This window comes from Pristiophorus japonicus, chromosome 3 (assembly GCF_044704955.1).
Source record: "Pristiophorus japonicus isolate sPriJap1 chromosome 3, sPriJap1.hap1, whole genome shotgun sequence".
Classification (NCBI taxonomy): domain Eukaryota; kingdom Metazoa; phylum Chordata; class Chondrichthyes; family Pristiophoridae; genus Pristiophorus; species Pristiophorus japonicus.
This window is the reverse complement of record NC_091979.1, coordinates 97,340,132-97,412,220: the sequence shown is the minus strand read 5'-3', so window position 1 is coordinate 97,412,220 and position 72,089 is coordinate 97,340,132. Positions and strand designations below refer to the sequence as shown.

The 72,089-nt window shown below is 44.9% G+C and overlaps 1 protein-coding gene across 1 annotated transcript; it reads right to left on the bottom strand.

Moving 5' to 3' along the window:
• Positions 1–36,738: 36,738 nt before the first annotated feature.
• On the bottom strand, positions 36,739–47,118 carry LOC139257791 (cytohesin-interacting protein-like). Its single transcript, XM_070874628.1, has 8 exons — positions 46,903–47,118; positions 46,392–46,441; positions 46,014–46,068; positions 45,810–45,912; positions 45,592–45,685; positions 40,260–40,326; positions 38,359–38,425; positions 36,739–37,201 (listed from the first exon to the last, which is right to left on the bottom strand). The coding sequence occupies exons 1-8, from the start codon at positions 47,083–47,085 to the stop codon at positions 36,741–36,743; spliced, it is 1,080 nt and encodes a 359-aa protein (XP_070730729.1). The 5' UTR covers positions 47,086–47,118; the 3' UTR covers positions 36,739–36,740.
• Between the last annotated feature and the right edge of the window lie 24,971 nt (positions 47,119–72,089).

Genomic DNA, 72,089 nt, shown 5'->3' with positions numbered 1-72,089 from the left:
CCGAGGCCACAGAATGTGATGGAGCTGCGGTCGTTTCTAGGACTCCTGAACTACTTTGGTAACTTCTTACTGGGTCTCAGCACGCTGCTAGAACCACTGCATGTCTTACTGCATAAAGGAGATGAATGGGTATGGGGTAAAAGCCAAGAAAATGCCTTTCTAAAAGCTAGAAAATTGTTGTGCTCAAACAAATTGCTTGTGTTGTATGATCCATGTAAGCGTTTGGTACTAGCATGTGATGTGTCGTTGTATGGCGTCGGGTGTGTATTGCAACAAGCTAATGAATCTGGGAAATTGCAACCGGTTGCTTATGCATCTAGAAGTCTGTCTAAGGCTGAGAGAGCCTACAGCATGATTGAAAAAGAAGCATTAGCGTGTGTTTATGGGGTAAAGAAAATGCATCAATATCTGTTTGGGCTCAAATTTGAATTGGAAACTGACCATAAGCCACTGATATCCCTCTTTTCCGAAAGTAAGGGGATAAATACGAATGCATTGACCCGCATCCAGAGATGGGCGCTCACGTTGTCCGCATACAACTATGCCATCCGCCACAGGCCAGGCACAGAAAACTGTGCCGATACTCTCAGTAGGCTGCCATTGCCCACCACGGGGGTGGAAATGGCGCAGCCCGCAGATTTAGTCATGGTAATGGAAGCATTCGAGAGTGAGCAATCACCTGTTACCGCCCAACAGATTAGAACCTGGTCGAGCCAGGACCCCTTACTGTCCTTAGTAAAAAATTGTGTGCTTCACGGGAGCTGGTCCTGTGTCCCATTGGAAATGCAGGAAGCGATAAAGCCGTACCAGCGGCGCAAAGGTGAAATGTCTATACAGGCAGACTGCCTTCTGTGGGGTAATCGGGTAGTGGTCCCCAAGATGGGCAGGGACACTTTCATCAGTGATCTCCACAGTACTCACCCAGGCATTGTAATGATGAAAGCGATAGCCAGATCCCATGTGTGGTGGCCCGGTATCGATGCGGACTTAAAGTCCTGCATGCACAGATGTAATACATGCTCGCAGTTAAGCAATGTACCCAGGGAGGCGCCACTACGTTTATGGTCTTGGCCCTCCAAACCGTGGTCCAGGATCCATGTTGACTATGCAGGCCTGTTTTGGGGAAAAAGTTTCCTAGTGGTTGTAGATGCGTACTCCAAATGGATTGAATGTGAGATAATGTCGGTAAGCACATCCGCTGCCACCACTGAAAGCCTGCGGGCCATGTTTGCCACACACAGCCTGCCTGATGTCCTTGTGAGCGACAACGGGCCATGTTTCACCAGTGCCGAGTTCAAAGAGTTCATGACCCGTAATCGGATCAAACATATTACATCTGCCCCATTCAAACCAGCATCCAATGGTCAGGCAGAGAGAGCAGTGCAAACTATCAAGCAGAGCTTGAAGAGGGTAACTGAAGGTACACTGCAGACTCGCCTATCCCGAGTCTTGCTTAGTTACCGCACGAGACCCCACTCGCTCACTGGGATTCCACCCACTGAACAGCTCATGAAAAGAGCACTTAAAACAAGGCTTTCATTAGTCCACCTTGATCTACATGAACAGATAGAGAGCAGGTGGCTTCAACAAAGTACATATCATGATAGCACAAATGTGTCATGCACAATTGAAATCAATGATCCTGTATTTGTGTTGAACTATGGACAAGGTCCCAAATGGCTTCCCGGCACTGTTGTGGCCAAAGAGGGGAGTAGGATGTTTCAGGTCAAACTTTCAAGTGGACTCATCTATTGGAAACACTTGGACCAAACCAAGTTCAGATTCATGGACTATCCAGAGCAACCCACATTGCACGCTACCTTCTTTGACCCCCAACACACACACCAGTGGCAACCGACTACTATACAGTACAAATGCACACGAGGCTCATACTGGAGAGAAGGTCACTCTGTGACCAGTAACCTCTATTAGCCAGCACTGAAGTGGAGAAGATGGGTGGAGCTTCCCCTTTTATATCTGAAAGTCCAGGTTAGGAGTGTCTCCCACAGGTTCACCACCTAGTGATCAGTGTTCTCACGGTGTACAACTTAGGTCAGTTTATACATGGATTACAATGACAGTTGAATACATGATACCCATCACCCGCAGCAGCCCAGCAGGACTCACCACACCAGGCAGCCCAGCAAAGCCAGCTGCACAGCAGACCAGCAAGGGCCCCACAAACGATTCACCAAAACCAACATTTGCACCGAGATGATCAACCAGGGAAAGAAAGGCCCCAGATCGACTCACCTTGTAAATAGTTACACTATTGACTTGGGGTGGGGGGGTAGTGTTGTTATATATGTAAACCTGTAAATACCTTGTGTAGCCACCAGAGGGCTCATCCCCTGGAGTCCCAAGAGATCCCACAATCCCTTGGGAACACCTGTACTTAAGGAGGCCTCACAGGCTGGAGATGCACTCTAGAGACCTACAGTAAAAGACTAAGGTCACACTTTACTTTGTGCTCACAGTATCTAGTCAGACTCTTTATTCACACATAACAATTACCATGAGCCTTTCATCTATCTCTTTATGATAGCCAACAAAGGAAGCTCACAATAAAAGGGAATGCTTGCAAATGGAATGAGCCCTTTGACACTTTGGAAAAACTGACCCTTCACACAGTGGATTATCATTCCATGATCCCCATTGGAGAGAGTCATGCAGATGTTATACCAGTGTCTGCTCCTGGATATCTGCCTGAGGGCAAGTGCAATTTCTAAAGGAATGGCCACATTATCCACAGGGTGGCAATTGCAATGACGGTGGAGCAAAGCTTAAATTCAAAACAATTCAATTCAATTCAATCCAATTCAAACAGACAATGAGCCAGCAAAAGTGCAGTGCAAAAAAAGCAAAAATGACCCTAAAACGAGCTGTCATAAAGTATAGAAAAAAAATCCATTTTAAAAGTCTTGCCAGTGGATGTGTGCCTGCCACAGTGTGCTTTGCTCCTGCTTCAAGGTACGAAGTGCTTGGCTCACTCTGGGAAGCAATGCATTAGAATTCCCGGGGATCATCTCCTACATGCCCCAAATGAGGTTTACATGCCAGAAAACATGGCTAGAGTCCAAGGCTCCCTGTGCAGGCCCATTGGGAAACCTGCGGCTAGCAGAAGTCAGCATAAAACAGGTGCAAGGTTTTTGTATGTCCGGCCTTCTTGCCTAGCATGTCTGTTCCATCAGACCAAGGAAGCAGAATTTTACCCCATAATTGAATTATGTGAAATTCATAAAAGTGAGTATTATTCATTGTCTGTAGATGGAATGGGCTGGGTAGGTCAAATAGTTTATTCTCGTTTCATGATTTAACTCAAGCATTTGGATTGTGTCCCTCCCTGGGGACAATACAGGCTGACTAGATAGCCAGGACTATCTCTCACAGCACAATTAGATGCCCAGAATAGAAGGAACACCATCATTAAGAAATAAAACATTCTGGACTGCCTGCATCAACTCCATATCCTGACCAGGAAACAGCCAACAGGAGCGCTCCTCAATGCACCAGAAGGTTTTGCACAGCAGTATCTCTTCGTACAGGCAAAAAGGAGTCAAGACCCAGAAAGGGACATAAAATGACTAAAAAGTCGGAAAGCCTTCCAAGCCCTGTGCCAAAAATAGAAATGGGGTTGCCCTGGGATTGGGGCCTTCCACCCACAGCTAGGTCAACCAAATCCGAAAAAGATACAATGAAGGTCTAGAGGCCGCATAACCTTTTAACATGAACTGCCCTCAGCATCCAGTTCCTCCCTTATGAAACACCATGGTGTTTCTTTTCGTGTTTAAAAGGCAGTGTAGCAGACACTTCTCTGACTTCTGACCTGACTTTTCAAAGAACTAGAGTGTAGCTGATTAGGGTTGAGCCCAGTGAACCAGAGAAGGATATAGGCCTGAATAGAGGGGAACTTCCAATATTCACAGCATATGATTTAAACATAATTTCTTGTTTAATTATTTGTATCAGACTACAGAAAGAAACAAAACACAGTACAGCATTAAACAGACATCTGGAAAATACTGGGGTAGCTATGTGTGGGATTGCATTGTATTCCAGATCACTGAGGAAATTTACTTGCATTTTGGCAACCTAATTACAAGTCTTGTTGCACACAGAGAAAGTGTAATTGTGGTGCTGGGACACCATTAAATGTTTGTGTGGCCCTGCTGCTTCTGGCTCTATCTTTTGAACCTACGTCAGCTTTTCTGGAAAGCCACCCTGTCCAAGGATCACTGTTGTGTCTAGGCAAGTTTGATATATGTTTCTGAATATTATTTATGATAAGAAGTTTGTTTTGGGCTTCCTGCTTTGACTATTTCAGTCTCACTTTAGCAAGAAAAAGAGGCTCAGCTGAAACTATATGGAAAAAGAGCTACACTTGAAAAAGCAACCGCTTGTTCACCACATCCTGTTTTTAATCGACTATGCAGGCCGTGGCCTGATTTAAATGATAGAATGCTGGGTGTGAAGATTGTGACTTCAAAAATAACCCCATTAATGAAACCAAAAGCAAAATACTGCAGATGCTGAAAATCTTATAAAAACAGAAAATGCTGGAAACACTCAGCAAGTCAGCCAGCATCTGTGAAGAGAGGAAAGTAGGGTTAACACTTCAGGTCAATGACCTTCATCAGAGCTGTTTCTGACTAAAGTTCATCAACCTGAAACATTAACCCCATTAATGAATTGATTTACTAAATTGCTCCTATTAACATGAACTTAGAAACATAGAACATAGAAACACAGAAATTTACAGTGCAGGAGGAGGCCATTCCAGCCCATTGTGTCCGCGCTGGCCGGCAAAGAGCCACACGGCCCTTGGTCAGCAGCCCTAAAAGTTACAAATAAACCGATGAACAATGACGGAAAGGCAAAGAGCACCCAGCCCAACCAGTCCGCCTCACCATAACTGCGACACACCTTATGCTAAAACATTCTACACTCCACCCCAACCGGAGCCATGTGATCTCCTGGGAGAGGAAAAAAACAGATAAAAACCCAGGCCAATTTAGGGAGAAAAAATCTGGGAAAATTCCTCTCCGACCCATCCAGGCGATCGAAACTAGTCCAGGAGATCACCCTGGCCGTATTCTATTCCCTGCAGTACTTACCATTATATCTGCTCCGTCCAACAAAATGTCATCCAGTATAATCCCAATTACCAGCTCTAGGTCTGTAACCCTGCAGGTTACTACACTTTAAGTGCCCATCCAACCATTACTTAAAAGTAGTGAGGGTTTCTGCATCCACCACTCTTCCAGGCAGCGAGTTCCAGATCTCCACAACCCCCTGCGTAAAGAAGCATCCCATAAATCCCCTCTAAACCCTCCACCAACCACCTTAAAACTATGCCCTTGTAATAGGCCCCTCCACCAATAGAAATAGACCCTTACTATCCACTGTGTCCAGGCCCCTCAATATTTTGTACACCTCAATGAGGTCTCCTCTCAATCTCCTCTGTTCCAATGAGAACACAGCCTATCCAATCTATTCCCATAACTAAGATTCTCCATTCCAGGCAACATCCTTGTTAATCTCCTCTGCACCCTCTCTAGTGCAATCACATCCTTCCTATAATACGGCGACCAGAACTGCACTCAGTACTCCAGCTGTGGCCTAACCAAAGTATTATACAATTTAAGCATAATCTCCCTGCTCTTATATTCTATGCCTCGGCCAATAAAGACAAGCATTCCGTATGCCTTCTTAACCACCTTATCCACCTGGCCTGCTAATTTCAGGAATCTGTGGACAAGCGTGTGTCCCCCAGATCGGGGGGACACGATTTAATGATTTAATGTTTTAGTTTCCTCCCAAAAAGAGTTCTGTGGACAAGCACTCCAAGGTCCCTTTGTTCAACTACACTATTAAGTGACCTATCGCTTAATGTGTATACCCTTTCCTTATTAGCCCCAGCAAAGTGTATCACCTCACACTTCTCTGAATTAAATTCCATTTGCCACTGCTCTGCCCACCTGACCAGTAGATTGATATCCTCCTGCAGCCCATGACTTTCCTCTTCATTATCAACCACACAGCCAATTTTAGTGTCGTCGTAAAATCTCCTTAATCATATTCCCTATATTCAAATCTAAATCGTTGATATATACCACAAAAAGCAAGGGTCCCAGTACTGAGCCCTGCGGAACCCCACTGGAAGCATCCTTCCAGTCACAAAAACATCCATCAATCATTACCCTTTGCTTCCTACCTCCAAGCCAATTTTGGATCCAACTTGACACTTTGCCCTGGATCCCATGGGCTTTAAGCTTCATGACCAGTCTACCATGTGGGACCTTATCAAAAGCCTTGCTAAAGTCCATATATACTACATTGTACGCACTACCCTCATCAACCCCCTTGGTTACCTCCTCAAAAAATTCAATCAGGTTAGCCAAACACGATCTTCCCTTAACAAATCCTTGCTGACTGTCCCTAATTAATCCTTGCCTTTCCAAACTTCTAATAGTTAATTTCCACAAAATTATTACTTTTACATAACCCTCTTGATCATATTTGTTATTTGAAACAACTTTTGAAGCATACTAAATTAAATATTTTCTTTGCATTTTTCAAGTTGTTATTCTTTTTGCACAATTTGGCATAATGGTGAGCAATACAAACTGGACTCAGAATAAACCATAACCTGAGGCCAGTGTCTTGTTTGAATTTTATGGGGTTTGGAGAGGCCTGATTTTTCCACGGTTAGTTCATTTTTGGAAAATGCTAAATTAGAACACAGAGGATAGAACTTCACCTCCGCCCGGAACGGGGCACACCTACTGCTTTTTGCCGGTCATTACTGCCGCAATGGATGCGGCGGTCAGTGGAGCGACATTCAGCATTTTTGATGAAAAAAAGGAGCGGAGTGGTATTGGTGGCGAGAATTAGCAATTTGCAGCATTGTGGGTGCAGAGTGACCGGTTGGGCTACAAAATTCAGCTGGTGCTGATCTGCTGCTAATGAGCCAGTGCTCCCAGCTGCAGGGTTTGCAGCTAGGCCCTGAGCAGGGAATCAGTTTGATTCGAAGGCGTGGTGAATCCAGGAGGGGCAAGGAGGGCCAGCAGATTTTTGGATGCGGAACTCGAGACTCTCATCGAGGCTGTGGAGGGAAGGAGGTGCATTCTCTACCCCGACACAGGCAGACCGACTCGCTCTGTGTGCGTTAATGCCTGGAGAGAGATCGCTGTGAAGGTCTCGGGGACCTCCATTCATGACCGCACCGCCACCCAATGCCGCAAAAGGCTCAACGACATAATTCGCCTGATGAAAGTGAGTACATGTTCCTCCAACTCCTTATCTTCCATCTGCGAGTCTTTCCTTCACATTCTCTTATTTCCCACCATCACTATATAGTCACTGAAACAGCATTTGATTGCTGAAGCCTGTATATATATGTGTGCATTCTTGCAATGGACGCTCCCTTTCATGTCACAGTTACAGCTGCATGTAAAGGACACACCCTTGTGCACTTATTGCTGAGGTCTCATAAAACTGCAAGCCTTATTTGCTTTGCAGGCAAAGGTTTCTCACAACCGTGTTGAGAAACAAAAGACTGGTGGTGGCGTGCCAGAGACCCAGCAGTTCACTCACCTTGAAGAAAGGGTTCAGAGGCTAATGGGCCCACATGTTGCCTTCCCTGGGTTCGCCGGTGGTGCCGAGGGTGGCATGGGTAAGTGAAGGCCTTCCTTTAATGCTATCTCTCCCTGAAAGTGCCAGCGCCTACCATGCATTTGTTTATGATAGTGTGCAAGTCGCAGCCTGCAAGCTGCAATGCCCTACCTCACCTTCACGGGAGCCCTTGTGCGATTTATGATTGCAGCTGAGAGCCCAAGTGTGAGCCAAAGCCAGGAAGGGACTGCTGATGCAAGTGTGAGCCAAAGTCATGATGACAGCCATGAGGGCACCGACAGCCGAAGCCATGGAGAGACCGATGATGAGAGCGGGAGGAAAAGCCAGGACGAGAGCCTTGAGGGCACTGGCAGTCATGGCCATGACGACACCCAAGAAGCCATTGGGAGTGCAAGCCACAACTACATGCCATATATGTTGGCGCCAAGTCCGATGAGGCGGAGAAAGAGGGGGACGTTGCTGGAAGCACCGCGTCACTGCTTCCTACACTCACGCGCGCTAGCTCAGATACTGGTAATATGCGGTCGGGTCAGTTAGATTTAGCAGAGGGGTCTGCACTGGGTGATGCACCAGGGCCTAGCGGGCTGCAGCATGGTGAAGGGCCAAGGCAACCTCGGCTGCCATCTCTCTGGGGGGTCGAGTTCGCACGCGAGTTCTGCTGAAGAGGACCCAAACGAGCCCATCGATGTTGGGGCTTATGAAAGAAGGGTGGAGGCCATGCATTCCCAGATGTTGCGGGAGAGGCTGTCGCAAGTGGTCAGGAGTGTGGAGGAGTGCACCTCCCACATTATCCACAGCTCTGTGCGCACCATGGAGCCCAACATTGCCGGTGTGATGCCACGTCTCGTTGGAGATGTGGTAGCTGCCATAACAGCACAGGCACAAAGGAATGAACATCTGAGTGCTGCTTTGGATAGGATAGCCACGGCCCTGGAAGCTCAGAATGCTCTTATGCACTCTGGGCAACAGGTCATGGAGCATCTTACTGCTGTCGTCTCTGGGGGTATCATGCCACGCGAGTGCTGACTGTTACCATCGTGGCTGGGTCCACCACATCCATGGGGAATCTTCCAGTGTCGTGCCACACCACCGACCTGTGCTCCTTCAGATTTGTGGTGGTAATGTGCTGCCCCCGGGTAGTGGCACAGGCTCCTCAGACCAGGATGATGATGTGCTCTCTCAGGATCACAGCAATCCTGAGCCCAGACCTGTCACTCCGCCTGTTATATATGTAAACTTATATTTACTCTGTACAGCCAGCAGAGGGCTCATCCCCTGGAGTCCCAAGGGATCCCATAATCCCTTGGGAGCACAGGTATTTAGGAGGCCTCACAGGTTGGAGAGACACTCTGGAGATCTGCAATAAAAGACTAAGGTCACACTTTACTTTGCGCTCACAGTGTTCAGTCTGACTCTTTCCCCATACATAACAACAAGCGACGAGATACAGATAGCAAATCCAAAAATGCAGAGAACAGTGGGCATCCTGGAGAAATTCTCGGAGGGAGATAATTGGGAAACTTTTGTGGAGCGACTCGACCAATACTTCATGGCCCAAGAGCTAGATAGGGAAGAGAATGCACCAAACGAAGGCCGATCTTCTTCACCATCTGTGGGGCACCAACGTATGGCCTCCTGAAGAATCTGCTCACTCCAGCGAAACACGGAGAAGTCATACGATGATTTATGCACACTGGTCCAAGAGCATTTCAACCTGAAGGAAAGCATTCTGATGGCGAGGTACCGGTTCTACACCTACAAAAGATCTGAAGGCAAGGAAGTGGCGAGTTATGTCGCCGAGCTAAGACGCCTTGCAGAACATTGCGAATTTGAAGGACATTTGGAGCACATGCTCAGAGACTTTTTTGTACCTGGCATTGGCCATGAAACCATACTTCGCAAAATGTTGACTATAGGGACCTCAACGTTGAGTAAGGCCATAGCGATAGCCCAGGCTTTCATTGCCACCAGTGACAATACTAAGCAAATCTCTCAGCACACAAGTGATGTTGTTTCGAATCGCAACGTACAGGGCAGGTCACACATGCCTGCAGCTGCACGTCCGCAGATGTCTGAGTCCATCATCAAGGGTGATGAATACAAGGCCATTAACATCTTGTTGGCGCTGCGGGGGTGATCATCGTTTCCATTTATGCCGATTCAAAGGCTATGTTTGCAAGGGCTTTGGAACAATGGGACACCTCCAACGTATGTGCAGGCGAGCTGCTAATCCTGTTAAACCTGCAAACCACCATGTTGCAGAGGAGGACAGATCAACGGAGGATCACGATGAACCAGAGCCTCAGACCGAGGAGGCAGAGGTACATGGGGTGCACACATTCACCACGAATTGTCCCCCGATAATGCTGAATGTTGAACTAAATGGACTCCCAGTGTCCATGGAACTGGACACGGGCACGAGCCAGTCCATCATGGGCAAAAAGGCTTTCGAAAGACTGTGGTGCAACAGGGAGATGCCATCTCCCTTGAGGACAGGAACGATCAGGCTGGCCCACTCGTTGAACTTAATCAGTGAAATGATCGTTGCAGCCGGTCTAGCTCGATCTCTACCCTTTCTCTCATCATGTACGGTACTGCTCTCGCCTTGTGATGGATGGGTCGCACCCCCAGAATTAGGTGGATCTTCACGTTTGCTCCTTGGAATTTGTGGCGATTACAAAGTAACTATCAATCGTTTCTCCCTGCAGAACCAATACCCACTACCAAAGGCCGACGACCTCTATGCAACACTGGTGGGAGGAAAGACGTTCACGAAGGTGGATCTGACTTCAACCTACATGACGCAGGAACTGGAGGAATCATCGAAGGCCCTCACCTGCATCAACACGCACAAAGGTCTCTTCATTTATAACAGATGCCCCATTGGAATTCGATCAGCGGCGGCGATATTCCAGAGAAACATGGAAAGCTTACTGAAGTCGGTCCCGCACACCGTGGTCTTCCAGGATAACATCTTAGCCACAGTTCAGAACACAGCCGAGCATCTGCAGAACCTGGAGGAGGTTCTTCGTCGACTCAACCGCATGGGGCTCAGGGTAAAATGCTCAAAGTGTGTTTTCCTGGCGCCTGAAGTGGAGTTCTTGGGAAGGAGGATCGCGGCGGAAGGCATCAAGCCCACCAACGCGAAGACGGAGGCAGTCGAGAACGCATCGAGGCCACAAAACGTGACAGAGCTGTGATCGTTTCTGGGACTCCTGAACTACTTTGATAACTTCTTACCGGGTCTTAGAACCACTGCATGTCTTACTATGAAAAGGGGACAAATGGGTTTGGGGCAAAAGCCAAGAAAATGCCTTTGTAAAAGCGAGAAAATTGTTATGCTCAAACAAATTGCTTTATTGTATGATCCATGTAAGCGTTTGGTACTAGTATGTGATGCGTCGTCACATGATGTCGGATGTGTAGTGCAACAAAATAATGATTTCGGGAAACGGCAACCGGTTGCTTATGCATCTGTCTAAGGCTGAGAGAGCCTACAGCATAATTGAGAAAGAAGCATTAGTATGTGTCTATGGGGTAAAGAAAATGCATCAATACCTATTTGGACTAAAATTCGAATTGGAAACTGACCATAAGCCACTCATATCCCTGTTTTCCGAGATAAATACCAACGCATCAGCCCGCATCCAGAGATGGGCGCTTATGTTGTCCGCATACAGCTACGCCATCCGCCACAGGCCAGGCACAGAAAACTGCGCCAATGCTCCCAGTACACTGCCATTACCCACCACGGGGGTGGAAATGGCGCTGCCCGCAGATTTAGTCATGGTTATGGAAGCATTTGAGAGTGAGCAATCACCCGTCACTGCCCGGCAGATCAAAACCTGGACTAGCCAGGACCCCTTATTATCCCTAGTTAAAAGCTGTGTGCTTCACGGGAGCTGGTCCAGTATCCAGTAACGGGGAACAAAGAAATGGCAGACCAATTGAACAAGTACTTTGGTTCAGTATTCACTAAGGAGGACACAAACAACCTTCCGGATAAAAAAGGGGTCAGAGGGTCTAGTAAGGAGGAGGAACTGAAGGAAATCTTTATTAGTCGGGAAATTGTGTTGGGGAAATTGATGGGATTGAAGGCCGATAAATCCCCAGGGCCTGATGGACTGCATCTCAGAGTACTTAAGGAGGTGGCCTTGGAAATAGCGGATGCATTGACAGTCATTTTACAACATTCCATTGACTCTGGATCAGTTCCTATCGAGTGGAGGGTAGCCAATGTAACCCCACTTTTTAAAAAAGGAGGGAGAGAGAAAGCAGGGAATTATAGACCGGTCAGCCTGACCTCAGTAGTGAGTAAAATGATGGAATCAATTATTAAGGATGTCATAGCAGCGCATTTGGAAAATGGTGACATGATAGGTCCAAGTCAGCATGGATTTGTGAAAGGGAAAACATGCTTGACAAATCTTCTGGAATTTTTTGAGGATGTTTCCAGTAAAGTGGACAAAGGAGAACCAGTTGATGTGGTATATTTGGACTTTCAGAAGGCTTTCGACAAGGTCCCACACAGGAGATTAATGTGCAAAGTTAGAGCACATGGGATTGGGGGTAGTGTGCTGACGTGGATTGAGAACTGGTTGTCAGACAGGAAGCAAAGAGTAGGAGTAAATGAGTACTTTTCAGAATGGCAGGCAGTGACTAGTGGGGTACCGCAGGGTTCTGTGGTGGGGCCCCAGCTGTTTACATTGTACATTAATGATTTAGACGAGGGGATTAAATGTAGTATCTCCAAATTTGCGGATGACACTAAGTTGGGTGGCAGTGTGAGCTGCGAGGAGGATGCTATGAGGTTGCAGAGTGACTTGGATAGGTTAGGTGAGTGGGCAAATGCGTGGCAGATGAAGTATAATGTGGATAAATGTGAGTTTATCCACTTTGGTGATAAAAACAGAGAGACAGACTATTATCTGAATGGTGACAGATTAGGAAAAGGGGAGGTGCAACGAGACCTGGGTGTCATGGTACATCAGTCACTGAAGGTTGGCATGCAGGTACAGCAGGCGGTTAAGAAAGCAAATGGCATGTTGGCCTTCATAGCGAGGGGATTTGAGTACAGGGGCAGGGAGATGTTACTACAGTTGTACAGGGCCTTGGTGAGGCCACACCTGGAGTATTGTGTACAGTTTTGGTCTCCTAACTTGAGGAAGGACATTCTTGCTATTGAGGGAGTGCAGCGAAGATTCACCAGACTGATTCCCGGGATGGTGGGACTGACCCATCAAGAAAGACTGGATCAACTGGGCTTGTATTCACTGGAGTTCAGAAGAGTGAGAGGGGACCTCATAGAAACATTTAAAATTCTGACGGGTTTGGACAGGTTGGATGCAGGAAGAATGTTCCCAATGTTGGGGAAGTCCAGAACCAGAGGTCACAGTCTAAGGATAAGTGGTAAGCCATTTAGGACCGAGATGAGGAGAAACTTCTTCACCCAGAGAGTGGTGAACCTGTGGAATTCTCTACCACAGAAAGTAGTTGAGGCCAATTCACTAAATATATTCAAAAGGGAGTTAGATGAAGTCCTTACTACTCGGGGGATCAAGGGGTATGGCGAGAAAGCAGGAAGGGGGTACTGAAGTTTCATGTTCAGCCATGAACTCATTGAATGGCGTTGCAGGCTAGAAGGGCTGAATGGCCTGCTCCTGCACCTATTTTCTATGTTTCTATGTTTCTATGTTTCTATCCCAGTGAAAATGCAGGAAGAGATAAAGCCATTCCAAAGATGAAATGTCTATTCAGGCAGACTGCCTTCTGTGGGGCAATCGTGTAGTGGTTCCCAAGAAGGGCAGAGACACCTTCATCAATGATCTCCACAGTACCCACACAGGCATCGTAATGATGAAAGCGATAGTCAGATCCCACGTGTGGTGGCTCGGTATCGATGCGGACTTCGAGTCCTGCGTTCACAGATGTAATAAATGCTTGCATGTACAAGCAATGCACCCACGGAGGCGCCACTAAGTTTATGATCTTGGCCCTTCAAACTGTGGTCTAGTGTACACGTTGACTATGCAGGCCCGTTCTTGGGTAAAATATTCCTTGTGGTTGTAGATGCGTACTCCAAGTGGATTGAGTGTGAGATAATGTCGGCTAGCACGTCAGCTGCCACTACTGAAAGCCTGTGGGCCATGTTTGCCACACACGGCTTACCCGATGTCCTGGTGAGCGACAACGGGCCATGTTTTACCAGTGCTGAGTTCAAAGAATTCATGACCCGTAATGGGATCAAACATGTCACATCTGCCCCGTTTAAACGCGTGTCCAATGGTCAGGCAGAGAGGGCAGTGCAAACCATCGAGCAAGGCTTGAAGAGGGTAACTGAAGGCTCCCTGAACACTCGCCTATCCCGAGTCCTGCTTCGCTACCGCACGAGACCCTATTCGCTCACTCGTCCACCTGCTGAACTGCTCATGAAAAGAGTACTTAAGACAAGGCTCTCGTTAGTTCACCCTGATCTACATGAACAGGTAGAGCAGGTAGAGAACAGGCAGCTTCAACAAAGTGCATAGCATGATAACGCAAATGTGTCACGTGAGATTGAAGTCAATGATCCTGTATTTGTATTAAATTATGGACAAGGTCCCAAGTGGCTTCCCAGCACGGTCGTGGCCAAAGAAGGGAGCAGGGTGCTTCGGGTTGATAGCGCGAATGTACCCTCCAAGAATCACTCGTCACTCAGGGTCGGTCCATACATCAAAACGGTTTATTACGCCGGCGGAGAGATGAAGCCACTGGTTCATCCAGGTACCTCTCTCCGCTGAACAAAGGGTTTCATGGATTTTTATATGTTTTACAACAGTTTACTACAGTTACATCAGCCCATTTCGGCCGGACAATATCCAGTCATATTGATTATAGATTACATATAGATTCAATTAGACCAATAGAATTGGTCTCTAAACATTAGGTGGCTGCGTGATCGACTCATGTGTTGCTAAGAGTTATTCATGGTCTTGTGACATTGACAAGGCCCCCCCCCCCCTTATCTTACTGTCCTTGGCTGCTGTCTTTGGGCAGTTTCCTTATCTTAATCCTGTTACAGGAGTCTTATTGTTCTATCATTCAACCGGGACATCTTATCTGGGGCCTGGAAGCCTGTTGATTAGAGACATCTGCTGAGCTCATCTTTTATGTGTATTCCTGTGTAAGAAACGGCAGTTATCAGTAACTAGGAATGCAGTCTCTTTCAGCTAGCTGAATCCCTTGAGGCTTTGCTGAATCATTGGCAGCCATCTTCATACATTTTATACACACATATTTAATTCTAACATTATGCATATTTAATGCTAACATTATGCCACAGGTGCCTTTGCTCTATTGGAAAATCTCTCTCCAACAATCCCCCCTTCTGGTAAAGGGGCTAGTCCTAGCCCCCTGAAACCGACACTAATTTATATTATGTTGTTTATGTTTTTGTATCATTCGGTACTCTCTGCTTCGACGTGCTGTCACGCGATTTCAGGAGTCCCAGTTGTTTAGATCAAATTAATATCGTTCAAATTGCCCCTCTTGCCTATCACACGAACTTCCTTGTTTATCTGAGCTCTGGTGCTAAACCTCCGTTGTTGTGCATAATATCTGCAGGACCGGCAAACAATTACTCCCCATGCAAATGCTAGGACTAGCTGTAATCCGACCAGTATATGTGATATAATTCGAATCCAGGGGTGGATGTTGACATTCATCCCCCAGTTCCAAACCCTCCTCCACCAACTCTCATCCTGCAGCTCTGTGTCGGTGTCTTTCTCCAGTATCTCAATCTTTGTCCGTAGTTGGTGTAGAGTTTGACAGACTGGCCGACTGAGTCTTAGTTCCCTTAGTACTTCCGCTAAATGGGAAATAGGGGCCTGCTCTGGCTCGCCTGCAGGTGATCACAGAGCTGATCGGTAGCGTTAATGATTTCAGTACCTCGCCGTCTAACTTGGATAATGCGGGCTTGCCCTATAGTAACGGGTCGTAGGGGTGTAAAGCAGAAGTTTGGTTGCGGGATCTGGCATCGCAAGCCGTTATACTGATATCAGCGTTCCGTGGTGGAGACACAGTATCTCCCTTTGCCTCCATACCCGGCCTGGGCAAAATGTGTAGGGGCAGGTACTATTTCCAGAATGCATCCATCGGTTCGATTAAAACCACACTCATCTAATTCTCCCTGTCCCACCAGGTGGGGGCACACCGTGATCTCGCCCCTCTGTTTGCACTCTGTCAGGGAGACGCTGTATAGCATGTTATCTCTACGGATAGCGAAGTCTGCAGTTAAGTAATAATGGAGGGAGGCATTGTCGTGTACGACCCCGATATTCTCCAGTTGATAAAGTGGAAATGGACCTGAGTCTCGTGTGACTATAGGGATCATCAAGACAATCCCCACTCCCGCAGCTGTGCCCATTTGGCATTTTGGGATCGCTGGGTATACTCTGGTTAGTCCCTTTAGAGTGCAGTTGTCCAATGTCCCCTTCAGCTTGGCTAGCTGAGCCAGATGTGAGCTGTCTATCCAGTCCGGTACCTCCCCCCTTTGGATCTGATCGAGGTTGTGTCATATCTGTCCTACCATCCACAAACCATAAGCATGACAGAGTTGCCCTTGTCGGAGCTTTCCGGCATCTTCCTTTTCTCTGTCAATTAGACGATTAATTGTTTTGGCATGTATCTCGATTATTGAACTGTATCTCCATGCCTTCCCTTCCTAGGTTGGCTTGATCTTTCTGATTCTGCTCTGCCCGCTCTAACAGTTCCCTCATCACCTCTTTGTTGTTCCACCTTTTCATTCAGCCCTTGTATATACAGTGAGTTTACTATGGCAGTTCCGGTATTAAAGCCGGTAGCAGCATTATTGATTATTCCCCTCTTATGCCTCTGCACCTGCTCTTGTCCTCGGAACCTATTCGCATCCATGGCATCGGCAGCCTGCTGCATTACAACCTTACTTAATACACTATACATCTTCCTTGCCTGTTCTGTACAATACTCCGGCATTAGTATGCCTGAAATATTGATCAGAACAGGCACAATTCCACGCTTAACATTATCATATAATAATTCACCTTCGTTAAGTAATATAATCCCGTTCTGCGGTCCCATTGTGGTTGAAGGACATGGCAAGAGTTCGGACGAGGTGGCGGTCGCTATGGGGCGCGATGTCGGTGGTGGTGAAAAACATACGTACAAAGATACAGCGGCTGCTCCTACCTCCTCATAATACCCACATACCCCCACCCTCTTTCTGTACGTGCCCGCCGGTTGGGGCTTAACAGGGGGTGTGCAAATTATCCCGAAAGTACACTTATCAGGTCCCCGGGCCTCCTCCTTTCTGATGCAGTTGACCCTGGCATCAGTGGAGCAGTGTACGCATACCGTATTCTTGCTCGAGTATACCTGCAGCCAGGCATTAAAATAAGTTCTGTCTTTGCTCCAGTCTTTGGCTGCTGGGATGCATATCCTGTCAGTCAAATTAAACAAGATCCCATAGTTCGGGTAAATGTATCTTTCCTGCATTTGCTGTATCCCTCGTAGTCCATCCAAGTTATCTGATGCTTGTATGAGTATCGAGATCCCTAGTATTATGCTGCAGAGCTGAAGTGACCACTGTGATTCCATCTCGGTGGGTGGTTTATCTGAAAACTTTAAACAGATTGTCTGGTTGTCACCAGGTGTTAGGTACTGATTTGCTCGCGCCGAAGTTGTTCTGTAAGATTAGAGGTGAAGATTAGGTTATCCACGTTTTCATAGCCGTACCATCTCTGTCGCTTCCTGTCCTTGTCTGTATGGTCGTCGGTCCTGGACTAATGCGGGTCGAGCTCGGGCTTGCTCGGTAACCCATCTAAATACCATCCATACTCCTACCAATATTAGGGCCACCATTATGCCTGCAAACATTCCATCCTTTAATGTGTTTTGCCACTCCTGGTATCTAGCAGCATACCAGGCGATCTCCTTGAGGGGTACTATTTCGGGGTGCAACATGGTTTTAGTTATATCTCTTCAACTGGGACCACTGCTTTCACCGGCCCTTTCCTTTCATATCAACACACGCACATGTGTCACTAGTTAAAATTATGTCATAAGGCCCCATCTACCTTGGGGCAAATCCCGTGCATTCAGGGGTGATTTGTACCAGGACTTTATCCCCTACCTGTGGCAGGTGAGGTTCGGTCGTGCCCTGGTCTTGGCTCTCTAGGTCTTGTATGATCTGCCAGTCCCTCACTTCCTGTCGCAATTCTTTTAACTGTGAATCTAATTGTTTAACATATTGTTTAATATGATCTCGTAAGGGCCCCATATCTTCCCCTCCCGCTATTACGTTCTCAGGGAGTTTCATGGCTCTACCGGTCATTAGCTCAAAAGGGGACAAATCCGTCGTTCGATTCGGGGTGGCCCTAAGCCTCATTAATATACAGGGTAGAACGTCCAACCATCCCTTTCCTGTCTCAGCTATTGCCTTCGCAATTGCCATCTTCAGAGTACGATTCATGCGTTCCACCATTCCCGAACTTTGGGGGTGATAGGGGATGTGGAACCGTTGCCGAATCCCTAATAATCCGCAGGCTCGCTTCATGACCTGTCCTGTGAAATGCGTGTCTTGGTCAGAATCAATCTGAAGGGTTACCTCCCAGCGTGAGTATACGGGCCACAGTGGTGGCCCCACAATCCTGAGTGGGGAATGCCTCCACCCATCTCGTGAACTGATCCATAATCATCAAACAATATTTCTTCCCCCTACTGTTGGGTAACGGTCCGGTGAAATCAATCTGTAAGTTTTCTCACGGTTCTTTAGGACGCGGCTGGTGTCGCAATTTAACCTTTATAGGTTTTCCAGGGTTATGTTGCGCGCATATCAGGCATCGCTGGCAATGTTTCGCTACATCTCGTCCTATTCCCGCCGACCACCAGTTCTTTGTTAATCGACTTAATGTCCCATCCCTCCCGGCATGGTCCGGTTCATGATGTAATTTTAGTAGCTCGACCTGGATAGATGGTGGAGCCACTACCTGTCTTCCCTTTCTCCATACACTGTCTCCCCCCTTTACCGCCCCTTTTTGTCCCCACTCGGACTGTTCTTCCGGGCTACTTTCCTCCTGTATCTTCTGAATATTTAGTTCCTCCGGCCCTATCGTGGCTACTGGGATAGTCTGAGGCTCAGCCTCTTCTGCAGCGCTTTGGGCTGCTTGGTCTGTTAACATGTTTTCCCGTTGCTCTTTGCTGTCGATCTTCTGGTGGGCTTTAATTTTTATTACAGCCGCTGCAAGAGGATATTTGATGGCTTTTACTGGTTCTCGGACTACATTCTCATGTTTAATATGTCCCCCTCCCGATGTTATATACCCTCATCTATTCCAGGCTGTCATATAGTCGTGACCTCCAAATGCATATCGGCTGTCCGTAAAGATGTTCACGCGTTTTCCCTCTGCTAGTCTCAAGGCTTCTGTTAGCGCCACCAGTTCGGCTACCTCAACCAATACTGTCCCTTCCAAACTTCCTCGCAGGAGTGTGGCCCCGTCTTGGTCTACCACGGCCCATCCAGTCCGAAACTGTCCGTTGATGCACCGACGGGATCCGTCGACATAAAGGATCAAGTCGGGGTTGGTCAAGGGTTCATCGGCTATTTCTCCCTCCTCTCCCTGATCTATCTCTATCTGACACTGGTGGGGCTCGCCTTCAGTCACCATTCCTTCGGCTGGGTTAAACCCTATGTCCCTTGTTATCTGTACTGACTGATCTTTGGGTATCAATACCGCTTCCCACGTAGCCCGTCGGGCATCTGACACTGTTTTTAACCTTCCAGTGTTCAGAAATTCCACTATAGTATGCTTTGTGTGTATAACCAACTGTCTAGACATTGTCACGGGCTCACATACTCTCGCAGCCCAGGCTGCACAATCGAGGGCCGCTACGCATCGATGGAGCCCTTTTACTACCGGGGACTCCTGGGTGGAGTAGTACGCTACAGGTCTCATTGCACCCCACTTTTCTTGAGTCACTACTGTGCTGTAAAAGCCCCCCTCCATTCAAGGCTTTCACTTGTTCCACTCCCCATTCTACTTGATCCGTTCCGGGTTTTCCGCCCTTGACTAAACGCTGAATGGGCTCTGCAATCGTTGCGAACTGGGAAATGAAATTCCTACAGTAGTTGAACAGCCCCATTACCCGCCGTACACCCCGCACCATGGTGGGTCGAGGCAAATTGGCAATCGCCGTTTTCCGATCTGTCGGGAGAGTCTTGGTTCCTTGACTAATGTCGTGCCCCAAGCATCGTACTCTAGCCTGTCCAATTTATGCTTTCCTCGGATTTATCTTAAATCCTGCCCTCCCTAATGTTCTCAATACCACAGTTAGGGCGCCTAGATGCTCTCGGTCATTTGACGAGGCTATGAGAATGTCATCCACGTATTGTAAAATCGTACTGTTGTACGGTGTTAGGTCGCATTCTTCCAGGGTCCTACTCATAACTCGATGGAAAATGTTTGGGCTGTTGTGGAACCCTTGAGGGAGTCGGATCCACGTATACTGCTTGCCCTGGGAAGTGAAAGCGAACTTTTCCTGGGACTCAGGATCCAATGGGATTGACCAGAATCCATTAGCAATGTCCAGGACGGTGAAGACCTTTAAAGATCGTGGCAGGACTGGCTACGATTGGGTGTTCTTTGGGGGTTACTTTATTCAGGGCAGTATAGTCTATGGTTAATCGGTAGCTATCATCGGGCTTTTTCACCGGCCACATTGGAGAGTTCGTGACTTAATATGCTTTGTTCTACCAAGTCTCTTATGATTAACTCAGTGGCTCGTATGGCTTCAGGTTTAATCGGGTACTGCTTGTGGGGAGGGTGAGTTGGCCCTATGATCTTTTCTGGTAATATATTAATAAGTCCGCAGTCCTGTTTGTCTTTTGACCAGATATCAAGCAGAGCTTGACATATTAATCCCAACATCCCATCTTTAGTCCAGTCCCTAGTTAATTTGGCCGCATTACCACAGTGGCTACGTTCTTCATCAGGATCCATTTTCCGGTGATTTTGCCTTTATGTCCTTTTCTCGTCGTCCAAATTACTTGTTTATTGCGGGCGTCTACTATCGTGCCTAACTCATTCAACAAATCTATTCCTAATATGGTACCCTCCGGGTTAGGACATACCCAGAATTGTACCAGTAATATAATGCCGCCTACTTCTAGTAATTGGTATTCACTCTGATATGTAATGGTTTGGTTTCCTCCTACTCCCTGTACAATAATTGATTGTCGGGTTGTGGGCAGGTCAAAGTTGGTCAGGGACACCGATGCACCTGTATCTATTAACATGTCGCACCGCCAGCCCCCTAACGATGCGTTGACCCACATACCGAGAGTCGAGTCCCTGGCCGGGGGCCGATGCGATTCATTGGGGCCGCGCCTGTTGCTGGGTTAGCTGCTGTATAATGTCCAACAGCTGCTGGTTCCCCAGTTTACTAGTGTCTACTGTTTTCTCATCAGATCCTTGTTTCTTTCTTCATACCGAGCGGGGTCCCTGTCCCTCCCGTCCGCCTCCCTTTGCCCAACAATCCTTCATCTCATGTCCCGTTTTACCACAGTTCTGACATTTTTTGCGAAACTCCTGCTGTGGGGCTTCATCTTCTACACGGCACTCTGCACGGCGGTGTCCCGGTTCTTTACACTTAAAATACACCTCCGGTGTCTTTGTGGTAGCTGCTGCACAGATTTCTGTAGTGTTGGTTGCAGCTTTAGATCTCTGCTGATTATCTACTGCAGTGGCCCAGGTTTCCTGATCGCCATAATTATTAAGTGCCACTAGCCCTGTTTTCAGTTTGATTTGATGTGCAGGGCTTAACCCATCTTTATACAGCTTTATGAAAGCCGGGTTCTGCATACCTACGTTTGGTACTCCACTATGTGCTACGAAGGCTTCAAATTTCCTAGTTCCATATTGCTGTGCTCCTTCGCCTTCCTTTTGGGTTACTCCTACTATCGAATTCCAATTCACAGGGACCTGTCCTAAAGCTATTGTAACTTCTATTTTAAATGCTGCTATGTCTGTTTCCTGCTGTTGCTGGTCAGTGGACTGGTCTTCACACCAAACTCCGTCCCTATAAGTGGCGGGTAGCCGTGCCCAGTAGTTTTCAGGCATTTTAGTTCGAACTAATCCCGCTACATCCCGACGGTGGAATTGGTGGCAAATGCGCATTTCCTTAATTTTTTGCCAGAAAACTGCATTGCTACTTCGGAGTACCAGGACGGGTAATTTATCTAGCAGCTGCATTGTATCCCCGGGAGATAGGGATATGTATGTCATTTTTATTTGCGGGGGTCAAGCGGCTCGTCCCGGTCCTCATTGCCCGGGGCGCTGCGCTGGAATCCCTGGTATGTATTCCAGTTTTATCGGGGCTGCCTTGGCTGGGTACGTCGGGGCATATGGAGGGGGCAGGGCATCTCCTTTGCCCCGATCATACCAGCCGTCCCCTTGTCTGGGAATCCCCAATCAATGTCCTCCTCAATAGGTGGTGCATCCGCCCCCTTTGTTAGGGTAGGCAAGACAGTCCGCCCGGACATGACCTTCACCTGCTCCCTTTTATTTTTTATATATTGGTTTACCTTTCCTGTCAGTATTACATGGGCCCGGAGGATCAGGACCAAGGCCTTTTCATCTTTATTTTTCCTTTCCTATTTCCACCACTCTCGCTGTTCTTCCGGCAAGTCGTGGGGTTTCCAACCTGATGTAATCATTCGATCTATCATCCTTTTCTGTTTCTCCGCCAGGTGGCAGGTAAGTGACCCTTCGGGCCCCCATTTGAATTCTGGTGTTACATTGGCCATATTGTGTATTGGGGATGGTTATCTCATTAGGAGTCTAACTCTCAGAGGTCCACCTTTTACCCGGCGTGACTTGTAGTAGACCATCTAACTCTCAGAGGTCCGCTTTTTCTTTCCAGCACGACTTGTAGTAGACCGTTTCTAGCTACTGTCAGATCACAAGTCTGCTATTACACAAACTTATACAATTCTTAAAACACAGGTGCCTTTGCTCTATTGGAAAATCTCTCTCCAACAGGGTCAAACTTTCAAATGCACTCATTCACCAGAAACACTTGGACCAAATCAAACTCAGATTCACGGACTACCCTGAGCAACCCACTTTGGACCCTACCTTTTTGATCCCCCAACACACACACCAGTGGCAACCAACACCACGGTTGACCACGAAGCAGAACCCATCATCCACAGCAGCCCTGCAGGACCCAACACACCAGGCATCCCAGCAAGGCCAGCTGCACAGCAGCCCAGCGAGGGCCCAACAAATGATTCAACAACACCAGCTTTCACACCGATTCGATCAACCAGGGCAAGAAGGGCCCCAGATCGAATCACATTGTAAATAGTTACACTATTGACTTTGAGGGGGAATGTTGTTATATATGTGGACTTGTATTTACTCTGTACAGCCACCAGAAGCTCATTCGCCGGAGTCCCAAGGGATCCCATAATCCCTTGGGAGCACAGGTATTTAAGAAGGCTTCACAGGTTGGAGAGGCACTCTGGAGACCTGCAATAAAAGACTGTCACACTTTACTTTGAGCTCACAGTGTTCAGTCTGACTCTTTCGCCATACACAACAGGACCCTACCTTTTTTGATCCCCCAACATATACACCAGTGGCAACCGGCACCACGGTTGACCGCAAAGCAGAACCCATCATCCACAGCAGCCCAGCAGGACCCAATACAACAGGCAGCCCAGCAAGGCCAGCTGAACAGCAGCCCAGCGAGGGTCCAACAAATGATTCAACAATACCAGCTTTCACACCGAGACGATCAACCAGGGCAAGAAGGGCCCCAGATCGACTCACATTGTAAATAGTTACACTATTGACTTTGGGGGCGGGGGAGAGCGAGCGAATGTTGTTATATATGTAAACTTGTATTTACTCTGTACAGCCACCAGAGGGCTCATCCCCTGGAGTCCCAAGAGATCCCATAATCCCTTGGGAGCACAGGTATTTAAGGAGGCCTCACAGGTTGGAGAGGCACTCTGGAGACCTGCAATAAAAGACTAAGGTCACACTTTACTTTGAGCTCACAGTGTTCAGTCTGACTCTTTCTCCATACATAACACTGCCATTGCCAACAAGCATGGAATCGCCAAAGCCAAGGCTGACAGAAGCAGGGTGCTGCCCAGCCGATAGGCAGTCCTTCCAGGGCCAGAGCTGGTCGAAGGCATCCTAGAAGGACATCTATATTCTTGACACCTGAAACACAGCAGCCTTCCCAGACCCATGATGCAGCCACAGAGGAGACACTGCGGCGTAGCTCCAGAATAGGCTTGCGTAAGAGGGATTATAAGGAGATGCACAAGGGTGAGAAATGATTATGTGAATGTTTTTTGCACCTTTATTTCTTGTGTAATAAATCTTATTTTGTGTTCCCATATCTGTGCAGGTCTCTCATTTCACTGTGGGCAATGATGTGCGAAAGGACTGATTGGGTTGGCCATGGAGATGCACAGATGAAGGGTGAAGTAGGCATGAACTCAGCAGAAACGAGCAGCAATGAGTCGGCTCTGCACTGCCCTTGCAGGGTCTGAATAGCGACACCACCTCATCATCCTCCTGCACATCATGCTCCTGCGCCTCCACCTCTTGATCCCTCTCATCAGGTGGTACTGGTGGATTGTCCTCCAAAGGCTCGCCCCTGATGATTGCCAGGTTTGAAGCATGCAGCAGACGACCACGAAAAGGGAGACCTGCTCAGGCGAGTACTGCAACATTCCACCAGAGCGGTCCAGGCAACGGAACCGCTGCTTAAGGATCCCGATGTACTGCTCAATTAAACACCTGGTGGCTGAATGAGCGTCGTTGTAGGTTTGCTGCACAGCAGTCCTGGGGTGACAAAGGGGAGTCAGCAGCCAAGTGCACTGTGGGTAGCCCTTGTCTCCAAGGAGCCAGTCGTAATCTTGCCTTGGCCAGCAAACTCTCGAGGCGCACAGGTCTGGCACAGGATGAAAGCATCGTGGCTCCTACCACGATACATAGAAACATAGAAACATAGAAATCTACAGTGCAGAAGGAGGCCATATCATAGGAACATAGAAAATAGGTGCAGGTTTAGGCCATTCGGCCCTTCGAGCCTGTACCACCATTCATAGAAACATAGAAACATAGAAAATAGGTGAGGAGGAGGCCATTCGGCCCTTCGAGCCTGCACCAGCATTCATTAAGATCATGGCTAAACATTCACCTCAGTACTACTTTCCTGCTTTCTCTCCATACCCCTTGATCCCTTTAGCCGTAAGGGCCATATCTAACTCCCTCTTGAATGTATCCAATGAACTGGCATCTACAACTCTCTCGGATAGGGAATTCCACACCTTAACAACTCTCTGAGTGAAGAAGTTTCTCCTCATCTCAGTCCTAAATGGCTTACCCCTTATCTTTAGACTATGTCCCCTGGTTCTGGATTTCCCCAACATTGGGAACATTCTTCCTGCATCTAACCCGTCCAGTCCCGTCAGAATTTTATATTTTTCTATGAGATCCCCTCTCATCCTTCTAAACTCCAGTGAATACCGGCCCAATCGATCCAGTCTCTCCTCATATGTCAGTCCTGCCATCCTGGGAATCAGTCTGGTGAACCTTCGCTACACTCCCTCAATAGCAAGAATGTCCTTCATCAGATTAGGAGACCAAAACTGAACACAGTATTCCAGGTGAGGCCTCACTAAGGCCCTGTACAACTGCAGTAAGACCTCCCTGCTCTTATACTCAAGTTCTTTAGATAGGAAGGCCAAAATACCATTTGCCTTCCTCACCGCCTGCTGTACCTGCATGCCAACTTTCAATGACTGATGTACCATGACACCCAGGTCTCGTTGCACCTCCCCTTTTCCTAATCTGCTGCCATTCAGATAATATTCTGCCTTTGTGTTTTTGCCACCAAAGTGGATAATCTCACATTTATCCACATTATACTGCAGCTGCATTGCGTTTGCCCACTCACCTAACCTGTCCAAGTCACCCTGCAGTCTCTTAGCATCCTCCTCACAGCTCACACCGCCACCCAGCTTAGTGTCATCTGCAAACTTGGAGATATTACATTCAATTCCTTCATCTAAATCATTAATGTATATTGTAAATAGCTGGGGTCCCAGCACTGAGCCCTGTGGCACCCCGCTAGTAACTGCCTGCCATTCTGAAAAGGACCCATTTATCTCGACTCTCTGCTTCCTGTCTGCCAACCAGTTTGCTATCCACGTCAGTACATTACCCCCAATAACATGTGCTTTAATTTTGCACACCAATCTCACATCCACTGGTTCTCTCTTGTCCACTCTACCAGTTACATCCTCAAAAAATTCCAGAAGATTTGTCAGGCATGATTCCCCTTTCATAAATCTATGCTGACTTGGACCGATCCTGTCACTGCTTTCCAAATGCGCTGCTATTTCATTTTTAATAATTCATTCCAACCTTTTCCCCATTACTGATGTCAGGCTAACCGGTCTATAATTCTGCATTTTCTCTCTTCCTCCTTTCTTAAAAAGTGGTGTTTCATTAGCTACCCTCCAGTCCATTGGAACTGATCCAGAGTCGATAGACTGTTGGAAAATGATCACCAATGCATCCACTATTTCTAGGACCACTTCCTTAAGTACTCTGGGATGCAGACTATCAGGCTCCAGGGATTTATCGGCCTTCAATCCCATCAATTTCCCTAACACAATTTCCTGCCTAATAAGGATTTCCTTCAGTTCCTCCTTCTCACTAGACACCCTAGTATTTCCGGAAGGTTATTTGTATCTTCCTTCATGAAGACAGAACCAAAGTATTTGTTTAACTGGTCTGCCATTTCTTTGTTCCCCATTATAAATTCACCTGAATCTGACTGCAAGGGACCTACGTTTGTCTTCACTAATCTTTTTCTCTTCACAAATCTATAGAAGCTTTTGCAGTCAGTTTTTATGTTCCCAATAAACTTCCTCTCAAACTCTATTTTCCCCCTCCTAATTAAACCCTTTGTTCTCCTCTACTGAATTATAACATTCTCCCAGTCCTCAGGTTTGTTGCTTTTTCTGACCAATTTATATGCCTCTTCCTTGGATTTAACACTATCCTTAATTTCCCTAGTTAGCCACGGTTGAGCCACTGTTCTCATTTTATTTTTACTCCAGACAGGGATGTACAATTGTTGAAGTTCATCCATGTGATCTTTAAATGTTTGCCATTGCCTATCCACCGTCAACCCTTTAAGTATCACTCGCCAGTCTATTCTAGCCAATTCACGTCTCAGACCATCGAAGTTACCTTTCCTTAAGTTCAGGACCCTAGTCTCTGAATTAACTGTGTCACTCTCCATCTTAATAAAGAATTCTACCATATTATGGTCACTCTTTCCCAAGGGGCCTCGCACAACAAGATTGCTAATTAGTCCTTTCTCATTGCACATCACCCAGTCTAGGATGGTCAGCCCTCTAGTTGGTTCCTCGACATATTAGTCTAGAAAACCATCCCTAATACACTCCAGGAAATCCTCCTCCACCGCATTGCTACCAGTTTGGTTAGCCCAATCAATATGTAGATTAAAATCGCCCATGATAACTGCTGTACCTTTGTTACACGCATCCTAATTTCTTGTTTGATGCCGTATCCAACCGCACTACTACTGTTTGGTGATCTGTGCACAACTCGCATTAGCGTTTTCTGCCCTTTGGTATTCCGTAGCTCCACCCATACAGATTCCACATCATCCAAGCTAATGTCCTTCCTTACTATTGCGTTAATTTCCTCTTTAACCAGCAACACCACACCACCTCCTTTTTCTTTCTGTCTATCCTTCCTGAATGTTGAATACCCCTGGCTGTTGAGTTGCCAGCCTTGGCCACCTTGGAGCCATGTCTCCGTGATGCCAATTACATCATATCCGTTAACAGCTATCTGCGCAGTTAATTTGTCCACCTTATTATGAATACTCCTCACATTGAGGCACCGAGCCTTCAGGCTTGTCTTTTTAACACATTTTGCCCCTTTAGAATTTTGCTGTAATGTGGCCCTTTTTGATTTTTGCCTTGGGTTTCTCTGCCCTCCACTTTTACTATTCTCCTTTCTATCTTTTGCTTCTGCCTCCATTTTATTTCCCTCTGTCTCCCTGCATAGGTTCCCATCCCCCTGCCATATTAGTTTAACCCCTCCCCAACAGCACTAGCAAACACTCCCCCTAGGACATTGGAACCGGTTCTGGTGGGGGTAGCACCTGGGCAGGACCGGAACCAATGTCCCAGGAATTTGAATCCCTCCCTCTGCACCACTCCTCAAGCCACCTATTCATCTGAGCTATCCTGCGATTCCTACTCTGACTAGCACGTGGCACTGGTCACAATCCTGAGATTACTACTTTTGAGGTCCTACTTTTTAATTTAGCTCCTAAATTAATTCGGATTTTTGGACCTCATCCCGTTTTTTACCTATATCGTTGGTACCTATATGCAACATGACAACTGGCTGTTCACCCTCCCTTTTTAAAATGTGTTGCAGCCGCTCCGAGACATCCTTGACTCTTGCACCAAGGAGGCAACATACCATCCTGGAGTATCGATTGATGCCGCAGAAACGCCTATCTATTCCCCTTACAATAGAATCCCCTACCACTATAGCTCTCCCACTCTTTTTCCTGCCCTCCTGTGCAGCAGAGCCACCCACGGTGCCATGAACTTGTCTGCTGCTGCTCTCCCCTGATGAATCATCCCCCTCAACAGCACCCAAAGCGGTGTATCATTTTGCAGAGGGATGACCGCAGGGGACTCCTGCACTACCTTCCTTCCTGTTGGTCACCCATCCCCTATCTGGATGTGTAACCTTTACTTGCAGTGTGGTCAACTCACTAAACGTGCTATTCACGACATCCTCAGCATCGCAAATGCTCCAGAGTAAATCCACCCGCAGCTCCAGTGCCGCAATGCGGTCGGTCAGGTGCTGCAGCCGAATACACTTCCCGCACATGTAGTCATCAGGAAACATCCCTGACTTCCCACATAGCACAGGAAAGCATGACACGTGTCTGAGTTCTCCTGCCATTTCGGCCCATCGTGTCCACGCTGGCTGACAAAGAGCCACATGGCCCTTGGTCAGCAGCCCTAAAGGTTACATATAAACTATGACTAATGATGAAAGGCAAAGAGCACTCAGCCCAACCAGCCCGCCTCACACAACTGCGACACCCCTTATACTGAAACATTCTACACTCTACCCAGACTAATTTAGGGAGAAAAAATCTGGAAAGATTCCTCTCCGACCCATCCACGTGATCGAAACTAGTCCAGGAGATCACCCTGGCTGAATTCTATTCCCTGCAGTACTTATATCGGCGGCGTCGAACAAAACGTCATCCAGTCTAATCCCAATTACTAGCTCTAGGTCCATAACCCTGCAGGTTACAGCACTTTAAGTGCGCATCCAACCATCTCTTAAAAGCGGTGAGGGTTTCTGCATCCACCACTCTTCCAGGCAGCGAGTTCAGATCCCCAGAATCTTCTGCATAAAGAAGCCACCCCATAAATTCCCTCTAAACCTTCCACCAACCACCTTAAAACTATGCCTCCTCGTAACAGACCCCTCCACCAATGGAAATAAGGCCTTACTATCCACTATGTCCAGGCCCTTCAGTATTTTGTACACCTCAATGAGGTCTCCTCTCAACCTCCTCTGTTCCAATGAGAACAAACCCAGCCTATCCAATCTGTCCTCTTAACTAAGAGTCTCCATTCCAGGCAGCATCCTAATAAATCTCCTCTGCACCCTCTCTAGTGCAATCACATCCTTCCTATAATACGGTGACCAGAACTACACGCATTATTCCAGCTGTGGCCTAAACAAACTATTATACAATTTAGGCATACTCTCCCTGCTCTTATATTCTATGCCTCAGCCAATAAAGGCAAGCATTCCATATGTCTTCTTAACCGGCTTATCCACCTGGCCTGCTACTTTCAGGGATCTGTGGACAAGCATTCCAAGGTCCCTTTGTTCATCTACACTATTAAGTGGCCTACCGTTTAATGTGTATACCCTTTCCTTATTAGTCCTCCCAAAGCACCTCACACTTCTCTGAATTAAATTCCATTTGCCACTGCTCTGCCTACCTGACCAGTAGATTGATATCCTCCTGCAGCTCATGACTTTCCTCTTCATTATCAACCACGCAGCCAATTTTAGTGTCGTCTGCAAACTTCTTAATCAAACTCCCTATATTCAAATCTATATGGTTGATATATACCACAAAAAGCAAGGGACCCAGTACTGAGCCCTGCGGAACCCCACTGGAAACATCCTTTCAGTCACAAAAACATCCTAGTAAAAGATCCTCTCGGAATGAGTGATCACAGTATGGTTGAATTTGTAATATAGATTGAGGATGAGGAAGTAGTGTCTCAAACGAGCATACTATGCTTAAACAAAGGGGACTACAGTGGGATGAGGGCAGAGTTGGCTAAAGTAGACTGGAAACACAGACTAAACAGTGGCACAATTGAGGAACAGTGGAAGACTTTTAAGGAGCTCTTTCATAGTGCTCAACAAAAATATATTCCAGTGAAAAAGAAGAGCGGTAAGAGAAGGGATAACCAGCCGTGGATAACCAAGGAAATAAAGGAGAGTATCAAATTAAAAACCCAAATATTTTATTTAAAATATTTTATTGAAGTAGTGGCTTGGTGCAATAATTTTAAAAGTTGTTAAAATGTACAAGGAGTGCTTTTGGATGCTTGCAAGACTTTGGATGTTAAAGGAAGGTCTCTGAGAAGACAGAAAATTCTGGAAATATTCAGTCGGTCAGGCAGCATCTGTGGAACGTGAAACAGAGTTCAGGTCGAGATGCTGCCTGACCTGCTGAGTATTTCCAGCATTTTCTGCTTTTATTTCAGATTTCCAGCATTTGCAGTATTTTGCCTCTGAGAAGATCACTTATTCACAGTCCTGGGGAGCACATGGAGATGAAGCAGAGGCAGCAAAGGGGACAAGCTGCTTGCAGTAGGAAGAGGAAAAAACAGAAGGAAGGATGCATCCCACACAGCTCCTTTCTGGCCAGGATATCTGGGATGGAATCATCCACCTGTGCTACCAGTGACCACAAACCCCATTCCCCTTTCAACATTTGTCCCACACCTTACCTTCCCTCTGTTACTGACCATCACAGCGTCCTTTTGGCCACAATGCTGAAATAAAAGCCACCACAAGTAAACTTTCCAATCCAACTTTATCCGCATATGCATTAAAAATGTCATCAAGAAATCAACTAATCACTCATGCATTCCCTTAGTGACTGCCTTTGCCTATTCGAGTGATGTCATGCAGTGCTACCCCAGCATGGCTGGTGGTAGGCTGCTGACTTTCAGTGGGGGACATTGCTAATGGCCTTGCTGGTTGACCTTGAGGAACTAGTGGTTGGGAGTGTCAAATCGTGTGACAGTGTTTCTTCTTCTTCACTCTCTTCTCGTCTTCTTGGTCAACCATTGGCTCAGTAGGCTGGATTTCTTGGTTGTCTGAAATGAGGAAGGCACAAAGGTAGGATTGTGGTGAGGGGAGGGCGGGAAAACAAGAGCTGTATTGTTACACACTGTACAGCTTGTACATCATAAGAGATTGTGGGAGGAGGGAGAAATGGGATGTGAGAAGGAGGACAATATATGACAATACCGACATCTTGCATTCTTTCAGCCCCGCCACTGGCCAAGGGCTCAGCCATGCCCCTGCCAAGAATAGCCAGCACCATCTCCTCCAAGGGGCTGAGGTGAAGCTAGGAATGTGAGATGTGCCTTGTGTTTGGTAGAGATTGTTGGTAGGTGTGGCATGCGAGGGGGGGGGGGTGGTGGTCATGCATTAAGCAGTGTGTGAGGCTAGTGATGCAGTTGGTAGGAGACTGCTTTTGAAGATGCATTCACTAACCTTAACCATTGGTCTGAAGTCATGAAACTTCATTGGGCACTGGAGCCAGGTCCTGGAGGTGAATTGCTGGCAGTGACGGCCTCAGTGATCTGGTCCCACATTGTTCTTTCTGAAGGGCCTTCCTTCCAGTGTTGACTCCCTGCACAAAGCTGGGGTGCTGCATGCAAGACCCTCGGTGCCCTTTTCCTGGTTTGTTGAGCCATTTGTGTCAGTGCTGAAGCACTTTTACCATTTTTTTTAACGTACAGATCAGCTTTAAGAGTCGAAGACGGCCATTTTGGAATTATTTTTAATGCTATCTTGTCAGAAGGAAGTTGAGCTGTAAGACTAAGGACAGCCTATTTTTAGAAGGCAGTTCCCCTTTAAGGTCTTGAGTCCGCTTTCTAAAATGACAGGCTAGCTTTAAGATAATGCTGCCTCACTTCAGGGACGCTACGGCCATGCTACATTGGGCCTCCTGCTCAGCGCACCACCTGAAACAGCGCGTTGCATGGTAGGTTCTGCGCTCCAATCATTTAAATCAGCAGGCAGCACCAAAATAACGGTGCTGCCTGTGCTCTTTTTACAAGCGTGAGTTAACTTGGCCCCACAGTGGCACCGCCCGTTTTCCCATGTTATCGGATTTCTAGGCCCAAGAGGTATTAGCATCAACTTACAATTTATGCAAATTAATGAATTTAAATGTTATATGCGGTCCCTGAGGCTCAATGGTATGTGCCAATGTGACCCAAACAGCTTGAGCACATCTATCCTATACTGATGAATGTTAGCACTTTAGGTGTGAAGCATTGGGGGCATTTTAACCCCCAGAAACGGGTGGGTTCGTTCCGGGCTGGAGGTCAAGAAGCTAAAAATCTGAAACAGGAACCCAACCCGCCTTAAATCTATCCACTTCCAGTTTCAATGGAGGCGGGACAAGGGGCAGGCGACCAATCCGCTCGCAGGCGGCGGTTGGTCATTTGAATATTTTAATGAGGCTGCGTGCCTTCATTAAAACAGTCATTCTATTTTTAATCACAGCCGGCCGGGTTTCCCCAGCGTCAGGACACCCGGTAGGTGAAAGGAGGCGAGACGGGCTGAATCCATAAGCTAAGTGCCTTTACTGAATCCATAAGGTAAGTGCCTTGTCAGGAGGAACAGGCCTAACAAATGACTCAGTAAACCCCACCACCTCCCCCGACCATTATCTGCTCCTCCCAACCGCCATCTGCCTCTCCCCCCAACGATCAGACCCGTCCCCCAACCACCATCTGTTCCTCCCAATCACCATCTGCTCCCGCCACCCCCAACCCCCCCGCGATTGGATACCCCGCCCCCCCCTCCCACCCACAGAGCACCATCTGTCCCCCGGCAATTGGAACCCCTCGACCATCATCTGCATCCACCACGTGATCGGTCCTTCCCACCCCTTCAAGCACTACCGTCCCCCACTCCCACAATCTCTCCCACCCCATAACTAGACTTACCTGCTCTCAGCCCAGCTTGGCTGTGGTCTTGTGCTGCAGGGTTTCCCGACCGACAAGCCCATCAATCAGGCTGGCTGTGGATGGGAAACCTACAGAAAAAATTATTTAAGGGTTTACCCGACCTCAAAACAGCCCCCCACCCCATCCCTCCGCGCCTCCGAGCTGATATCCAGCCCAAATTGTGTCTATAGAGTTAATAAAGTAAATGTCGCGTTAGTTAGTGTGTGTGAGTTTGTGCGTGAGTATATTTTTAGTTCACATCTAATGATAGTCTAACTGGTGTAAGAATGACAATGAACTTCAAGTATAGGTATCAATTAAAATTGAAAATATTCGGAACATTTAATTAAAAAGCCCAAGGTAAAAAATTCTATTACATCAGTGCCAGGCCCACTACTTTCAAAGTTCAAAATGGATAGGAAAACTAATGACCTTCCATTTGCTCACACATCATAAAAATGATCATATATACATAACATAAACTTTGATTTTCATGGGTAACTTTGTATAGAAAATAACTACAAAGAAAATATCAACTTCCAGAGTGCACATGTTGTTTTTGATTTTCTATACCTGTCACAGTATATTAATTCAAAATTAAATTCTGAATAATCTCGCAACTATATTTCACCTCTGAAGAAGATAGCAGATTTTTTTTCAATTAAACTGCTCTTCACATCACAGGGAGCAGCAATATTTCAACGGCCAACAATGCCCCTTAAACAGCAACTGTTACGCAGAAATAATCAGGGTGAAATACCCATTGAGTTTTGCCTCACAACAGCATTTTGTTTAGTCTAAGAGTTTCACCTTATATTCAGACTTTACCTTGACTCTGTATACCTTTCTGCTAAAGCATATCAGGACCTAAAACCAACAAATCTTTTATTGTTATCAGTACAGCATATCATTTTCCAGTGTTGTATCTATGTACAACTAGATATTACAGTGGATTCAATAATCACAATCTAACTGGATGTAGATCACACACAATCAACAGGTTAAGTATTTCTAAAATAATTGTCCCAATTAAGTCATTCTGAAAAGATCATTGGTTTAAGTAGTTTCTAATTTAATTATTATACTGGCATCAATTTGCAAATGTTACACATCCTTTCATCTAATTTCGTAGTTCTCTCCATCCCATGACTTAATTTTGGTTTGAATGCACATTAATGTAATCAATATGGCAATTGGCACTGACTATATGGAGCTGTATCCTATACCACAAATAAAATTAATCCCTTGTAGTCACTGCATAATGAAACATGAACTTTGTACAAATATGAAAAAAAAGAAACAGTTATTCACCGTTGGTAACACTCTAAACCTCTCAATAACATTTGAATCAGATTATCGGTTCAGACACTTTTTTCCATCTACATTGATGGTTTCAGAATGAGTCTACTGGTTCTTTGTATTATCAGATTTCTGCTTTTCCAAATTCATTTTTCAAATTGTTAATTAGAAGTCAGCAATATTTATCTTATATTATAGTGCTGAACTTAACATTATCTTTGTGTAAGGATTTCATGGTTTAGTAAAAATTTCAGCAAAAGTATCATATAGATCAGTATGCACTGCAAACCATGTACACTATCTAATATTCTTTGTTTGCAATTATAACTTACATTTGCAGATCTCCCCAAGTCAGCTTAAATGTTAAGAGTGAAAAGCATATTTGTACTAGTAAGCATAAGAACCTATTTAATTGGCACTGTCAAGACACACTGGTCGGAATTTGCGATGGGTAATAACGGCAAACTAACAGAGTTTGCCTTTATTTAGAACATAAGAACTTAAGAATTAGGAGCAGGAGTGGGCCATACGGCCCTTCGAGCCTGTTCCATCATTCAATAAGATCACAGCTGATCTTTGACCTCAGCTCCACTTTCCTGCATGATTCTCATATCCCTTGAAACCCTTAGAGTCCAAAAATCTATCTATCTCAGCCTTGAATATACTCAATGACTAAGCATCCACAGCCTTTTGGGTAGAGAATTCCAGAGATTCACAACCCTCTGAGTGAATAAATTCTTCCTCATCTCAGTCTTAGATGGCCAACCCCTTATCCTGAGACTATGTCCCTAGATCTAGATTCTCCAACCTCTCAGCATCGACCCTGTCAATCCCCTTCAGAATCTTGTATGTTTCAATGAGATCACCTCTCATTCTTCTAAACTCCACAGAGTATAGGCCCAATCTACTCAATCCCTCCTCATAGGACAATCGTCTCATCCTAGGGATCAATCTTTGTTGCACTGCCTCGAAGACAAGTATGCCTTTCCTCAGATAAGGAGACCAAAACTGTGCACAGTACTCCAGGTGTGGTCTTTATTACCCCTTTGAAACTTGGATTTTCCAGTTGGCCTTGTAATGGGTGCAACCTCTGCCCGCCGTTTAAAGGCCAGTGACATCAGGGAGCTGGCTCTGGGGTAAGGACTCTCTACCTTGGAGTTTCCTGCTTCCCTGGCTCAGTCAGGACCCAATGTAGATCTGGAGGTCAAATGAGGAGGTGTACCAGCCTCTGGATGGGCGAAAGTGGATCCTGTTGATGGTGTGTTGGGGTGAGATGGCAGGGGATTGGGAAACAAGATGGGAAGGTCCAACTGAGGGGAGCTCGGATATCCAAAGAAATTGTAAGTATTTTTCTAAAATTGTAGAGATCCCTTTGCAGAGGGGGAGCGGGAGGCAATATAGAGTCTTGAGGAGGTGGCGGTGGAATCTCCCTATCCCCTATTGGTTAGTTGGCACTGGACTTTCTGGCTGCATGGAGCAGGTGGATGCCTTAAGTACGCCCGTAGTGGATCAGGCACCCATTGGCTCCAAGCAAATTAGGATGCACTCCGGCCGAATCTGCAAACTCTGTGGGGTCAGTGCTTAACAGCACCAGTGGTTAGAACAATAGATTTTCAGGGCCAGTCTTACTGTATTAAATAAAAATGAAGACGTTTCCTCCAGTTTTAATGTAATTTTTTGGATCATTGTAGGCCTTTCAAGACTTGCAAACTTATCTAAACAATCTAGTTAATTTTTCATGGTGTCATTCACAGGCAGACTGAGGCCTGTCGGGCATGTTGTGATGCTTAGCTGATAACTCAGCCTGTTCTTTTAAGGCCACTTCTCAAACGCTCCCTGTGGGAACTGGTTCAAAGAGGTTCTAAGGTCAATCCGAGTTTAGTTGCTGCCTGGGGCGGGGGGCGGGGGGAGTTTGCAAATTGCCAGCAACTTGTACGTTTCCAGTCCCAGATCAGAAAAAATGGATGCTTTTCTTGCTTTTTTTTAATATACTTTTGACAGATCATTAGATAAGTAATCATTGTATAGGAGTGCACTAACAATAATGTCATTTCAGAACAATCTAATAATTCTTAAACTATGACTTCTAAAGTCAGAAGCTTATAGAAGCACTATTTCATATGAAATGTGAACATATTGCTCAATGAACCCCACCTTCAATACTTGGATCCCAATGGCTCTGTTGATTATAGGAACAAAGTGGATTATGCAAAAATATAAAGAGAAGTTAATTTTTGATTAAAGCTATACAATTTGTCTAAGAGGTTTTACTACATCTCCTGATAACACACAGATCCAGCCTGCAGTCAGAGATTTTTTTAATGGTTTAATGCCACCGTTTCTTATTGCTCCTTAATGCTACAATGAAACTAGCAGTACCACTACTGCATTAAATTATTAAGATGAAAATCTAAAAATAACTCTCATCCTCTTCCACTGCCCTATTTAAGCCTGGAATGAATTTCATGAGGCGCTTCCTAACACTTGGTCTTTTGTTTTTTCGAGGAACTGTCCCACAGCCACTGTGCAAGTCCCATGATGGAGACATATGTCCACTCCCGCTGCTGGTCACACTAATGCTCCTGCTCCTGCTCAGTTGGGTTTTTGGCGTGAACATAGCAGTTTCCCTGTGGAAGAGGCATTCTTCATCCATACTGCTGCGCCTACAGTGCCTCCCAATGGCTGAGTCATCAAACTCACTGAGATGGAAGACTCCATCCTCGCTGTCATCAGTCATTAAGCTGAGTTGGCTCCTGCAGCTGCTGTCACTAGAAAATCTTTCCTTGTTCCGTGTGGCTGATCCAAATAAAGCAATATTGCTGCATAGAAAGGATTCTGCAGATTCCGTTGTACTATTGTTCCTCAGGAGTCCTAGAAATTGAAATAGTGTAGATGGATATGTGTCATTTAATGTAGTCTGTCTTGCCTCATGCTCTTTGATCCTGATTTAAAGTTCTGAATGCTATTAAAATGAGCAATTCTAAAGAGGAATCCTATATTTAGTAAAAATAATACCATCAATCTAACACCCCACCATTTGCCTGCAAAAACTTGCAAGCTGTTAAAGTCTTGCTTCAGATCTCACAGAATGAAAAGATCCACTCAAAATGGCAAATCATTCAACTTAAATTTAGATTTGAATGTGATGATGAATGCTTAAGACTGGGTAGATTCCAATCTAACTAAATCCAGCCAAAGACAGACCCACCAAATAAATCACTTAAGTGGATTGTTCCTGCTGGAAAACCAAACTTAATACTCTGCAGTTATGGAAAAGTCCACATTGTAGCCTTTTCTCTGTCTCCCCAGCAACAGAATGCATGATGGGAAACACCCTGCAAGGGAAAACAATTAACAAGGCAAGAGAAAGTAAATAATTCTCCACCCCATAAAATCACTTTAAAATAACACAAATTTAGGATGCTGGTGGGTGAAATTATTACAATATTCTTTTATAGACTACAGAGCCTACAGAATTTGCAGTGCCTCGGTTTAAATCCAATGCAGATCGACTGCACTATCTGTCTGCTGACAACAAGGGTCCTGTAGCTTGGGAAGTCTCATTTCAGTTCCTTGTGGATACAGCCCTACCGTACAGAACTACCCACAAATTGGCATTAAATGACCAATTTCACGCATAAAAACAATAGGATGGTTGGCATGGGAAACAAAAAAAACATTGGCTCAATAGGAGTTATCTTCCAAGACTGGAGCTGGGGCACATTGTTAGAGTAGACATAGGAAGCTTTATTCTATATCTGTCTATGCTATAGGTGCACTGGGTGTTCTTGATGTGCAAGAATGCACACTGGATGCAAAAGGTGGAATCGTGTTTATTCACTAGTGTTGAGATCCCTCACCTTGATGCATACAAATTCACCAGAAATAGAAATATAAAGAATTTTGAATCATACCATTTTACTCCTTCGTTTTAAATATCCCATAACATGAAAAGTTTCCAAACTAAATTTAAAAATTTGTGCTAGAATTAAAATTATGTTACATTGTGGTTTCCTAAAGAAACTTACCATGAACTAGGCGTTGTTCCTGTAGCATAAGTGATCTGTACTCCACCCATTTTTCTCTAAGTGTTTTCTAAGAGACACAGGAAGGCAGAGTGTTGATAAAATACAAAAATACACAAAACATCTACAGGGAGGCTTTATTTTAATAGAAACATAGAAACATAGAAATTTACAGAGCAAAAGAGGCCATTTCGGCCCACACGCCCTCGGTCAGCAGCCCTGAAGATTACATATAAACCTATGAACAGTGAATAATGGCGGACAGGTAAAGAGCATCCAACCCAACCAGTCCACCCCTCACAACTGCGATACCCCATGTATCGCAACATTTTACACTCCAACTTGCCCGGAGCCATGCGATTTCCTGCGAGAGGCAAAAAACAGATTAAAAACCCAGGCCAATTGGGGAAAAAAATCTGGGAAAATTCCTCTCTGACCCATCCAGGCGATCGATACTCCAGGAGACCACTCTGGCTGTATTAGATCCCTTGCAGGACTTACCATTGTGTCTGCGCCAGCCGACAAGAGGTTATCCAGTCTAATCCCATTTACCAGCTCTAGGTCCATAACCCTGCAGGTTACGGCACTTCAAGTGCACATCCAAGCACCTTTTAAATGTGATGAGGGTTTCTGCCTCTACCACCTTTCCAGGCAGTGAGTTCCAGACGCCCACAACCTTCTGCGTAAAGAAGCTTCTCCTCAAAACCCCTCTCAACTTCCACCAACCACCTTAAACCTATGCCCCCTCGTAATTGACCCCTCCACCACGGGAAATAGGCCCTTGCTATCCACTATATCCAGGCCCCTCAAAATTTTATACACCTCAATGAGGTCTCCCCTCAGCCTCCTCTGTTCCAAGGAGAACAAACCCAGCCTATCCAATCTGTCCTCATAGCTAAGATTCTCCATTCCAGGCAGCATCCTTGTAAATCTCCTCTGCACCCTCTCCAGTGCAATCACGTCCTTCCTATAATACGGCGACCAGAACTGCACTCAGTATTCCAGCTGTGGTCTAACCAAAGTATTATACAATTTCAGCATAACCTCCCTGCTCTTGTATTCCATACCTTGGCCAATAAAGGCAAGCATTCCGTATGCCTTCTTAACCACCTTATCCACCTGGCATGCTACTTTCAGGGATCTGTGGACAAACACTCCAAGGTCCCTTTGTTCATCTACACTTCTAAGTGACCTACCATTTAATGTGTATATCTTTTCCTTATTAGGCCTCCCCAAGTGCATTACCTCACACTTCTCGGAATTAAATTCCATTTGCCACTGTTCTGCCCACCTGACCAGTTGATTGATATCCTCCTGTAGTCCAGCAATATGTGTGCTACAAAAAAATGCAGCATCACTTTTTCTTTAGATGAGAGAAACTATTTCCATTGGTTGGGGATTCTAGGACTAGGGGGCATAAAAATTAGAGCCAGACCTTTCAGGAGTGAAATTAATAAATATTTCTACACACGAGTGGTAGAAGTTTGGAACTCCCTTCCACAAATGGCAACTGATGCTAGATCAATTGTTAATTTTAAATCAGAGATTGATAACTTTTTGTTAACTAAACATATTAAGGGATATGGGCCAAAGATGGTATATGGAGTTAGGTCACAGATCAGCCATGATATTTTTGAATGGCAGAACAGGCTCGAGTGGCTTAATGGCCTACTCCTGTTCCTATGTTCCTATGAGAGCCATGCTGCCACATGAAATATCATAGAGCAGACCACAAACTACTATAACATGAATAATTACTTTTACTTATATTCATTGCACTTTCTCCTTATGAGTTTTACAAGATAAATTAGCTGACGCAGTTTTCCGTTTCATGTTGTGCGTGTGCTGCTCAATCAATTTTTTCACAATTCAACTGACATACAGCAAAAGCTTGGGAAAAATACCTTTAAAAATTGCAATCTTGTTTCAAGTTCATCTCTTTTGACAGAGTCTTTATTAATAGTCATCAGGCTGTAAATAGAGATAAAGTTCAGGTGTAAATACAGAAAACATTGTTTGATGCAAGCTTGCACTTAAAAGATATCCACCCCCTCCACCACTGACGTATAGTGGCTGAAGTATATACTTTCTACAGGATGCACTGCAGCAGTGCACCAAGGTTATCTCAACAGCACCTCAACCTCAACCAACGGAAAGAACATGAGCAGAAATATGTTGTGAACACCATCACCTTCAACTTCCCCTCTGTCAAAACCATCCTGACCTGGACATATATCCCTATTCCTTCATTTTTACTGGGTGAAAGTCCTGGAATTCCCTGCCTCACACCACAAGGAGTGCAAGAAGGCTAATTGCCTCTTCCGCAGGGCAACTAGGAATGCCAGCGTCACCCACATTCCTAAAGCATTTTTTTAATGTAGAAAATAAGGAGGATGTCCCGTGAGTGACAGTGCATTATGGGTGTTCTGTCATGAGCATAATAGGTAATAAACTCAAAATGATGCTGAGTTTTCATTGAGCGGAAGGGTTTCTGAGAATCACTGCCAATTGTGAGATAATCTGATGGTAATATGAGAGCAAAAAATGGTTGATCTATGTCCACTAGGCATATGACTATCCAAACCTATTTCCCTTCAGTGTTGCTGTCAGAGAAAAAAGTATGAGGGTTAAACAAAATATTGGTCAAAAAGGTGGGTTTTGAGGATGCTCTTCAAGGAGGTGAGGGAAGCAGAGGAGTACAGTAGCATAGTGGTTATGTTAGTGGACTAGTAATTCAGAGGCCTAGACTAATGATCCAGGAACATGTGTTCAACTCCCACCGTGGCAGCTGGGGAATTTAAATTCAGTTAGTTAAATAAATCTGGAAAAAAAGCTAGCATCAGTAACGGTAACCATGAAACTTTCAGATTGTCGTAAAAACCCACCTCGTTCACCAATGTCCTGTAGGGAAGGGAATCTGATATCCTTACCTGGTCTGGCCTACATGTGACTGCAGACCCACAGCAATGTGCCTGACTCTTAACTACCCTCTGAAATGGCCTAGCAAGCCACTCAGTTGTATTCAAAAAGGCAGCTCACCACCACCTTCTCAGGGCAATTAAGGATGGGTAATAAGTGTTGCCCTTGCCAGCGATGCCCACATCCCACGAATGAATAGAAAGATATTCCAAAGCAAGGAACTTAGATGGCTGAAGGCACGACCATCAGTGGTGGGGCAATGGGAGGGAGGGATGCACAAGAGGTCAGAGTCAGAGGAATGGAGAGTTCTGGAGGGATGTAGTGCTGGTGGTGGCTACAGAAATAAAGGCTGGCAAGGTCATGACAGAATTTAAACATGAGGATGATCATTTTTAATTAGAGGCATTGGAGGACTAGGTGCCAATGTAGGTCAGAAAGGACAGGGGTGAAGTGGTGAGTGGGATTTGGTACGGGATAGGGTACAGGCACCAGAGTTTTGGACAAACTGATGTTTACAGAGCATAGAGAATGTGAGGTCAGCCAGTAGAGCATTGGAATAATGGAGTCTAAAAGTGACAAAAAGGTTTCAGCATCCGATGAGCTGAGATCAAATTAATATTCATGTCTGAGAATTATATACTTGAATGGATAATCACATTGCTTTGCAATCATTCTTTTAAAATGTGCTTTGTGCAATTTCTCTTTTGGGGCTCAAAAGCACAACTTTCCAACATGTACTCCCAGCGTGCACTAGGAGTACTTAAAAGCCTGGATTTTCGCAGTTTGTGATGAACAAATGGCGCTCGTTGGTCATTATGCTTACAACTACCCACAAACTTTTAGTGGCATTTTGCACGGCAATTTAAGGTAATTAGCGATCCATTTCAGTGCAGCACTCTAAAGGGGATCTGAGACCTGTTTGAGCAGGGAAAGTAACAATAGTGTCTCTTCAACCAATCAGATTGAAGAATCCTTACTGAGACATGCAGGGTCTAAACCAGGAAGTATAAGTTAGAATATTAAATTCAATGTAAAGTTATGTACAGAGATCAAATTAAAGAGAGATGGTATTAAGAGAGATAAAAGAGACAGAAAGAAAAAGTAAATAATTTTTTTTCTTTAATCTCCAAAAATACTTAAAATCTGAAGAAATCAGACTCCACACTTATAAAAGTAAATTTTAGTGCTAGAGAGGTTGTTTGGTAGTAATTAAGATTTACCACACCGTTAAAATTTACTTACACTTGAATGGACAAGCCATAACTTTTTCTGGCATGTTTATTGGGTATCTAGTGGGTCATGCCGAATCTCTCAGCGAGGTACAAGTGTAGCTAGAATAGACTAGCAAAGGATACTTCAAGGTTGACGGTGGATAAGCAATGGCAAATATTTAAAGATCAGATGGATGAACTTCAGCAATTGTACATTCCTGTCTGGAGCAAAAGTAATACGGGGAATGTGGTTCAACCATGGCTAACAAGGGAAATTAAGGATAGCGTTAAAGCCAAGGAAGAGGCATATAATTTGGCTAGAAAAAGCAACAAACCTGAGGACTGGGAGAAATTTAGAATTCAACAGAGGAAGACGAAGGGTTTAATTAAGAGGGGGGAAATAGAGTACGAGAGGAAGCTTGCAGGGAACATAAAAACTGACGGCAAAAGCTTCTATAATATGTGAAGAGAAAAAGATTAGTGAAGACAAACATAGGTTCCTTGCAGTTGGATTCAGCTGAATTTACAATGGAGAACAAAGAAATGGCAGACCAATTGAACAAATACTTTGGTTTTGTCTTCACGAAGGAAGACACAAATAACCTTTCGATTGTACTAGGGGACAGTAGGCCTAGTGAGAAGGAGGAACTGAAGGATATCCTTACTAGGCGGGAAATTGTGTTAGGGAAATTGATGGGATTGAAGGCCGATAAATCCCTGGGGCCTGATAGTCTGCATCCCAGAGTACTTAAGGAAGTAGCCCGAGAAATAGTGGATGCATTGGTGATCATTTTCTAACAGTGTATCGACTCTGGATCAGTTCCTATGGACTGGAGGGTAGCTAATGTAACACCACTGTTTAAAAAAGGAGGGAGAGAGAAAACAGGTAATTATAGACCGGTTAGCCTGACATCAGTAGTGGGGAAAATGTTAGAATCAATCATTAAGGATGAAATAGCAGCGCATTTGGAAAGCAGTGACAGGATCGGACCAAGTCAGTATGGATTTATGAAAGGGAAATCATGCTTGACGAATCTTCTGGAATTTTTTGAGGATGTAACTAGCAGAGTGGACAAGGGAGAACCGGTGGATGTGGTGTATTTGGACTTTCAAAAGGCTTTTGACAAGGTCCCGCACAAGAGATTGGTGCGCAAAATCAAAGCGCATGGTATTGGGGGTAATGTACTGACGTGGATAGAGAACTGGTTGGCAGACAAGAAGTAGAGAGTCGGGATAAACGGGTCCTTTTCAGAATGGCAGGCAGTGACTAGTGGAGTGCCGCAGGGCTCAGTGCTGGGACCCCAGCTCTTTACAATATACATTAACGATTTAGATGAAGGAATTGAGTGTAATATCTCCAAGATTGCGGATGACACTAAACTGGGTGGCGGTGTGAGCTGTGAGGAGGACGCTAAGAGGCTGCAGGGTGACTTGGACAGGTTAGGTGAGTGGGCAAATGCATGGCAGATGCAGTATAATGTGGATAAATGTGAAGTTATCCATTTTGGGGGCAAAAATACGAAGGTAGAATATTATCTGAATGGCGGCAGATTAGGAAAAGGGGAGTTGCAACGAGACCTGGGTGTCATGGTTCATCATTCGCTGAACGTGGGCATGCAGGTACAGCAGGCGGTGAAGAAGGCAAATGGTATGTTGGCCTTCATAGCTAGGGGATTTGAGTATAGGAGCAGAGAGGTCTTACTTCAGTAGTACAGGGCCTTAGTGAGGTCTCACCTGGAATATTGTGTTCAGTTTTGTTCTCCTAATCTGAGGAAGGACGTTCTTGCTATTGAGGGAATGCAGCGACGGTTCACCAGACTGATTTCAGGGATGGCTGGTCTGTCATATGAGGATAGACTGGATCAACTGGGCCTTTATTCACTGGAGTTTAGAAGGATGAGAGGGGACCTCATAGAAACATATAAGATTCTGACGGGACTGGACAGGTTAGATGCGGGAACAATGTTCCCGATGTTGGGGAAGTCTAGAACCAGGGGACATAGTCTTAGGATAAGGGGTAGGCCATTTAGGACTGAGATGAGGAGAAACTTCTTCACAGAGAGTTGTTAACCTATGGAATTGCCTGCCGCAGAGAGTTGTTGATGCCAGTTCATTGGATATATTCAAGAGGGAGTTAGATATGGCCCTTACGGCTAAGGAGATCAAGGGGTATGGAGAGAAAGCAGGAAAGGGGTACTGAGGGAATGATCAACCATGATCTTATTGAATGGTGGTGCAGGCTCGAAGGGCCGAATGGCCTACTCCTGCACCTATTTTCTATGTCTATGTTTCTAGCGAAGCTTGTGGAGGAGCAGGGCAAATCAGTCAGCAACTTCCTGATTTCTGCACTTAACTGCGCATGTGCGAATGCCAAAGATTGCTGTCCGATTTACTCTTTAATAACAGTGAGTGCTGACAGTCTCACCGTTATTCCTACTGCTAAATTTGAGCCATGTTTATCATTGTGAGTAATTTGCACAGCTAGTCAGAATAAATCATACATGCTAAATGAACTCTGAGAAAAGAGAATCGCCTGATCCAGATTACCAATTGAGGTAGTGTGGTTGCTTTATTTCTGAGAACTTTGTTTCTAACCCAAATAGGATATCACTACATGGCAGTGCCACTGCAGTGATGTCATTTGCAAACACCACAAACTGCTATTATTACGTTGAAATAGAAGTTAAAAATCAAGATTGGAAATCCCATTTTATTTAATGCACCACTGAAGAGTTTTGCTATTCAAATAATATAAGATAGAAATTATTATTTTCTCATTTTGTGAATCTTCTCATTAGGATGAGGCGTGGCAGCAACTTTTCTCTGCACTCAGTGACTTTCACACTTGTGGTGTTTTAAAGCTGCTCAGCCTCTCAGCAGCCAGAAAAAAATTGCCTTCAGCAGTCACAATTACATCGCCTTCAGAAATTCCACTGCCTCTACAAGCCCTATGAATCCCATGTCTTCAGTGGACTCTCTAGGCTCCTGAGATAGCATTGCTACAATGTTTGCTTTACAGCACTGTTGGCAAAATTGGAGCTGCTGTTAGTAACAGAAGCAGAAGACTGCCCTGAAAATCTTTAAAAATATTTACATTGATGCTTACCTTAATAAATTGCCAGATGACTTAATTAGATCTACAATTTCTCGATGACTAAACCCTTCAGTATCCACTTCATTGATGCGAACTAGCATATCACCTATTATACAAAAACAGAATGAGTGGTTGTCATGCAGGAAGCTGTGTAATGGATTACATTTAATTAATGCACATCCGTGAGAAAGTCAGAATGAAGTAAACCAAAAGAGGATATGAATAATTACCAGCCTTCAGCCCTGCAAAATGAGAGGGACTGTTGTCACGCACCTTGCACACATAAGTGCACATCTCCAATGCATTAGCATTTTGCTGGTTCATTCCAAGGGTCTGCAAGTAAAAATGTTGATTATTACAGAAGCCAATTATAAAATTAGCTTTAAGTTGTACCTTGAAAACATTGAACACAACATATACAGTAAATTCCCCACCTGAATCTCAAATCCAAACGTTTCATTATCTTGTTTGTTTAAAACAACCATTTTTCTGTTTGGGAAACAAAAATAAATTAATATAATTATATTTTTTACTATTTTTATTCTCAGTGTAAAATACATAAATGCAAATCTGTTTCGAATGAACCTTCCTGAAACAATTAATCACTCCCTCGTTTGCAGGGGAGTGGTGGGTGCAGCTATGTTGCATCTTCACGATTACAGGCACATATGATCCATGCACATTTAGTCTGAATCACACTGTCAGCATGAACTTTCTTTCGACACCACAACAGATTTAAATTCCCGGGACCAGATTATTTCTTAATTTTAAATAGTATCACTGAGCAATGAATTTATAAGTATATATCTTACTTTTGAAAATCTGAAGTGTCTGCCAAAGAGTTCGACCGAGTCAAAGCAAGCTGTAACAGAAAGAAAAAAAACACAATTATTGTTCTCTTCAACAACGTAAGCTTTTATTAGGATATATAACTGCAGACATTAACCTACTTATGGAATACCAGATCAATATTAGTCTGACTAAACCCCAATCCATTCTGTACACTCTCACTTTTACAATACTGTTGCAGGAGGTTTTATTGATTACTTAATAAAGTAAAAGCAAAGTAAACACATATGCTCAAAGGTTGTTCAATTTAATAGTCTATTTTAATCTTGGCTACTTTGCAGTTTACTCATTTTGTGTCAGTCCTTTATAGGAAATGTGTGTTACATTCAAAACCATAACTACATTCTGTATTGCAAGCAAAATTACAACCAGAGAATAGGAAGCCTTAAGAACATTATTGTTGTGCTGTTATATTTGTTATATATAGACTTGTTAAAGCTGGTCTAGAATTGAGTCTGGTGGTGGCTGACTTACCTGTCTGTGTCCCCGGGGCAGGGTCCCTAGGGTGTTGGCGAGAATCTGAAGACGCTTGTTCTCAGTTTCATCAGAGAAGCTCCTGTTGGAGATCTCGGAATAGGGATGGTAGCTGGATGGGAAAGAATTCGCTGCCATGTAATTCGCGTTGCCATTAAGTTGAAGGACACTTTGGAAAGTCATGGTTTTGTTTTCGGATCAGTCTCATTGCTGTAAAGTAACCGCCATGGAGTGGAGCAAAACTGTATCGAGCTCAGCTCAAGGCGCTCACAGAATAAGTGTCAAGACGGAAATTCAAGTCACGTGATTTGGTTTTGTGGGCATTTTAGCATTTAACATCAATCGGTTTGGAGTTCACAGTTACGCAAGTTGCTGGTTCAAGAGATGATGAAGTTGAAGCGTACCCTTGTCTAACTTTTTGCAAGGCGCTGAGCTCGTTGCTGTTTCCAAAACTAAACAATAAATTACTGTTAAAAAAAAGTCGGGAAGGAGCAATAAAGTGAACATTTCTGAAATTCCGCTTTTCTTAATTTGAAATCCATCCAATAAAAAGCAACTCAATCTGATCTTGTATAACTAAGAACATTTTGCTGTACTTTAATGCCCAGTTGCGTTTAACTATATACAATAACTAATTACAGTACATTTCAACGAAATGAAAAATTGAGAAAGTCTAGATTTGTAGGCAAACAAAACGCAGATACCACCTGGTAGATGGAAAGATCCCACTCCTAGCCGGAGTTAACATATTTTTCCCTTTCAGATGCTTGCTGACCCGCAGTAGATTTCCCCGTTGGGTATTGATGTGTTTTGTTATCTCTAAATTTAGTCAGAGTATAGCATGTAACAAATATCTATGCGAGTCTATGTCACGGATTTATTGGAATATCCATAAATATATATATCTATACATAGAGCATAGGGATACATAGGAGCAATTGCAGAGACTAATTCACAAATGGTTCACATGATAAACTACAAGAGTAAAGGAGCAATTTGTGACACTACAGCCTTATAATCATTTCCACAAATATGGTTTCTAGAAAAAAAAATGGGTCAGAAAGATGTGCGATATGCGTGGAACTTCATCACTGCTGAAAGTATCCAAACCCAAACTACTGCAAAATCCACTCGGGTACAACTTATGTTTTCTCAATTTAGAGGGTATACCATCTTCTCATAGAGGCACACCCAATTTATCTAAACCCATAGAATTTTGCTGTAGCTTGACAATTGCCAAGGCTTGGGTCAGTCCAAGTGTGATTAGGACTGTTGCTGCAATTCAACGGGCTAAAAGAATGCATCGCACCAGCATTAGTATTAATAAGTTTACTGCTGCCTATCCAGCTGGAATCAGCTTACCCATTAGACCATTGTTCACAGGGTTATTTTGAGTTGAGTGTAAGACTTCCAGTTGTTAGTTATAGTCTACCTCTCCAGATTCCATCAATGGCCCAGGCTGGCTAGTCAGACCTCCATAGCTTACTAGAGCACTGCAGACCTGGCTGGCTCAGGATATCATATAAATGAGTCTACCACAGAGAACTGATTCCATTCTAATCTTCCATCACCAGGCATGTCACCTTGCAGACAAATCCAACCTCCTTTACTGTGTCCTTCCCAACCCCATGAGCAGAGCCATTCGCTAACTGATAACCATGGGTTTGAATCTTGCAGGCGGCATCTGCCAAGAGCTTCAATGGAGCAGCATGATGAGTAACACAATAAAATGTACCAGTGCATTGACAGCATCTTCATGCTGACAGCATCAATATATAACCATGGATTCACTTGAACAATGGTTTCACCAGTTGAGATACAGAGCTTCAAAAACAATTGTTTTACCTCTCTACAATCCAATCTAGGTTTACTCCAAACCTTAAATATAAGAGTATATGCTTCCATGCCTAGCATCCAGAACACTGTCCAGCAGTTGTCATCCCAAGCCTCAGAGTTTCCTCATCAGCTATAGGATAGATTTGTGCCTTCCACAGCAAAAGTTGTGCCAACCACCTTGATGTTCTAGATATCCAACAACAATGTCCCATGCCATTTTTACTTATCAGCATGTTAAGTGGCTTTGGTGAGAAAACGTTCCTAATATAGTTGTTGCATGTTATGCCAACAAGTCCAAATGCCACCTGAAACTACTTAAATGTTATGCAATCATCCAGTCAAATAAGGTGTTATGTAGTTTGAGGTACCACTCCATGGGCTAGATTTTCTATGTTTTTTAGATACTTAACGCCCACTTAATGCCAATTTTACCGCTGAAATGATGTATAACGCCCATATATCGTCCATTTAGCCACAAAATGGAAACATAAGAACATAAGAACAAAAGAATTAGGAACAGGAGTAGGCCATCTAGCCCCTCGAGCCTGCTCCGCCATTCAACAAGATCATGGCTGATCTGGCCGTGGACTCAGCTCCACTTACCCGCCCGCTCCCCGTAACCCTTAATTCCCTTATTGGTTAAAAATCTATCTATCTGTGATTTGAATACGTTCAATGAGCTAGCCTCAACTGCTTCCTTGCGCAGAGAATTCCACAGATTCACAACCTTCTGGGAAAAGAAATTCCTTCTCAACTTGGTTTTAAATTGGCTCCCCCGTATTTTGAGGCTCTGCCCCCTAGTTCTAGTCTCCCTGACCAGTGGAAACAACCTCTCTGCCTCTATCTTGTCTATCCCTTTCATTATTTTAAATGTTTCTCCAAGATCACCCCTCATCCTTCTGAACTCCAACGAGTAAAGACCCAGTCTACTCAACCTATCATCATAAGGTAACCCCCTCATCTCCAGAATCAGACGAGTGAGTCGTCTCTGTACCCCCTCCAAAGCAAGTATATCCTTCCTTAAGTAAGGTGACTAAAACTGCACGCAGTACTCCAGGTGCGGCCTCACCAATACCCTGTACAGTTGCAGCAGGACCTCCCTACTTTTGTATTCCATCCCTCTTGCAATGAAGGCCAACATTCCATTCGCCTTCCTGATTACCTGCTGCAACTGCAAACTAACTTTTTGGGATTCATGCACAAGGACCCCCAGGTCCCTCTGCACCACAGCATGTTGTAATTTCTCCCCATTCAAATAATATTCCCTTTTACTGTTTTTTTTTCCAAGGTGGATGACTTCATATTTTCCGACATTGTATTCCATCTGCCAAACCTTAGCCTATTCGCTTAACCTATCTAAATCTCTGTGCAGCCTCTCTGTGTGCTCTACGCAACCCGCTTTTCCACTAATCTTTGTGTCATCTGCAAATTTTGTTACACTACATTCTGTCCCCTCTTCCAGGTCATCTATGTATATTGTAAACAGTTGTGGTCCCAGCACCGATCCCTGTGGCACACCACTAACCACCGATTTCCAACCCGAAAAGGACCCATTTATCCCGACTCTCTGCTTTCTGTTAGCCAGCCAATTCTCCATCCATGCTAATACATTTCCTCTGACTCCGCGTACCTTTATCTTCTGCAGTAACCTTTTGTGTGGCACCTTAGCGAATGCCTTTTGGAAATCTAAATACACCACATCCATCGGTACACCTCTATCCACCATGCTCGTTATATCCTCAAAGAAATCCAGTAAATTAGTTAAACATGATTTCCCTTTCATGAATCCATGTTGCGTCTGCTTGATTGCACTATTCCTATCTAGATGTCCTGCTATTTCTTCCTTAATGATAGCTTCAAGCATTTTCCCCACTACAGATGTTAAACTAACCGGCCTATAGTTACCTGCCTTTTGTCTGCCCCCTTTCTTAAACAGAGGCATTACATTAGCTGCTTTCCAATCCATTGGTACCTCCCCAGAGTCCAGAGAATTTTGGTAGATTATAACGAATGTAACTGCTATAACTTCCGCCATGCATTTCATCAGGACCAGGGGACTTGTCTATCTTGAGTCCCATTAGCCTGTCCAGCACTACTCCCTAGTGATAGTGATTGTCTCAAGGTCCTCCCTTCCCACATTCCCGTGACCAGCAATTTTGGGCATGGTTTTTGTGTCTTCCACTGTGAAGACCGAAGCAAAATAATTGTTTAAGGTCTCAGCCATTTCCACATTTCCCATTATTAAACCCCCTTCTCATCTTCTAAGGGACCAACATCTACTTTAGTCACTCTTTTCCGTTTTATATATCGGTAAAAGCTTTTACTATCTGTTTTTATGTTTTGCGCAAGTTTACTTTTGTAATTTATCTTTCCTTTCTTTGTTGCTTTCTTAGTCATTCTTTGCTGTCGTTTAAAATTTTCCCAATCTTCTAGTTTCCCACTAACCTTGGCCACCTTATACGCATTGGTTTTTAATTTGATACTCTCCTTTATTTCCTTGGTTATCCACGGCTGGTCATCCCTTCTCTTACCGCCCTTTTTCACTGGAATATATTTTTGTTGAGCACTATGAAAGAGCTCCTTTAAAAGTCCTCCACTGTTCCTCAATTGTGCCACCGTTTAGTCTGTGTTTCCAGTCTACTTCAGCCAACTCTGCCCTCATCCCACTGTAGTCCCCTTTGTTTAAGCATAGTACACTCGTTTGAGACGCTACTTCCTCGCCCTCAATCTGTATTATAAATTCAACTATGCTGTGATCACTCATTCCGAGAGGATCTTTTACTCGGAGATCGTTTATTATTCCTGTCTCATTACACAGGACCAGATCGAAGATAGCTTGCTCCCTTGTAGGTTCTGTAACATACTGTTCTAAGAAACAATCCCGTATGCATTCTATGAATTCCTCCTCCAGGCTACCCCGTGCGATTTGATTTGACCAATCGTTATGTAGGTTAAAATCCCCCATGATTACTGCCGTTCCTTTTTCACATGCCTCCATTATTCCCTTGATTATTGTCCGCCCCACCATGAAGTTATTATTTGGGGGCCTATAAACTACGCCCACCAGTGACTTTTTCCCCTTACTATCTTTAATCTCCACCCACAATGATTCAACATTTTGTTCATTAGAGCCAATATCATCTCTCACAACTGCCCTGATATCATCCTTTATTAACAGAGCTACCCCACCTTCTTTCCCTTCTTGTCTATCTTTCCGAAATGTCAGATGCCCCTGTATGTTTAATTCCCAGTCTTGGCCACCCTGCAACCACATTTCTGTAATGGCCACCAAATCATACCCATTTGTAATGATTTGTGCCGTCAACTCATTTACTTTATTTCGAATGTTGCGTGCGTTTAGGTAGAGTGTTTTAATACTAGTTTTTAAACCATGATTTTTAGTTTTGACCCCTCCTGCAGCCCCTTTATATTCATACATATTTTCCCTTCCTATCACCTTGTGGTTTTCACTTACCCCAGTGCTATTCTGCTCTGTTGCCTCCTGCCTTTTGCATTCGTTCTTGGGGTCATGTTCATCTGAGCTTTCACCCACTCTAACTAGCTCAGAGCCCTCTCCTGGGTTCAGAATACTCCTCGCATTGACGCACCGAGCTTTCAGGCTTGCCTTTTTATTCCACTTTGACCCTTTAGAATCTTGCTGTACAGTGGCCCTTTTTGTTTCTTGCCTTAGGTTTCTCTGCCTTCCACTTTTACTCATCTCCTTTCTGTCTTTTGCTTCTGTCTCCATTTTGTTTCACTCTGTCTCCCTGCATTGGTTCCCATCCCCCTGCCATATTAGTTTAACTCCTCCCCAACAGCACTAGCAAACACTCCCCCTAGGACATTGGTTCCAGTCCTGCCCAGGTGCAGACCGTCCGGTTTGTACTGGTCCCACCTCCTCCAGAACCGGTTCCAATGCCCCAGGAATTTGAATCCCTCCCTGCTGCACCACTGCTCAAGCCACGTATTCATCTGAGTATCCTGCGATTCCTACTCTGACTAGCACGTTGCACTGGTAGCAATCCCGAGATTACTACTTTTGAGGTTCTACTTTTTAATTTAGCTCCTAGCTCCTTAAATTCATCTCGTAGGACCTCATCCCTTTTTTTACCTATATCATTGGTACCAATATGCACCACGACAACTAGCTGTTCACCCTCCCTTTTCAGAATGTCCTGCACCCGCTCCGAGACATCCTTTACCCTTGCACCAGGGAGGAAACATACTATCCTGGAGTCTCGGTTGCGGCCGCAGAAACGCCTATCTATTCCCCTTGCAATTGAATCCCCTATCACTATCGCTCTCCCACACTTTTTCCTGCCCTCATGTGCAACAGAGCCAGCCATGGTGCCATGAACTTGGCTGCTGCTGCCCTTCCCTGATGAGTCATCCCCCTCAACAGTACTCAAAGTGGTGTATCTGTTTTGCAGGGTGATGACCGCAGGGGACCCCTGCACTACCTTCCTTGCACTGCTCTTCCTGCTGGTCTTCCATTCCCTATCTGGCTGTGGACCCTTCACCTGCGGTAAGACCAACTTGCTACACATGCTACTCACGTCATTCTCAGCATCGTGGATGCTCCAGAGTGAATCCTCCCACAGCTCCCATTCCGCAACGCGGACCGTCAGGAGGTGGAGGCGGATACACTTCCCGCACACGTAGTCGTCAGGGACACCGGAGGCATCCCTGATTTCCCACATAGTACAGGAGGAGATTAACACTTGTCCGAGCTCTCCTGCCATGACTTAACCCTTAGATACACTTAAATTGGCAACAACAAGGCTCACTGTTATGGAAGGGAAAAAAGAAAGCCTACTCACCAATCACCAGCCAATCACGTACCCCCTTGGCTGTGATGTCACCTTTCTATTTCTTTCTACTTCTTTTTTGCCTTCTCCCTGTAGCTGCACAAGCTCGCCTCACCAACGGACTCACGATGCTCCCGACTCAGCGACGCACCTCCCGACCTCGCAGCCTTTTATAGGCCTCACCAACTGACTCACGCTGCTCCCGACTCAGCGACGCACCTCCCGACCTCGCGGCCTTTTATAGACCTCACCAACGGACTCACGCTGCTCCCGACTCAGCGACGCACCTCCACATTTTTCGGAAATTATCGCCGAACATTACTTTCCCCATGTGCGTAACGCCGGGAAAAAATAATACCGCCCGCCCACTTTTTTTGTGCGGAATCATCAGAATGGGCGAAATCAACGCTCGTAATATCGCCCAGCGTTACTTTCCACATGGAATTAACGGCAAGATTCAATAATACTGCCTGCCCATTTTTTTTGTCGGATAGAGCACATTTGGCGAAACTAATGCCCAGGAGATTGCCCATCGTCACTTTCACCACCTCGGACACATATCGCCCACAATATCGCTCGTCAAAAAAAACGCCCAGAAAAAGTGGTACTGTTCTGAACTAAAGCCAATGGTGTGGCTGCCATTTTTTAAATCGCAGGTCACTTCACTCAAAAGGCTGCTTCAACTTCGGGGGTGTTTGGATTGACTCTGGAATTCTTCTCAGGTGAAGTGACCATCTCAGCAGACATATTTTCAGGCTCTGGACTATTGGAGGTTTATTCTAGGTGTATTTTAGTGAGGAAACTATTGCTTCTGATCAATCGCTATTATAATTTCATTGCAATGGGGCCAGCCATTTCTCAACCTGCATCGATTAATATGCAGATGCTGCAGAGTGCAAATGGCTCAATGTGTGATGCACATCATTATGTCCTCAATTTAAGATGTGCAAGAATGAGGAGGAGGGCCAGACCATACCCACCCCACACATGCAGGGAAAAGAGGTCTTACCTCGATGTGTCCGACCACACCTGCCTTCAGAGACTGCGCTTCCACAAGGTGGTGATCAATGAAATATGTGAGCTCATCAGGCCAGATATACAACCTGCCATCAGGACATCAGTGTCGGTCGAGGTCAAGATCACCGCGCCACTGTCTTTCTATGTGTCTGTTTCCTTTCGGGCCTCCGCGGTCGAGATTTGCCCTCTGTCTCACCATGCCACCCATTGCTGCATTAGACAGGTCACGGAGGCCCTGTACACATGAAGGATTGACTTTATCAGCTTCCCCATGACCACAGAGACTCAGACTGACAGGGCTGGAGCATTCTACCACATTGCTAAGTTCCCCAGGGTACAGGGAGCAATACAGTGCACTCACATCGCCATGCGGGCATCTTCTCAGGACCTGGAGCTTTTTCGTAACAGAAAAGGATTTCACTCCCTGAAGGTCCAACTAGTTGTTGATCACAACCAGATCATACTGGCAGTGAATGCCAAATGTCCGGCCAGCTTTGATGAGGCTCACATCCTGCGTGAGAGCGCTGTCTCTGACATGTTTAAGAGTCAGCCACAAGGACAATGCTGGATGCTTGGTGATAATCGATATGGCCTAGCCACCTGGCTGATGACCCCCCTGTGTTACACTTACACCGAGGCCGAGAAGCGATACAAGCAGAGCCATAGAGACACATGCAATGTGGTCCACAAAACAATAACTGTGCTTAAGCAGCGCTTCAGATGTCTGGACCACTCAGGAGGGGAGTTACAATACAACCCTGAGCAAGTAGCTAAATTCGTGGTCGTGTGCTCCATGCTGCACAACCTGGCTCAGGAGGGGCCAAGAATTTCCAGAAGGGACTGATGCTCCACTCAGGAGAGAGAGGAAGAGGACAACGAGGGGTTGGATGCTGACCTAGGGACAAACAATCAGGCTGGCAATGCAACCATGACAGGGCCCCTCCAGACCGCAGGAAAGGGCCCGTGGTGGCTACATAGCTGCAAGAGTCTTACGTGAGGAGCTGATATCTGAACGATTTGCCTGAAAGAACGTTGCTGTGAGTGACAACGCTGACACACTGCTGTGTGTGTGAAGCTCAGACATCAATGGTGGCCATCACCTTGGTGCCAGTTAAAATTTACGTTGATTGAAGTTAAGTTTTATTTAACCCTTTCATGTTAAGGAATCACCAGTGTGTAATGGTCCAGCTATCTGAGACAATGCGCAACAAGGTTATGTTCAATAAAAAAACTTTTATATCAACATTGGTCTGAAATCATAAGTATCGCGGGCAAAAACACTCAACCCCCACCCACATACCACTTTTACCACCATTGACATCAATCAAATGTTCAACATGTCCAACAACACAGAACACAGAGGCAAAGCAGGAGCACGGTCCCCTCCCCCCATACATTACAACAAATTGCATACACCCAGATGGAGATATAACACAGCCATCACCTGCAGACATGCACCTCACTTTCCTTCCCCCCTCCCATTCTTCTCCCCACCTCTACCTCTTCCCCTCCTTGCTCCACGGCGCCTGGCTGAGGAGCTCCTCAGGTGGTGCCTCATTGGGGAGGAAGAAGGCAGATGCGGTGGCTGCACGGGAATGGGAGTGGGGGGTGCCAATGGGGCAACATTCTCTGATGCAAAAGCAGGATCTTGGTCCTTGCTCTCATCTGTCATTTGCAGTGGTGCAGAACCTAGGGGTGGAGTGCCGCACTCTGGGGCCACTGGGAGGCCTATGCCAGCAATGTTCCTGGCTAACGCATCCAGGGACTCCGCCAGCCACGGAACATACTCAGTCATGGTGGCCAGCTGTCGGGATATGCTCCCCAATGCACGACAAAAGCACCACCGCTATCAAAATCATCACAGACATCACATTTCATGACCATCAACACATTTGCATTGCAATGATTTTCATTAGGCCAGCATTATTTCTCAGACAATTTTACATAGAATCATAGAAAATATGTGCAGGAGTAGGCCATTTGGCCCTTTGAGCCTGCACCACCATTCAATAAGATCATGGCTGATCATTCCCTCAGTACCCCTTTCCTGCTTTCTCTCCATACCCCTTGATCCCTTTAGCCGTAAGGGCCAAATCTAACTCCTCTTGAATATATCCAATAAACTGGCATCAACAACTCTCTGCGGCAGAGAATTCCACAGGTTAACAACTCTCTGAGTAAAGAAGTTTCTCCTCATCTCGATCCTAAATGGCTTACCCCTTATCCTTAGACTGTGACCCCTAGTTCTGTACTTCCCCAACATTGGAAACGTTCTTCCTGCATCTAACCAGTCCAGTCCAATCAGAATGTTATATGTTTCCATGAGATCCCCTCTCATCTTTCTAAACTTCAGTGAATACAGGCCCAGTCGATCCAGTCTCTCCTCATATGTCAGTTGTGCCATCCCAGGAATCAGTATGGTGAACCTTCGCTAATAGCAAGAATGTCTTTCCTCAGATTAGGAGACCAAAACTGAACACTATTCCAGGTGAGGCCTCACCAAGGCCCTGTACAACTGGAGTAAGACCTCCCTGCTCCTAGACTCAAATCCCCTAGCTATGAAGGCAAACATGCCATTTGCCTTCTTCACCGCCTGCTGTACCTGCATGCCAACTTTCAATGACTGATGTACCATGACACCCAGGTCTCATTGCACCTTCCCTTTTCCTAATCTGCCGCCATTCAGATAATATTCTGCCTTCCTGTTTTTGCCACCAAAATGGATAACCTCATATTTATCCACATTATATTGCATCTGCCATGCATTTGCCCACTCACCCAACCTGTCCAAGTCACCCTGCAGCCTCTTAGCATCCTCCTCACAGCTCACACCACCACCCAGTTTAGTGTCATCTGCAAACTTGGACATATTACACTCAATTCCTTCATCTAAATCATTGATGTATATTGTAAATAGCTGGGGTCCCAGCACTGATCCCTGCGGCACCCCACTAGTCACTGCCTGCCATTCTGAAAAGGAACCATTTATCCCGACTTTCTGCTTCCTGTCTGCCAACGAGTTTTCTATCCATGTCAATACATTACCCCCAATACCATGTGCTTTAATTTTGCACACCAATCTCATGTGGAACCTTGTCAAAAGCCTTTTGAAAGTCCAAATACACCACATCCACTGGTTCGCCCTTGTCCATTCTCCATAGTCCAGACTAGTTGCATCCTCAAAAAATTCTAGAAGATTTTTCAAGCATGATTTCCCTTCCATAAATCCATGCTAACTTGGACCGATCCTGTCACTGCTTTCCAAATGTGCTGCTATTTCATCTTTAATAATTCATTCCAACATTTTCCCCACTACTGATGTCAGGCTAACCGGCCAATAATTCCCTGTTTTCTCTCTCCCGCCTTTTTTAAAAAGTAGTGTTACATTAGCTCCCCTCCAGTCCATAGGAACTGATCCAGAGTCGATAGACGGTTGGAAAATGATCACCAATGCATCCACTATTTCTAGGGCCACTTTCTTAAGTACTCTGGGATGCAGACTATTAGGCCCTGGGGATTTATCAGCCTTCAATTCCATCAATTTCCCTAACACAATTTCCCACCTAATAAGGATTTCCTTCAGTTCCTCCTTCTCACTAGACCCTCGGTCCCCTAGTATTTCCGGATGGTTCTTTCTGTCTTCCTTCGTTCAACTGGTCTGCCATTTCTTTGTTCCCCATTATAAATTCACCTGATTCTGACTGCAAGGGACCTATGTTTATCTTCACTAATCTTTTTCTCTTCACATATCTATAGAAGCTTTTGCAGTCAGTTTTTATGTTCCCAGCAAGCTTCCTCTCATACTCTATTTTCCCCCTCCTAATTAAACCCTTTGTCCTCCTCTGCTGAATTCTAAATTTCTCCCAGTCCTCAGATTTGCTGCTTTTTCTCGCCAATTTACATGCCTCTTCCTTGGATTTAACACTATCCTTAACTTTCCTTGTTAGCCACAGTTGAGCCACCTTTCCCGTTTTATTTTTACTCCAGACAGGGATGTACAATTGTTGAAGTTCATCCATGTGATCTTTAAATGTTTGCCATTGCCTATCCACCGTCAACCCTTTAAGTATAATTCGCCAGTCTATTCTAGCCAATTCACGTCCCATGCCATCGAAGTTACCTTTCCTTAAGTTCAGGACCCTAGTCTCTGAATTAAATGTGTCACTCTCCATCTTAAAAAAGAATTCTACCATATTATGGTCACTCTTCCCCAAGAAATCATCAATCATATACGATTGTTCGGATATGAGTGGGTGTGTGGTAACCATTGAATTTACATCATGCAATGATGTAAACTTTACTCACGTGGCATCACTTCAGGATCTGCTGATGCATCCATGGCTGTCTGGGTGTGCGAGCACCCGGTCCTCTACCTCAGTGATGTTGCTGGGGACTGGTGGCCCCCCATCCACTCGCCCCTGCATGGATCTCATTGTCGATAGCTTCTTCTGTAAAAGGTGACAGGACGATCTGGCATGAGATCATTGCGTGATATCATTGCTAGGTACTATCACAGAGACTGATACAACACTTAACCGACAGATGTAATCATGATTATTATGATAATTATCATTCTTTACCAAAAGACGTACACCGTGATCGCAGGCTTTAAGTAAAACATTCCCGGTAAAAGTGAAAGACCTCACATCTGCTGATAGTCACTTCATGACTGTCACAAATCAAATTATATAAATACATAAGTACATGTAAATAAATGTAATACTTACTCTTGCGGATCCCACAAGGTCGCTTCATCTTTTGCGGCATTGGTTGCCCTCACGCACCTCGTTGGTCGCCGACGAGACCACCTCTGCTATCTCGGTCCATATCTTCTGGTTGGCCTTTGGGGTGGGCTTCCCACGCCCTCCCTGTGTCAAGTCACCCCAGCTTAACGCGACCTCCTGCAGGAGGGAGGCATTTGCCTCGTTCGAGAACCTCCTGGCTCTTTTGCGCCCTCCAATGTGTTCCTCTCCCACCTCATTGCTTTTGCCAACGTCAGTCTCCAGAGCGTGCTGTGATGCCTCCTCCTTTCCCTCCATTATAGGCCAAAGTCGGGCAAATATGTGGCTGGTAACAGTGAATTTTCGTTTCCCTATTTGCTCTAAAGTTCTAAACTCTCCCTCCTTTCTCCCAAAGCGACCACATCACACCCACACATGCCTTCAGTCCCTCTCAGCTCCCTCCCTCTCTGTCTCATCTTCTGCGCATGTCATGATGACCTTTGACCTCCTGAATTGCAGGAATCGAGCGTTGCCATGCCGTTGCTAAGGACGGCAACACTTTACGGCAGAAGGTGTAGGATTCACAAAATTCTGGGATCCCCTACTCAATGGACATGTGTCTGGAATTTAAAAGGGAACTGTGTTAGACTTTTGGAGGAGAAATGTGGACAGAAATATCTCACTATTAGACGCCTTTGGACTAAACTGGGGCCTTTTAGATTGAGTTTGGACATCTTAAATTGTATGCTGGGTCTGCATAGGGAAATGGCATCCTTATAGGGCTGCAAACCCAACCGGGAGGCAGGCCCCAGGGAATCATTAGCAGTCTAACAAAAAGCCCATTTACCAGGGACCCAGATACATACATATTTTAATAGTTGTTAAAACGGCTATACAGAAAAACCCTGGCATCAGCAAAACACACAATGGACAGTATCAAGACTTGATTACATTCTAACAGCACCATTCGAAAACCCCATCAACACCTTTGGGAATCTTGTATCATGCTAATGCTCAATCAGCCCACCAAAATTTTCACAAAGAGATCACATTAGAGTTGATCAGCCAAAATCACACAAAAACAGTCATCAAAAATCAATTGTGCACCCGAATTTTGGCGCGAAAGTTTAAGCAGCCTCTCAGGTATAACTGGTGGGCCTTGCTGGTCGCTTGTGTGGTAACCTTTGGGCTGAGGAAACACTTCTGAAGAAACATACCCGAAGACACCGCAACCAGCCAAAGCATCCACAAGGTTGAGGAGAGAGAAAGCAGTGTGCAACTGGTCTAAACTGTGGAGAAATCCTTTGGTGAGCATAGTCCCTGCAATTTCAGAGCCTAACTTAGTTAGTGTAGTGGTGGGAGGTGTTTTTTTTTCACTGCATAACCTCTGTACCCGTTGGTATATGTTTTCCCCCTTTTTCTGAACATTTTGTTATATGCTATTAAGTTAATTAGTGTGGTGTGCTATTTTCTAAATAAAATATTTGTTCTCGCACCAAACAGTTGTCTGTCTACATCTATCACATCCCCTAAATAATTCCAAGCCCTAGAACCAGGGAGTGGGATTATTCGAACCATCAAGGGCAGAAAAGGCTGACAAACCCACCACTCCCTACAAAGGTCAGCGAGATTTAACACTACCGCCCATTTAATATCACTCGCAATAATGCCCAATTTCAAAAATGGAGACTAGGTGCTTTGAGAATGAGAGAGAAGCTGGAAATAACGCCCATTTTTGGGTGATATGCACAAAAGTGTAAAATCTAGCCCCATGTCATTTTTCAATGCTAAAAGCAGATGCTTTGTCTGTTTATAAAATAGAAGGCTACGCACAATCACAGAGATAGAGAGACTGGATCAATGGTAGTCCTGCAAACCTCCAAACTTTGAACCATCATGGATGTTAAGGCAATAGAGGGTATGGGCAGCCCAAGACAAATTTCCTGTTAATTTCTTATTGCTTTTCATTCAAACCCACTCACTCAGTAATTCATGCACATCTGCCCATCAGCAGCTTGGTAGTCTTTATTGGCATTGGTAGTGTGCTCAACCATTTTAAACATGTACCATGCTAACTCATCTTCCTTACCTCTTTGTGTAGGGTCCTTCCCAATCTGACATATCAGCCATCAGAAATGAGCAGGAGCTGGGCTATCTCATAAACATCTATCACATACATCTGACCTTGTCGACACCAGTTCAGATACATCCACCTCAGGAGAATCAGAAAGACAAGGTTAGGAAGTGAAGCATCTAAGCAGGTCCACACAAAAACAACAAACACTAAAATTTAAATAGAGTCGCTGCCTCTTTGTTCCCCATTTTTAGTGAAGAGAAATTTGAGATGGCAGCAGTGGAGCAGCAACGAGGTGAAAGGAGGACCAGGGTTTATGTTCTTCTGATGCAGAACTTATGGATTCTTACATTATGGGGGTTGTTGATAGAACGGATATCTAAGATAGACCCTAAAGCTGGACTCAATCAACATTATAAGAACATAAGAATTAGGAGCAGGAATAGACCATACCGCTCCTTGAGCCTGCTCCACCATTCAATAAGATCATGGCTGATCTTCGACCTCAACTCCACTTTCCTGCCCTCTCCCCATAACCCTCGATTCCCCTAGAGTCCAAAAATCTATCTATCTCAGCCTTGAATATATTCAATATTCAGTATCCACAGCACTTTTGGGTAAAGAATTCCAAAGATTTACAACCCTCTGAGTGAAAAAATTCCTCAGACCCTTATCCTGAGATTATGCCCTCTACTTCTAGACTCTCCAGCCGGGGGAAACAATCTCTCAGTATTTATCCTGTCAATACCCTAAGAATCTTATATGTTTCAATTAGATCACCTCTCATTCTTCTAAACTTCAGAAAGTATAGGCCCATTCTACACAATCTCTCATCATAGGACACCGCTCTCATCCCAGGAATCAATTTAGTGAACCTTTGTTCCATCACCTCTAAGGAAAGTATATCCTTCCTTAAATAAGGAGACCAAAACTGTGCACAGTACTCCAGATGTGATATTTACCAGAGCCCTGTATAATTGTAACAAGACTTCCTGACTCTTGTACTCCAACCCTCTAGCAATAAAAGCTGACATGCCATTTGCCTTTCTTATTGCTTGCTGTACCTGCCCGCTAACTCTGTGTTTCTTGCACTCGGACACCTAAATCTCTCTGAACACCAACATCTATTAGTTTCTCACCATTTAAAAAATATTCTGTTTTTCTATTCTTCCTACCAAAGTGATTAACCTCACATTTCCCCACATTATACTTCATTTGCCATCTTATTGCCCACTCACTTAATCTGTCTATTTCCCTTTGCAGGCTGTTTGCGTCCTGCTCACATCTTACTTTTACACCAAGCTTTGGGCCGGATCTTTGGCAGGTTTGATACCGGGTTTTTGCCGCGATTTGATCCTCTGCGGTGAAAACTCGGTCGCAAAGCCTGGGCAGGATCTTCGGGCACCTATTTGCAGCGGCACTTTCAAGCCGGAAAGAGGTGCGCCGACGTGCAATGACTTGGATTGCATTTGCATCTGAGCTTCAGCAGTCTCCCGACCCGTACGCCGCGCCCAGAATAACGACAGGTCAAACATGTCGGTGCAGCCCTGCTAGCAGCGGTAAGTCTGAAAATCTGCAAAAAAGATAAGTTAGCGTTTTAATTTTTAAATTTTTTTGCAGCGATTAAATAGTTAAGGGTCTTGTAAATGTTTTTGGAATGTTCTTTGGAATGGGTTTTTTTCCACCCGCCCCTCCCCCCTCACCCCCTCAAGGCCTCTCTTGCAGTGCTCCCGGCCCCTAGACTAAAGTTGCCGAAACTTGCATTTTACGCCGCGAATGCTTCGCAACACCTCCCTTACCAATGACGTTAAAGCCAAAGGTTCGACCTAAAAACGGTACCGCAGCGAAAACGGTACCGTTTTCAACCAAAAAACCCCGAAAGCTGAAAATCCGTCCCTTTGTATCATCAGCAAACTTGGATACATTGCACTTGGTCTCTTCATCTAAGTGACTAATATAGATTGGAAATAGCTGAAGCCCAAACTATGATCCTTGCAGCACCCCACTAGTTACAGTCTGTTAATCTGAAAATTACCCGTTTATCCCTACTCTCTGCTTCCTGTCTGTTAACCAATCCTTTATCCATGCTAATACATTACCCCCAATCCAATGTGTCTTCATCTTCCTTAACCATTTTTTATGTGGCACTTTATCGAATACCTTTTGGGAATCCAAATGTACTACATCCACTGGTTCCCCTTTGTTCACCCTGCTAGTTACATTCTCAAAAAACTCGAATAAATTTGTCGAACATGATTTCTCTTTCATAAAACCATGTTGACTCTGCCTAATCAGATTATGATTTTCTATTTCACATTTTGTCAACTTTCACTTCCCCCCACCCCACATTAGATCATATCTATCACTATTTGTGCCACTAATTCATCTATCTTGTTACAAATGCTTCGTGCATTCAGGTAAAGAGCCATTAGCTTTAACCTCTTATCATTATTCCTTGTTTTCATCTTATTCGCTGATGCACAATTACATTTAAACTCTCTGTCCCTTCCTGTCATACTTCTTATCTTTACCAAATCACTGCATTGCTCCATTGCATTGACTTTTCTCTTTAGATTTCTAAATTTCCCCCCACCTGACCCCTCCTCCCGCCCCCACCCTCCCCGTTTTAGTTTAAAGTCCTATGTACAGCCTTAGTTATTTGATTCCCAACCTCTGTTGTCGAGCTGCAGTACATGGACGACGCCTGTGTCTGCGCTCATACTGAGGCTGAACTCCAGGACATAGTTGATGTATTTACTGAGGCGTACGAAAGCATGGGCCTTACACTAAACATCAGTAAGATAAAGGTCCTCCACCAGCCTGTCCTCGCCGCACATCACTGCCCCTCAGTCATCAAGATCCACGGCGCGGCCCTGGACAACCTGGACCACTTCTCTTATCTCGGGAGCCTCCTATCAACAAGAGCAGGCATTGACAACGAGATCCAACACCGCCTCCAGTGCGCCAGTGCAGCCTTCGGCCGCCTGAGGCAAAGAGTGTTTGAAGACCAGGCCCTACCAAGCTCATGTTCTACAGAGCTGTAGTAATACCCACCCTCCTGTATGGCTCAGAAACATGAACCATGTACAGTAGACACCTCAAGTCACTGGAGAAATACCACCAACGATGTCTCCACAAGGTCCTATAAATCCCCTGGGAGGACAGACGCACCAACGTTAGCAACCTCATCCAGGCCAACATCCCCAGCATTGAAGCACTGACCACACTTGATCAGCTCCGCTGGACAGGCCACATAGTTCACATGCTAGATATGAGACTCCCAAAGCAAGCGCTCTACTCGGAACTGGTCCACGGCAAACGAGCTAAAGGAGGACAGCGGAAACGTTACAAGGACACCCTCAAAGCCTCCCCGATAAAGTGCAACATTCCCAAAGACCACTCTAAATGGAGGAAGTGCATCCGGGAGGGCGCCGAGTACCTCGAGTCTCGTCGTCGAGAGCATGCAGAAATCAAGCGCAGGCAGCGGAAAGAGCACGCGGCAAACCAATCCCACCCACCCCTTCCCTCAACAACTATCTGTCCCACCTGTGATAGAGATTGTGGTTCTCATATTGGAATGTATAGCCACCAAAGAACTCATGCTAAGAGTGGAAGCAAGTCTTCCTCAATTCTGAGGAACTGCCTATGATGATGATATTTGATTCACCAGGACGCTGGTCCCAGCCCAGTTTAAGTGGAGAACGTTCCAACGGAACAACTCCTTCTTTCCCCCATACTAGTGCCAGTGCCCCAAAAATCAAAACCCCTTCCTAGCACACCACTCTGAGTCTTTTAACTCTCTGATCTGTTTGTCCCTATACCAATTTGCACGCGGCTCAGGTAACAATCCAGAGATTGAGGTTCTGCTTTCTAATTTGGACCTTAGCTCCTCAAATTCTCCTCATTCTACCTATGTTATTGGTTCCTACATGGACCACTACAACTGGATCCTCCACCTCTCACTCCAAATTTTCCCCAGCTGCAAGGAAATATCCTTAACCCTGACACTGGACAGGCAACACAGTCTTCAGAGCTCCCGATCAGGCTGCAGAGGACAGTATCTATCCCCCGACTATACTGCCCCCTACCACCACAAAATTCCTTTTCACTCCCCCCATTTGAATGGTCTCCTGTACCACGGTGCCATGGTCAGTTTGCTCATCCATCCTGCAGACTTTGCCCTCATTCACACAGGCAGCAAGAACCTCATATCTGTTGGATAAGGGCAAAGGCTGAGGCTCCTCCAGCACTGCACGTGGCATTCCCTTACCTGCCTGAGTCGCAGTCACACCCTCCTGTCCCTGATTACTAACCAGACCTGTATTACTACCTATCCTAAGAGGTGTAACTGCCTCCTGGATCAAAGTGTCCAGATAACTGTCCCCCTACCTGATGCCCTGCAATGTCTGTACCTTGGACTCCAGCTCAACAACTCTGAGCTAAATATCCTCAAGTTGCAGACACTTACTGCAAACATGGTCATCCGGAATCGCAATGCTCTCCACAAACTCCCACATGCTGCAGATAAGGCACACCACCTGCACTGCCATCCCTTTATAACCTTGTTTTAATTATTTAGTTAATTAAAGTTTATGTATTTAATTAACTTAGCTTACAGTTTAGTTTTTAACTAATTATTAGATCTAGTTTAAGTTTTAGGTAGATGAAATTAAATATTTATCTGAAACACAAAATATTGGAAGCAAAAAGCAACACCTCCTTCTCCCTCTGCTCCAAATTCCCACTCTCTCCAAATTCCCAAGTTCAACACTCTGTTTAAGTGCACGCTGTTTAAGAGAAAGGACAAAATGCAGTTACCTTCTAGCTGCAAAATTAAAACAATCCAGAAAGTGATGAAGATGCACAACTCCTTTTTGGATTGGTACCCCCATTGTGACATCACACATCGAAAGAATGGACACACCTGATGGGGTCACAAGTAGATAGCTCAGTTGAATAGCTAATGCTAGCACAGGTGTGATGAACTTAATGGTCTACTCCTGTGCTGTAATTTCTAAGATTCTATGAAAGAATTAAATAGAGATATAAGGAGAATCTAATTAGTTTGGCACCACGTCACTAATATTTAGACTTTGTTGAGGACTCCATGCCTTTTCTTGTCTCATCACCATGAGTTCTGAAATCTCATTGGTTCATGTTGTAGCTGCAAACAATTCATATAAAAAGGATGTATTTTGGTTTAATTTGACTGATCGGTAAATCACAAAAATGAAAGCGATCAACTGAGAAAATATATGGTGAGCACAAAATGGAAACAAGGGGTAGAGAGTGGGGCACTGACAAAGTCTGGGAGTAGATTGAACAGTTTGGCAAAGTATTTTTTTTAATTAGTGCTCTAGATGAATAATGTTAAGCAAGGATATAGCCACGGAGATAGTAATATTAATGGTAAAGGCCTGAGGTCCACTGACAGAGAGAAAGAGAGAGAGAGACATAGAGAGAGACACAGAGAAAAAGCTAGGCCATTGCAGTTCGCTTACAGATCAAAAAGACTAAGTAACATGAGTCAAGATGATAGGGATAAGAGAGATACACATAGAGCAGAGACAGGAAAGAGAGACGTCATTGAGAGATTCAGAGATTAAAAAAAATAAATGGGCTGACAAAACAGATTGAAAGAGATTATTTAGAGAAAAGGAGAAAGAGACAGAGGGCTGAGAAATAAAACAAAGAAATAATTGCACCACATGTTGTACAGTTAATAATTATAAATGCATATATCGTAAGTGTAAACCAGGCATATATTCAATATTTGAGGTTTAGAAGCAGAGCATTTATACCAGGATTGCCCTGCCAGTGCCCTCCGGCACTAACTCTGGCAGAGTGTTCAAGGGCAGTGAGAGGGCACCTCATTTGTATGGGGTCGGTAGGTGACCGTGCCTGTACAGGCACATCTTGGTTGCCTATGAGCCTCATACTGCTGGAAACTCTACCACCTACTACCATCAAGGAAGGGGATAGCCTCCACATTTTCCATCCAATTTGGCACACCTACCAAGGGGACCGATGCTAGCAATTTCTACAATAAAATAATTAGCTCCATTTTGGGGGTCCAGGCTGCTTTCTTGGCCAGTAAACCTTGGTGTAGCCCACTTGTGCCCTTCTGGAGATCAGTATGCCTCATCTCATTGGAAGTACTAGCCACCATCCTTCCAATTGGTCCCACTTGGATCAAAGAAGCACAAACTCCCACCGTAAGGAGTTCCTGGCTCTGCCTTCTGCCTTTCTTTGCATCGCTAGTCATCCCTTACAGGGCTGATCGATAAATTCTAGCATTGGCCGGAACCCACAGTCTGATTGAAACACAGAATAGTGTTGCAAAAGTGTTGCCCCTGGAGCGGCCATGCCACGGCAAGGTACAGCGCGAGCTGGTGCAGGAGGGCCACGGTAGCGAAGAGGGCAACTGGATTGGATGTCATCAAGGTCCAGGTCGGTGATTGGAGCATGGGCAGGTACAGCAGGAGCGACGAGGTCAGGGCGAAGGAGCGGTGAGAGATCGTGGAGCGACGTGATCGGTGCCCAGGAGAGGCGTGAGTTCAGGGCCAGAAAAGGCATGGGCCCGGGGCAGCATGGGCCAGCCCACACTGTGGTATGTGTGCGCACTGGGCCTGTGCAGCAGAGCAGATCTCCATTCATCTTGGTTAATCCTTGCCACTGGACCAAGACACAGCTCTGTCAAGCCCATGTGGTGGCTGGTGCGCAACGGCCATCACACATTAAAATAATCCACGCACAGGCATCTTCCACCCTTCAACATGTAGTTCAGGACCAGAAATATCGGGTTCCTCATTGAAACACCTGTGAAATCATCCTTTTTTGGCATGGAAGCAAGTCATCCTCGTTTCGAGGGACTGCCTATGATGATGATGATGATGAGTGTTGCAAAAGTCTTGGTGGCCAAGTTATATTAGAAAGATGCTGAAAGGGATGGATGAACAGAGAGACCTAGGTATTCAAATATATAATTCCCTGAAAGTGCGAATACACACATACCAACCTGATGGACAGGAAAAGACCAGCTGGTCCATTGAATCTATCCCATACAGTCATGGTGCAAATGAGCATCACGATCTGAAATGCCCCACCTCCCACCCCAATAGCAGCCATATAATCTCCTGGGAGAACCAGAAGAAAACAAAGAAAAATTCCTAGCCCAATCCAAGAAAAAAAATCTGGGAAATGTGTCTCCAAGCCCTGAAAACAATCAATCTGACTTCCAGGAGATGTCAGTGGCCATGAGACACATCACGCAATACCCCTCCTACCTTTTGTGCCCAGCGAATGCCCTTGAACTTCTTACGACTGATAAAAGTAGCCATGAGGTCTGCTTTTATCAGCACAAGACTTTTAAAGGACTGAAAAATATTTTTTTTTCAATAATTTAAACATTTAAAATCCTGTTAAATAAGGTAAGTTTATTTTTAGACCCTTTCAAATATGTAAATGCATTTTCAAAAATTTTTATATTTGTTTTAAATAATTAATTACATTTAATTTTGATTAATTTTATATGTGATTTCATTTTTTTTAATTTTAAGTGTTTGTGTTTTTTGAGAGTATGAATGGGAGTACCCCTACTTGGATTGGTTGGGCCGGCCCACGTAATCCCAGAGATGCGCAAGAAGCGCCTAAGTCCCTAGGATACGTGGGCCTCTATGCAAGCCTTCGCGTAGAGGCCCAGGACCAGAAGTCTCCGAACCTACCAGACCACCACGTAGATTTGTAGAAATTTTTCAAAAGCCTCCTACCACAATTTCTGGGCCTATATAAATGTGGCCAATAGTGTATAGTGCTGGAAAATAATATGATCTTCTTAGACTATATTTTGTACTTTATATTTTATACTTTACTATATTTTACGCCAAGAAAAATAAAAGCTGGTTTTGAAAGCACTTTGGTCAACTGACGTTTATCAATTAATTAACCTACTTCACAGTCATTTCTATTTCCTTTTCAATGAACCTCACAAACTGTGTGATTCATACTTTGGTCCATTTTATATAAACTGCCTGCAGTAGCAAAAAAATGACAAGGAACTTGAAACTCTTCCAGTAACAAAAGCCACAAACAGTAATCAGAATTAAAATCATTAGCTAACGTACCCATGTCTTACTAAATCTGAAACAAAAAAACCCTCAAAATGCATCTGCTGAAAAACTTTACAGAAATTCTGACCTGGATCTTAAATGTAAGGCATCAGATTAATTAAATTTATTATGACATTTGCCAAGTGATAGAAACTTTTAAGCTCATTTGGGAAAAAATGATGCCAATGCAAAATCATCGCCGTGGTACATGATCTATATATTTATTTATTCATTTATGGTTCAAAACAGTTGGCTTTATAACCATATGGCACAGATTGTTAGGCCGCAACTCACTGATGTAAGTAGGTATTTATATAATTAAAAGTCATTTGTCTAGTGCATGCCCATAGACCATAGACAGTGTACAAAGAGTATTGGAAAGTGTCCATACAGCATTAGCAAAGAGTCTGTAGGAACTAAAAAATCCCGAATAGTTGAGGAATTGTATTTTTTTTAAATCAATGAATTGTTAAGTGAACCATTTGATTGCTTCATGTTTCCTATTGACTAAAACAGAACCAATCAAACCCATTTCCATTTACTAAACAGCAAAGGAAAAGGTTGATAATGAATAGCTTTCAGTCACCATGCTGGTTTCTGACCCATGCGAGTATATATACCTAAAGGTCACATTAATGACATGATAATGAGTTTAAAAATTAAACAGTTCTCACGAATATAATTCAGTTTCCACAAATCATCTGAAAAATGGGTATAATTTTCACCTCCATCTGGCGGAGCATAGTGGAACCCACACAACTTTCATCCCATTGATTTCAAAATCAGGCAAGTCTATTACAAGCAGATAACAAGCCAGATTACTGTCTCCAGTAATTTTTTTCTACACTGGCCTCTCCTCTCTCAAAAGCCTCAGGTTCTCTTTTGCTCTGTTCTTAAAATTGGGGGCCTAGATATTCTCACCATTCTGCTACTGGAGCACATCTCTGGAGCAGGAGGGTGGGATTTGCACCCACCACAGAGATGTGCCTCGGCCCCAGCTGATGTTTGACTTCTGGTTAATTTGGATTGGTGGGTGACTATCTGGCCCCTGTTGGGCAGTCCTGCTCAGGAGGCATGCTGCAATGTAGGAGCGCAGACAGCCTCCGTGCTGACTGAAATAGCGACAAAATGTAGAAGAAAATCTGCTCCAGCATTTTTGGCCTATGCAATTCATTAGTTTGAGAATAATTGGATGGGCCCAGCAACTAAAAAAAAGTGGGGCACTTCTGCCTCCTTTGGAAACTGGAAGCATCTGAACCCATCTGCATTTCTGGATTCAGGCGCTTCGCTTATCGGGACATTCTGCCAGCGTGCAAAGCGAGGCATTGTTAAAGCTGTGGAATCATGGAGGAAATTGAGTGCTGTAGCAGGCCTTAAAGGTGTGCAGCAAATTAGAGGCACTGGTTGCTGTCCTTTGTACAAATTATGCTTTGATTACTAGTGTAGTAATTACATTTTCTGGGAGTCGTGTGGCACTGTGATTATGATATTTCTTGAGTAGCAGCACTCGTTTTTTGAGACATAGGTCCAATTCATCCTGCATAAAAAGGACTTTTATTCCAGTAAATGTACGTAGCCATGTCTGTCCAGAGTGGTGGAAGAATCAGGTCACCCTGCTTCAATGAAGCAGCAGAAGTGGCGCAGATGAGGAAATCCTGCTTCCATTGCTGTAAAGTTGCTCAGAATTTAGGCACATAAACGGGGTGGAGATGACAGAAAGGATAAATACTATTAGCAGTTTCCTGAGAATGTAGCAGCAGGAAGAAATTCTATGATCTCAGCAAGAAGAGCAGGGTAGGTTATGGCCCTTTACAATGCCATGTGTACTTTGGAACAAAGACTCTTTTTGTCCTGCAACCCCTTCCTCAGCATAAGAATTCCCAGGACAACCTGTCAGTACTACCATCTGCATACTTTGGCCCTCCCAATCCCTAAGGAGTACACCTTCATATATAAGGTTTGCCACATTACATTCCGTCATTGTCAGATAATCAAGGTATGCTTCTATTTTGGTAGAAACAGACAGTGTACCATTACAGGATTATGGGGAATACAGCCTTATGGAAGATACCTGGGCCTCTTGTCTGCTGCTCTCTGGGGCCCATTGGGAAAGAAATGTACTGCTTGTATCTAGTGAAGAATACATTGATGACTTGATGAATGTACCAATGTATTGATGATTGACTAATGTTTTCAATAGCACCCCACCCCTACCTCACCCCATCTCAGATATCCCACAAGGCAAAATAATTCAAGGCAGTCGTGACCTTGACTGACTGGCAGTGCTGTGCTAGCTGTGGAATGCGGCTGAAGTCCTCCTGATGTAGGTCATCAAGCTGCCAAACTACCTTCCTGTTGAACCTCAGCCCTGTGAAGGCATTGCTCCTCAGTAAATAAATGTGCTGTAGGGATGATAATTTGAGTGACGGAGTGACGCCCTCCTCCTTCTTTGATGTCTCATCAACCTGGCATCTACGATTCCTTCATGTGCATTTACTTCTTCCGCCAAATAAAACATAATGAGATCCCCATGCTACTGGAAAGTGTCCTCCAGCAATTCCCCAGCTGGCCAAAGAATGTGGGCAGAAGTGCACTCCTAGTGCAGCAGCAAATGTCATTACTG

What these genes read in the sequence shown, in the direction of transcription:
- LOC139257791 (XM_070874628.1), bottom strand. Translation starts at nt 47,085, where the DNA reads ATGACTTTCCAAAGTGTCCTTCAACTTAATGGCAACGCGAATTACATG. An exon ending in CGTTTGGATTTGAGATTCAG is followed by an intron (nt 45,913 to 46,013) that starts GTGGGGAATTTA and finishes TTTTACTTGCAG; the next exon opens with ACCCTTGGAATGAACCAGCA. An exon ending in TCATCTGGCAATTTATTAAG is followed by an intron (nt 40,327 to 45,591) that starts GTAAGCATCAAT and finishes CTCTATTTACAG; the next exon opens with CCTGATGACTATTAATAAAG.